The 71,409-nt window shown below is 46.9% G+C and overlaps 1 protein-coding gene and 3 long non-coding RNA genes across 6 annotated transcripts; all 4 read right to left on the bottom strand.

The window, feature by feature from the left end:
* Window positions 1–29,140: 29,140 nt before the first annotated feature.
* Window positions 29,141–35,669, bottom strand: LOC144374855 (uncharacterized). The gene is made up of 2 exons (XR_013434116.1): window positions 35,049–35,669; window positions 29,141–29,358 (listed from the first exon to the last, which is right to left on the bottom strand). It is a non-coding gene; the product is annotated as an uncharacterized LOC144374855 (long non-coding RNA).
* Window positions 35,670–40,174: 4,505 nt separating this feature from the next.
* LOC144374856 (uncharacterized) lies at window positions 40,175–46,077 on the bottom strand. The gene is made up of 2 exons (XR_013434117.1): window positions 45,620–46,077; window positions 40,175–40,696 (listed from the first exon to the last, which is right to left on the bottom strand). It is a non-coding gene; the product is annotated as an uncharacterized LOC144374856 (long non-coding RNA).
* Window positions 46,078–46,194: 117 nt separating this feature from the next.
* LOC144374854 (uncharacterized) lies at window positions 46,195–66,357 on the bottom strand. Of its 3 annotated transcripts, XR_013434115.1 has the most exons (7): window positions 63,309–66,357; window positions 61,981–62,100; window positions 61,068–61,206; window positions 56,585–56,703; window positions 54,353–54,538; window positions 51,669–51,809; window positions 46,195–46,243 (listed from the first exon to the last, which is right to left on the bottom strand). It is a non-coding gene; the product is annotated as an uncharacterized LOC144374854 (long non-coding RNA). The 3 variants fall into 3 exon arrangements; XR_013434113.1 differs by having other exon boundaries at window positions 61,981–66,357; XR_013434114.1 differs by having other exon boundaries at window positions 61,986–66,357.
* An 18-nt stretch (window positions 66,358–66,375) lies between these two features.
* LOC144374853 (E3 ubiquitin-protein ligase RNF213-like) lies at window positions 66,376–70,635 on the bottom strand. Its single transcript, XM_078037618.1, has 2 exons — window positions 69,243–70,635; window positions 66,376–68,220 (listed from the first exon to the last, which is right to left on the bottom strand). Exon 2 carries the CDS (start codon window positions 67,895–67,897, stop codon window positions 67,598–67,600), a length of 300 nt encoding a protein of 99 aa, XP_077893744.1. The 5' UTR covers window positions 67,898–68,220; window positions 69,243–70,635; the 3' UTR covers window positions 66,376–67,597.
* Window positions 70,636–71,409: the final 774 nt, after the last annotated feature.

The following is a 71,409-nucleotide window of genomic DNA, read 5'->3' as shown; positions in this document are numbered from 1 at the left end:
TGAACCCCGTGATCCGTCATCTGCCATACCTCCCTGTGCAGCACCTGGGCCTTCGAGGTTTTGGCTTCTGGACTTCTGACCCAGAATTCCACGATTCTCTCATTGACCTGTTGGTCTCTCCCTTTCGGGAGGGCGGGGGTTAAGATTTGCTCTGTGGCCCGCCTCCCTGAGAGACCCATGCAGAGCTACTGATGTTGAGCCTGTCCACCTCGCTGTTCTGGTGAGGACTGAAGGGAGATGTGCGGCTTTGTGCACACTGGATGGGAAACCAGCCCTGATTTTTTTCTTGTAAGGTGGGTGCAGGTGGGTGACCTACCTGAGCATCTGTGTCTGGACATCTGACTCCTTTTGTCTAGCAGCAGGTTGGAGCCCTATGCTTTCACTGTGTAGAGTGGACTGGGGGACATTGCCCAGCCAGACTGGAAGGGGATGACGCATGATAACACCCCACTGTTGGAGGCCGTTCTACGACGGGGGAGACAAGGAGATTCTGGGAAACACATGAATTTGGGAGATTCAACAGCTTCAGCCACACCGTCTCATAGGATTGCTGTGGGAACTAAAGGAACAACATTATGCGGATCTACAAATATTATTTCCATTATATTCTATTTAAATTTTCCTTGTGTGTGTTTGTTTTGTGTTCCAGGATTTTTGTGGTTCTGTTTAACATAAACAACGTGAGCCAGAGCTGTCAGTTTTTTCCCTGGCTGTGCAGCCTGGCCTCAGGGCCACTGGCTCTGACCACTGACCGGCTGATCTCCCACAATGGCTCTGGCTGTTCTGGGAGGAGGAGCGTCAGTCAGCCTCAGCACAGGGACTCATTGCCACAATAGCACCCTCCGGCTCTCAGAATCCTGGGTCAGGAACTGCTGGAAGCCGTGGACAGCGCGACCAGCACTGGGCAGCGATGCCTGGCTCCTGACCGTCTCTGGAGCCTGAGTCAGCATCTGCTTCCCGCTAGCTGCACTCTACCTTGATGGATGAGCCTGATGTTGGAGGGTGAACCCCAGGCCCAATGTCTACATTCTTAGATCTGAGAATGCCCTTGATGCCAAGTAGGAGGTCACCCCCTCCTCTGTGGGGGGCACCCAGGGAAGAATGTCTTCTTTTTAGTCTTCCAAATAAAAACTTATTATGTAAAAATTATGTAAAAATTACATAATAAACAAAAATGAAACAAAAATCACCTATAATTTCACCACCTAGAGATAATAGTTATTATAATATTTTTTAAACAAAAATAGGGTTTTATTGTACATGCCACACTCCAAAATTTTTTTAAAAAAACTTAATCATAGCAGAAAGATCAGTAGAGTAAAGGGAAGGGATTGGGGTGGGAGGAATGGAGGGAAGGGGAAATACTGGGGACTGAATTAGAATAAATCATTTCCATGCTGTTATAAGTATGTCAAGATGAATTCTATTGTCATGTATAACTGAAAGATCCAATTAAAAATGAAATGACTGTAAAAATGACCTATAAAATAATCTTTGTCCTATCTAAATTTGTCATTTCAGTTTATTGAAATTTAGGGAAGTCAATTATACATATTTTTCTGTCAGCTATTTTCCATTTTATTTTTATTTATAATTTAAATATTCTGCACAAGTTCCTAAATACACAAACATGAATGTAATTAATTAAGCAAAGTTCTTTGAAAATAGTTTCTTGGCAGGCACAAGTAGACTTTCAATGTGAAAAAGGCACTTGAACAATAATCATGAGTAATGGGTCAGTGTCCTAGGGTGTCTTTCAGGGTGATCATTTATCTGTGTAAAAGTCTGCTGTAAATTTTGAATGAAAATAAAAGTCTTAAATGTCTGGGTTAAACACTGACTTCCCTGGAGTTAGGAGCGCACACCCACTGCTTTTGGCTGCTGGCCTCCCGTTCAGCACACATGCACAGTTTCCTTAATGTGGCAGTCCAAAGCAGACACAGAATAGTGGGCACCAGCTTGGAGAAAGCAAGGTGACAGACAGCAGGACCTGTGCAACCAGGGCGTCCAGAGTGGTGCAGGCCAGGGAACATGAAGAAAATAAAATACAACCATGATCTTCCCCTGTGGCCCCTTGGTCGTCATTGCTCCTTGCCCTCTTGCAGATGAGCTGTGATTTTTCAGGCACGTCACTGATGCAGGGACTCTCCCTTCACGGTCCACACTGGTGGACATCACCTGCCTGGCTCTTGGCTCCTTCTTTGCTCCCCTGTATTTTTCCATTTCCTTTGTTCTGTGTGTTTGAACAGGTTGCACAGAGCCAAGAACACCCACCTGTTCAGGGTAGTCACTTTACCAGACGGGTGTATTAGAAGTGGTGGGTGGTTTGGGTTTCTGGTGTAAAAGCCAGCCAACCCCAGCTTTAGCTCAACATGCTTCCTCCCCTGGAGAGCAGGCCCCAGCTCAGACCTTCTCTGGCCACAGGCGAAGAGGACCGGCTGGGAGGATGCACTGCCATGTGGAGTCATTGGCCCAGCAGCAGGCTCTGTTGCCACGTAGAAAGCATGCTTCACATGTGAGAGGGCACCACCTGAGCAAGATACATATGGGCTCAGGATAGAAAATGATTTAAAATCCTTTTTTAGTAGAGAGAATATTTTTATGTTATATAAAATCTACCATCAGCTTGCAAACAGAATTTTTTTTAAAATCTGATGCAAAAAAAAGCAATTTTATAAGGACCACATACCTCTTGGCTCTTTCCTTGCATTCACCTCTGATCCAATGAGATTAGACAGAAGTGAGCAAGGCCTCAGTGATTGTGCCACCCTGTTTTTAAAATACTTAGCTGCTCGTTGTCTGCACCGCAGGAAGTGCCCACCCCTGAGTAAGCATAGGCGCCTTCTAAGTCTGGCCCAAATGTCCTCTTTCCAACTTGTTTCCTGCCAGCTGCATTTCAGGTTGTGATGTCAATGTTGAGGCTTTTCTCTTACTGACTGTAATGCCCAGTCCCACTCCTTGGCCTACGTGTGGGAACCCAGCATCCAGCTTGCTCCTATGGTTCAGTGTCCATCAAAGCTCCCGGGTTGACACAGGATGGTCAGGGAGGAGCGGCTGGGCTGAGGGAGCCATGACCTGCTCAGGCCACCCTAGCTCAGTGGTAGTCACTGGAGGCAGGCAGGGGAGCTAGAGGAGGTGTTCCCCTGAAGCCTGTCCCCTCTCTCTCCCTCTACGGCTGGCCCTCCTGAGTGGGGCACCTTCCTCTGCCACGCTCTCCCACCATTACCTTCTGCCTCACCTGGGCCAGGGACCATGGAGGGAGCCCACCATGACTGAACCCTAAACTGAGCCAAAATAAGCTTTTCCTCCTCTAGGCTGTTCTTGTGGGCATTTTGGTCAGAGTGATGAAGAGCGGAGGGACACACAAGCATAGGTAATCAATGGACGCGGGCTAACACGGTAAGATGGGCTAGGAACACTGTTCCAAGAGTGCTCCTTTGCTATCTCATGAATCTTCTTTGTGAATGTGTGAGGCTGATGTTAGTGACGTCCCCATTTTACAGACAGGTAACTGAGGCACAGAGGCTAACCACATGTCCAAGTTCACAATGACTGGATGGCAGCCCTGAGACCTGAGCCTAGGCAGAAAAGTGACACTCAAACTCTGTTTCTGAACCCACGCTGAATACATTTCACTGCAGAGGAAGCACATTCTGTGTGTCCCTAAGACTCTGGAGAAGCCACATGGGGGCCTGATGAACCTATGACTTCCACTTCAACTCTGCTTTCGCCGTCAGCACCTGCATGGCTGTGGAAGAGTGATTTAAATATTCTAAGCCTCTGTGTCCCCCCACAATATGCAGCCAGCCAGGCCCCACCGTGACAAGATCGGAGTGACCTTAAAGGGCACAGTCCCTGGCGCAGTCCTGTTAAGCCCTTAGGATGGCACATGGTGCACCTCAGAGCTCCGTTGAAGTGGCACCCCCTTTCTCCACTGAAAAGTCTTAACTGGGCCTCTCCAGAAATCTTCACCATGGCTGATTTTAGGAATGTCAGCAAAAGAGTCTCTGCAAAAGAGTTCAATGTAGATAAAATTCCTATTTTTATGTCACCCTTACTTGGCCACTGGCCGAGAAGATACCAACACTCCAGATGCTGGACACCCCCTTACTCATTTTTCACAAACATATCCAGTATAGTACTTTGTAGAAATGTGCAAACAAGGCCTCTGGCCTTGAGCTGGGCTTCACAGAGATGTCTACATTTTTAAGATAAGTTACAATTGGGCTCCATGGTAACAGCTGGCAGGGGGAGGAAAGAAAGGGGAGAAGTAGCTCTCCCCTTCCCAGGTGTTGTCCTTGAAGAGTTAACTTGCCCAGAACAGTGAAAGAAAAAGCTGCTTTTATGTGAATTTTTGCAGACTGTGAATTTCTGACCCCCCCCCCAAAACTTACATGCTGGGTATAAAACTCTGAAACTCTCTGAACTCGGGGTTCAGGGGATTAATTGATCACAGCAAAAGCTGTGCCCTCTGAACCTGGCTGCAGCCAAATAAAACTGTTTCCTGCTATCTTCAGTGCCTTGCCTCATTTGTCCCTACAACATCGTGGGCATCTGTACACAGGGATATCGTCACTACATCACAGGGGCCAGACTCAGGGCCAAGTTCCCACTGACCCACAGTGAGTGTTTCCAAGGCCTCCACAAACAGGCCCCTTCCCTCCAGCCACCTGCTTTATGCACAAGTCTATGTGTGTGTGTTTGTGCACTCACTCTCTCACACACACACACACACATGCACACACACAGGCACATACCACTAATGTGAAATTGGAGGGTCTCCACCCAAGGAGTCGGCCCCCTGCAGTGTGTTTGCACCCACCCTCTTGGATGGTTTTCAGGGAGCACCAAGGGGCCCTGCCTCCTGGGAAACCTCCACTGCAGCCCCCACAGGTCAAAGATCTAGGCCTCTGGCAGCTGTGAGGAGCCAGGGAAAGGAAGCTCCTTCCAGAACTCAGAAAATCTCCCCCTCAACCCATCCACCATGCTCTAGGCTAGGCATCCAGCCCCCTGCCCCCAGGATCCACCCCGCAGAGTCCAAATCCTCCTCTGCCCTTCCCCACCAGGAGAAAGCCAGCAGGACTGTCCATGGCCTAATATCACCTCCCGCTTTATTCCCACTGTGTCCAAGCAGCTGTGCCCTGAGAAAACAGCCCTGACTAGAGGAAATAGGATCTCTCTTAGCAGCAAGCTCTGGGCTAAAGCCAAAGTAAACAGAACTTCTGAGGAGGAAAGAGGGAAATCAACCAGCACAATTTAGAAGGGTGGAAAAGAGAAAGTGCAAAGAGCTCTGGAAGATGAGGTGGCAATGTCCTGTGGTGTCCACACAACCCACACATGCGGGGAAGCCCTGGCTTGCACAGGCAGGAGCTCACCGCTCACCTCCAGTCCCCCAACTCCAGGCAGATTATTGGTCGACTTCCCTAAGCAGCCTGAAACCAGTTATGCTATACTGAAGGGAGGGAGCAACAGCTGGGATCCTGTGGGCGGGCAGGGCTGTGGGGCTGGCAGGGCTCGCTGTCCTTTCAGAGGACCTGGTGCATAGAAGCTTAGAATGCTGGTGTTGGGAGGAATGTACCTGGCTCTGCCTCCTCATTTCATCTGGCCAGGAACTAAAGGTTAGAGCTAATCCACCCTTCCCAAGGTCACAGAGCCAACCAGGGCAGAATGTGACTGCTGGCCCATCATCCTGTCCTGTCCCCTCCTGGTGACCACCCCCCTGCCTTCTGCAGCTGCCTCTCCCTGGCACTTTCCTCCCACCCTCTGTGCTCACCCAGTGCCACGTGGGCAGCTCTGGTGTGCAGCAGGTGCAGGAGAAGGCCCAGGGCGGCACATGGGAAAGCCAGGTGTCTGGGCTTTTTATTCTCCCCATCTGTGGAAACTGACTTCCTCCTGGATCCCATATGTGGAGGTAATTTTCCATCCAAGGAAGATACTATGGAGCTACCTATTAGAGATGGGGATCCTCCAGGATCACAGCACCCTCGGGAAGCTTTTGGTAATCAAAGGATGAAGGGGCCATTTGAGTGTCTCCCCCTCCCCCCAGAGACGGTCAGCCCCCTGCTACTTGGGTTAATGCTCATCAACATTTTCTTAGCAGGAAAGGAAAATAAATCAGTGTCAGAATGCTTTTAGCTACGTTCGTGGCCCACGCACTCTGTGCCTGGCATTATTACGTCATTCTCAACAGCAGGGTGATTTTAAAGAAGAGGAATCTAAGGCACAGAGAGGTGCAGTTCCCAAAGCCTTGCAGAAGGCAGTCTGGGTCCAGAACCTGAGTCCTCCAAACTCTTGCTGACTGCTGTGAGGCCATGCATGGCCCTCGGTTCACGGCACATAATTCCTGCACGTCCTGCCTCTTGAAGTGGTATTGATCAGCATCTGACCAAATCCTCAGTGATAGTTGCACTGCTGGTGTTCAGTTCATTGAAAGTTCCTGCAAAGTGTTGCTTTGACAAGACTGTTCATTACATAACCGCTGCTCTTGTTAGTATGCGCCTTCCTATCATTTTCCTCTTTATTTAAAATGAGGAAAACCACAGAGCAGACACATTCCACTTCCTGGCCCCTCCCTCCTCCTTTGTTAGGCAAGGGTAGACTTTGTGGCCTGCAGTCTTTACAGCCCTTTTCCAATGAATGGATAATACTTCATTGAGTGGCATTCATTATTTGGCGTAATGATAAATAAATAGGATGCATAAAACCCTGAGAGGAGATGTCTGGACTGCTTCCAAATTCCTCATGATATCAATAACTTCAATTTGTTGTAATCTCAAGTTACTGTCTTTCTTCTAGTTTAGCAGAAGGTTGTGTCTTTGAGAGATTAGTCAGGGAGAGTTCAAGGAACTGTTGGTGGGTCATGAACCAAATAGAAGATTCGGGAAGCTCAGTGAGTCACGGAAAAGGCCTGCAAAAATCAGTAGCAAGCTGGGAGCAGGAGCATCACCAACTAAGAGAATGCGCATCGGAGATAGAGGAAAGCCAGCAATGTCACCAGGTCTCAAAGTGCCATGTGGAGAGAAAGTTCTCCCATCACAGGACTCTGAACGCATCTCCTCATGGAGGAAACTCCTCTGAAGTGCCACACTCATCAGGATTCCCAGATCTTGGAGGCAGTCATGAGGGTTCACTCCTCTGCACACACACCCAGTCCAGAGACGACCTTCCCATATCAGTCTAGCCCAAGTGGAGGCTGGGCCCGGGAGGCAGGAAGGCTGCGTGGGACCTCGGCTGCTTCCTTTCTGGCAGTTCAACTCTCCCTGGATGAGAGAACTTCTCAGTTTTCTCACATGTAGGATGTAGGATGGGAATCAGATTAAAGGGAATGAATGATTAAATGGATTTTTAAAAAGCACTTTAAAAACCACAAACACATAACATAAATGTTAGCCACTATGTATTGTTAGGGCATGTAGAGATGCTGACTTAATATAGAATGTCACCCATCCTGGGGCCCCAGGGTACAAGAGGTCGCATGCCCACAGTCTGCAAAGCAATTTATCTAATAGGGCAGCTTGAGATGTTTTAGAATGTGGGGAATTGATAGATGCTTTACTTCCCACATTGTGTTTGCCCCTCGCCTGTCCCGGAGTGTGGGAGTCTGAGCAGCTCTGCCGTTGCTAGGCACCCAGAAGGCCCCATTTCCTGCTGGGGAAGTGGGAGCCCACTCCTCTGCCAGGCCCCTGTTACTCCTCTGCTGGGCCCCTGTTGGCTTTGGGCTGGTCACCTCATTCCCCAAAGCCCTGGATTCCTTGATTCTCTCCTCTCAGTTGGTGTCTGCTCCTCCAAGGCTGCTGCTCTGACTGTGCCCACACAGCTTCTTGCTTTGTCTGTGTGAGCTCAGAGTCTCCTGCTCAGAGTCTCTCTTAATTTTAATCCATCCTACACATCACTGCCAGATGAATTAGAGTCCCCAAATAATGTCACATTTTACCTCAAAAAATAGTTTACTGTCTCTAGATTCCCCCATCAGCTAACAGAGTCTCCCATCATGATGCTCAAGGCCCTCTACATAGTGTCCACACCACGGAAACCAACTAGGTCTCTCCCTCCTTCCTATTGATATATTCTCATCTCTGCTCAGTGTCAGCCAGACACAGGGCTGTTCCCTCCATGTACACATGACCTTCCCATCTCTGCTCAGTGTCAGCTGGACACATGGCTGTTCCCTCTGCATACATATGACATTCCCAGCCTGCCTTTTAAATGTTTTGTGTGACTTGATTCTGCCATTCATGAGATACAGTAGGGGTGACTTATGAAGGTTCTGGAAGGGCTTTGGGGGAAGAGTAAGGCCTGTTCTCCTTCCTGCCAGGTAGAATATCTGAGTGGAAGCTACCTAGTGGCCTCCTGGACTGAAGGTGGACGCCTTAGACTGAGGACAGCAGGGCAGCCATGCCGCAGGAGCCTGGTGTCCTGACCCTGTGCAGCACCATGTAGTCCCTTGCAGACACTGTGAATTTTGCTGTGGGTTGGGTGACATTCCCCAGTTCCTATGTTAGCCCCCCATAGGTGGACCTCTGAGAGGCCTGAGGATTGGATGGGTCAAAAGGGTGAGGCCCCATGATGGCCATACTGGCCTCTGAGCAGAGGAAGAGACCCAGCAGGCCCACGAGCAGAGTCTCATCATGATGCTGAGCCTCACTGTGACGCAGCAGGAGGCCCCAAGCCTGAGCTGATGCTGGCCGCTGCCCTCAGACAGATAAACTTGTGTTTTCTAATTATCTGGTCTCAGGTGTTTCCATACACAACAGAAAACAGAAGAAACAAAGCTGTCCCGAAGTAATCTTCTAATTGTGCCTTCTCAATAGTGGGTTCACCAAGATCCGATTCACATGCTGTAAATCTCTCCCGTAGTGTGTCAGCTTCTTTTGGCATTATTCTTTGGACCCATGATGTGATTATTACATGCCTCTCATATTTCTCCTCCTCATATTCTATAGCATCTGGCCCATTTGGTAACTCAAATTTTTATGTATTAGCTTAATACTTTGTGTACTGATTATATTTATGACCACATGACAATATTGGTCAAGTTGAAATTCCAAAATGAGAAAAAAATTAAATATATTTGAGAAATCCATATACATATTGCCTTATTCCTATAGAACAAGGAATCTAGTTGAGGCAACACATTGAATTTAAAGCAGTTTAGCAATATTAACATCAGAATTCCACTAATTATGTGGAGTTGAGGTTCTCCAACTTCAGTGTATATAAAAATCATCTGAGGAGCTTGTTTAACACGTGTAGATTTCAGAGTCTATCCTCACAGGCACAGGGTGGGGCCTCAGAATCTGTATTTTAATCAAATCTCCTATTGTCTTAATAAATTTGTCAGGATCTTAATGAATTTGTCAATCACTCCCGCATTGCGTAGATTTAGTCAGAGTCCTGTCACAGGAAGCAAAATGGAGCATCTCTTAGGTCAGCAAATCTTAGCAATCTTATGTGCAAACCAGGAAACTAAAGTCCAGAATAAGCAGCATTTTTCGGGAATTTGTGCTCATTCTTAGATATTATATAGATGGTCATCATAGCCAGCTTTCTGCTATGAAGATCTCACTTTCTCTACATCAATCAACACTTCTTAAAATGCGCTCTGTAAAAGACAACAGTAGATGGGGTAGAGAGAGAAGATGGGAGGGAAGGGGAGGGGGGATAGTAGAGGATAGGAAATGTAGCAGAATACAACAGTTACTAATAGGGCATTATGTAAAAATGTGGATGTGTTACCAATGTGATTCTGCAATCTGTATTTGGGGTAAAATTGGGAGTTCATAACCAACTTGAATCTAATGTATGAAATATGATATGTCAAGAGCTTTGTAATGTTTTGAACAACCAATAAAAAAACAAAGAAGGAAAAAACAAAACAAAAAAAAGAGATTTGATTACAATACAGATTCTGAGGTCCCACCCTGTGCCTGAGAGAATAGGGCTGTGAAATCTACACGTTAAACAAGCTCCTCGGATGATTTTTACATACACTGAAGTCAGAGAACCCCAACTCCACACATCAGGCCAGAGGACCCTCCCTGGCAGAGCATCTGAAGCTCGCGTTGAAATTAAATTACCCCATTCCCAAGCCCCCCCTGGAGTCTCTGAGATAGTGACTCTGAGGGCCACCATTCCTTCTCAGCTAAGACACGCCATCCAGAGTTGTGGAATAATTGGAACTTTAGTGGACTAGACAACTGTATCCAGAATACTAAATAGAATATTAGAATATTAATTTAATATAATCTTAAATCAATATTTTAAAAGATCACCAGAGGCCCAAAATGATATCTGGAAACAGAGAGATTCATGTGATTTGCACACTTGGCTATCTTGTTGTGGAAGAAAATTGCAAAAGCATGTTTTGGAAGATTTGCATCAGGACCCTGTTTGCTTCCCAAAGACCATCAGAAAACCCAGTTGATTGGCAAAGCTAGGCCTCTGCCTCACGGGCAGCCTTGGCAGAGTGTCAGAAGGGAGCTCAGAGGAGGACATCTGCAGGGGCTGAGAACTGGGGGGTGGTGGTTAGGGCAGCCTTGGAAGGCAGGAAATTGGACGTGGGCAAAGAAGCCAATAGCTAGCTGTAGGCCATGAGGCATAGTGACAGAGGGCCCGTGTCTAGATGGGCAGTCTATAGGCTTCTGCTCGTGACAGGACATTGCACTGGTTCTCAGTTTTAGACAGGGGCAGGGATGGTCTTCCACAGAAGAAAAAGATGTTTGTTTCCATTCTAACTCCTTTTTTTATTGGTTGTTCACAACATTACACAGCTCTTGACATATCATATTTCATACATTAGATTCAAGTGGGTTATGAACTCCAAATTTTTACCCCAAATGCAGATTGCAGAATCATGTCGGTTACACATCCACAATTTTACATGATGCCCTATTAGTAACTGTTGTATTCTGCTACTTTTCCTATCCTCTACTATCCCCCCTTCCCTCCCCTCCCATCTTCTCTCTCTACCCCTCCATTCTAATTCAAGTAAAAATATTTGCACTGGATCCCACATTACCTTAAAAACTCATTTTTCAGAACTTTGTGTTCTGCAAGCACCATGGTGGGAATGGCTAGCCTCATTTTTTATATTCACACTGCTGTGTTGTTGAGTCTTTTGACATTTGGTTTAACTGTGAGGTAGTTAAACCAAATGATTTAGTATTCCCATTTTTAGATGACGACATTAAAAACTCAGGAAAATCATGTAATTTAATTAAAGTGCTTTAATTTCGAATTATACTCCTGGCCCCAGACTTCAAAATCCACATTTTATTAAACAGCATCACAAACTTATTTCATTATATTCCAATGTCCCCCCACCCCAGGCTATGGAGTATGTGGGGCTTGTTTGGAGCTTGTTTCATGTGATCTCACTGTAGGAATACTGGAAGAACCTCTTGTTACAAGCTGGCCACAATCACAAGCTTCCAGAGTCCTGTGACCTGAAGAAGGCACTGTGACTAGCCAGCAGTGGAGCCCCATTTAGCTAAGTGTAAATCAACCAAGGAACACCAAGTACACGGGGACTTCCTGGTGTGAAGCTCACTGCCCCACACTTTCATCCTGGTTGCTATTAGCTCCTTAATGCAGAGAACCCAGAAGCAAGTTTTGTGGTTTCCAAAACATCTCTACAGAGAGGAATGTGTTTCTCAAGGATGCCTCCCACCCCCCCGACCCTTCCCCCCACCACCCTCCCCACCCCGACCCTCCCCACCACCCACCCCCACCCACCGCTCCCAGCCTGACCAGGAAGTCACAAAACTCAAGTGGACACTTACTGATGAGGCTTAATGAGCCATGCCACTTTCATTAATGAGACAAACTATGCCATACTATAACTATAACTATGGCATACTAACTATGCCATGTTCCTTAAAGTTCAAATCTATCTAAAGGGGTCCCTCTGCAATAATCTGGGGGACAATAACAACATCAAATGTGGGAATACACCACAGATGCAGCCACATATGAACTCTTTTAGAAACTGCATGTCCATGTAGATCCAGCAAGTGCCCCCTGATGCTGGAGGTGAGGGAGAGATCACCTGTCCCAAATGCTCCCCTTAGCGGGGCTCTCACCTTCACTATGCACCACAGTCACCCCAGGACTTCTGAAAGTCATTGATGCTCAGGCCTCCAGAGTCTCAGAACCCCCAGGAGGGCCTGGTGTGCTGGCCCTGCAAGGAAAGCCAGGCTCTAAAGTCACAAACAAGTTTCCTAGGGATTCTTGAGCCAGATCAAGGCCTGGCTGCAGAGCTGTGGGCTCAAGGCCAAGCAGCCACGTTTACAGTTAATGATTTTGAGCAGAAATATTATCCAATATGCCTAACCGGCTTTAGGCACTCTAGGCCAGGCCTGACCAAGTTGTACCAAAGCTGGTTACTAGTTCGTGCCTTTCATATGAACCATCCCATCACTCTGGCTAATGGGAACACACAGCTCTTGAAGCCAGGACTGAGTCCAAATCTAGACGATCGGCTAGTTCCAGGAAGAGAAAGGGACTCCAACCAGTGAGCCCACTTCCCTCATCCCCTGCTGACCATCGTCCTCCCCAAGGCGCTCTGGCTGCCCTGGCCATTTGCCCTGGCCATTAGTCAGCTCCTGGTTTCTGTGTTTACCTTCCCTTTTCTGGTGATCTGGCTAAGACTGGACCTACCCCGGCCAGTCACCCAAATGGCCACACCTAAACCCAGGGTTTTCTGGCTCAGCATTGATGACAACTGGGCCAGACGGTGCTGTGTTGTAGGGGAGTGTGTGGAGCACAGTCAAGTGTCGGGAATGTGATGGTAGCCTTTCTTCTGCCCCAGGCTGTGACAGCCGCAGCTGGGTCCCAGTGCTCCAGACTGTGTCAGGGCCTACATCCTCGCCATTCCTCACAGTCAGGCTTTTTACGTCTCCTCTGGCTTCCCAGTGTCCCTGACACCTGGTTCACTGATCCTGCTGCCAGGTCTGAAGCTAAAGCCCACCGTCCTCCAGCCACCCAGCACACGCTCCCCAAGTCCTCCTGTATGCACTGCTTCCCTGCCCAGTCTCCAAAGCACACAGGCCACAGGGTGGGCTTCACCCTCCACAGGCAGTCGCTGACCTCCAGGAGACCCTGCCTTTCTCACCTGGTGTGGGGACAACCTGCAACTCCTGCATACTAAGTGTGTGTCGGCCACTCCCAACAGCCCTGCCTCTCATGAAGGCTCCTAACACGCCCAGCAGTCTGTCCACATGTCCCATCCACCCATCACTGCAGCCAGACCAGGGACAGTGCCTGGATCTAGCTGGCCAGACTCAGCTGCCCACCATCCTAATAAGCAAGCAAAGGATGTAAAAAGGTAAAGCGAATTTCACACAGCTTGATAGAACCAGGAGAAGCAGTTAAATTTCTCTGCCTGTCCCACAGATTTGTTTCTGTCTCACTGCAACAAAATCCAGTGACACCCACATGGAGATTCGCCAGGCTGTGCTGGCCAGAGAACATCAAGTTGAGCTTCCCTGGCACCAGGTAGGCCAGAGGGTACTTTTCCTGTTTTCATTCTAGGCATGAGGCAATCTGGGATGCAGATAAGTCCTTCCCAGCCCACATTCCTCCAAATCTCCACCTCTGCCAGCTTCTCCTTCTTACTACTGACTGACTTCCTGTTTCCCTGAGAAACCGAACACCGGGAAGGGAACTTCTCACACCTCCAAGCCATCTCTGCCCCCACAGCATCTGCTCACAGGTCCTGCCTTCCCGCCATGGGCAAGCGGGTCCTGCCTTCCCACCACGGGCAAGCCGGTAATCTCTGCAGAGCCACCTGCAGCTCCTCTGCCCTGCCACCCAAGGACGCCGATCCGGCAATTCTCCCTCTTGCCCCTGACCTTTCCTTTGGCTGTGAAATCACCACTGCCAGCCATTTAAGTGCCACATTCACACTCAATCCCAGTTTTAAGGGCAAAGCTCAATCCTGCAGCTGTGGCCCTTTCATCCTCTATTTACAAATCTTAATAGAACTGTGTGCCCTGCTCACCGTGTCCAGTCTCCCATTTTCTCCTGAATGTGGATATTCAGCCTTCACCTCCAAGACCACACTGGCAACTACACTGGCGCTGTCCTTCTCAGGGGCTGCCGCGACCTCAAGGTGGTTAGATCAGGATTCTTTCTCAGCTCGTCTTACAGACCTACTTCTGGATCCCACTCCCCCTTGACTCTATTCCTATCCTATTGCCGCTCCTTCCCTGCTCTCCCTGACCTCTTCTGTCCCTGTCATTGCCTGAGCACTAGTCAACACTCCTCTTCTCATTCACCCAGGCTCAGACTCCAAGCAACTCCATATGCCAAGCACACGCTTCGCCCCTTACCAGTGTCACTTGGCTGCCTCAAACTCAGCTCCTGAGTCCCGCCCCTCAACGTTCCTTCCCACCCTCTTCTCCCTCAGCACATGGCAACCAGCCTTCTGGGGGCTGGGACCCTTCCCTGACTCCTCCTGCTCACCAGGGCCTCCAAAGCTGTGGGCAAAACAGATGATCTCTACTGAGACCCGTGACTAGAGCACAAAGCTCCCTTCCCCACCAAGTCATGGTCTTGTTCATAGACTGCTGCAGGGCCTTACCCACTGGGCACACTGGTATCTTACCCACTGGGCACGGTGGTCCACAGGGCCAGAGGAATGATGTGAGAGACACAAGTTGGATCCTGTCTCTGCTCAAGCTCTCCATGGCTCCCACATCGGGATGGGCTCAGTCCTTGCATTCTGTGGCCAAGTCTCGCAAACCTCTCAGACCCCATCTCCCACCCTCCTACTCGGGCTCCAGCAACCACCTTGGTCACCTTGTGATAAAGGTGACCATTGACTAAGGTACCTCAGGACAGAGGATGCTGTGGATGGGGAGACTGGGATCCCTGGGACACTGTGACACTATGGGGGACAAGGAAGAGAATGCCTCAGGTAGGGAGGGTTCAGTGGGAACGCTTGCTTCAAGGTGCACATGGTTTCCATGCACCTCACTGTCTGCAGAATCCAAATGCCTTTTCCTCTCTCTCTTTGTGGTGCTCAGGATTGAACCCAGGGCCTCGTGCATGCTAGCAAGCACTCCACCACCATGCTATACCCCCAGCCTAGAATCCAAAGGACTTTGGCCAAGCTCACTGCAGCAGTTCCTGACCAAGTGCATGTGACCGTGAACAGCATCTGTTAGAGATGCTCTCCTGTGTGGGAAAGAGAAACTTCACACAGGTTTCCCCCTCAGCCTGCATTCCATGCAGCTCAAGCAAGGGATGATTTTCTTAAACAATTAGGAATGGTGCACTTTGTCCAGCCCCACCCTCACCTTCTTAAGTGACTGAGAGTATTATGGAAATACATAGTAAAAGTATTGTGGATTCAGGCAGCTCCCCTCAGAGGCATAAAAGGGAGGTTTTACAGGCTAATTAAAATGGTGAAAATGCAAACATAAAGAACACTCAGATATCCAGAAAGTACTGTTCTAGTCTACATTCCATGTCACTAAAGACTGGAACCCCAGTCTGAATAAGAACAGATTCTTTTCAAACCTAGGATTTGCAATTATGGCACAGTGGCCAAGAAGGCTGTGACATGATTTCAGCCTTGGCCCAGAAGCAAGCTTCCTGCTGACTTCTGGGAAAACCAACAGCCTAGGGAATGAAGTGAAATGAGAATTGACGGCCAGCTCTAGGTCCTCATTACACATAAGCCAACATATGTAGGAGCCCCTGCGTGGTGACGTGGGTGGGCCTGCTTTCTCCCTGGGCCTTCTCCCAGGAGCAGAAGTCTGCTGAGTCATACCAGAGTTTAAAGAGTAGGAACGAAATCAGAACCAAAAGGACCCTTCCCTTAGCGTTGTCCAGAGAACAGGGCTTCTAACATGCACCTCACCACTAAAAGGCAGCATGCAGTCAAAAGTAACAGTGCCGCTCAAGCCTGGACCCAGCCCAACCAACGACACCTACAAAGCCATCTGAGAAGCAGTCAACAGGTCCTCAGGACCAGCTGGCCGGGGTTATCCCTCCCATGACCGACTGACATTCAGAGCTTGATGTTCTTACACGGTAGATGGAGACACAGGACATTTGAGAAAGAAAAAAGAATGAAGAAAAGACAGAATACAAAACAACGCCCATCATAACAAAGACAAAAGCAAATTTGGTTCACCCAAGAGGCTACTTCCCGAGGTGGCCCATTTCAACATTCTGAATTATTAAAGTAACACAAAAGCAACGGTGGCGCCCAGCTCCCCGCCAGGACGAGCTTCCTCCGAGTGATTCTAGCCCTCACACTGTGAAGTCACTGGAAATGTACTGAGCAGCATCGCTATGAAGAAATCACTGGGGCAGTCGAGGCTGGCCTGGCGCTCAGCTGGCTGGTCACTTTGTGGTAGCGTCCACCTGCAGCATGCAGATTTGTAAGATCCTTATCTTCATAATAGGTCCTGCTACTTCCTTGAAACTGAAAGAGGGTTTTGTTTGAAAAATTGTTTGAAGCACTTTGATGTAGTCAGGATATCTCCCCGAGCCACTGAGCAACTGTGGCCTGTCTCTGTTCTCTCGCTATGCCGTGACAGTCTGACACTGTGACATCTCCTAACAAGCACAGATGTGGCCTCTTAAAAGACACTAAAAGAGCAGAGTGAGGAATGCACTGAGCACAGAGCTAGAGGAATGGCTCCCCGGGCCAGGGCAGGCCGGTGTGAGGGAACAGCCCAGCAGGCTCAATTCCCAGGTGGGGAGGGAGTACCCGGGGCTCACTTCACATCCACCCTGGAAGTGGATCTCTCTCATGTGTACATTCACTTTAGGATAAAAACTTTTTAAAAGAGAAGGAAGTAGTAAGGTGATGAGGGAACTCCCGTTAAATTCCAGAACATCCCAGGGAAAGCATGGAATCTGGCAGCCATGCTCCTCAGAGCTGGGCCACCCTGGGGCTGATGTAGGCTCCTCTCTGTTATTTCCAGCTCCCCAGGTGAATGGCACAAAGTAGGGGAGGCAACAAAAACACACTCCATCCCATGAGCCCTACACATTAATAAACCAGCTTTTCACTGTCAGGAACACACTCCACTCCACTCTGTCTGAAACTATGCTGCAGGCCCAGTCTCCAACCGACTTCCTCCAGCATCTGCCCTGAGCCCCCACCCTGAGCCCCCCCACATCCTGTGCTCCCCTGTTGGCTCACACTCTGCTGGAAGGACCAATGTCTGTGGCCATCAGAATGCAGGGACGGTGTCCCCGTTCACCGGTGTGTACACCCTTATTGCTGGATGAACACTGGACTTTTGCAATGTGTTCAACAAATATCTGTCTGAATTTTGGGAAAAGTGAATAAAAAATATTAAGAAGAATAAAAAAAATCAAACAGCTCAGATAACTCAGCCCTAAGATAAGCTTCAGCCCCTGAGTGGCTCCAACCACTGCAAGCAGCACAGCGTCCGCAGCTGTGGGTCCAGGGAGGCACAGAGGGTGCTCTCAGGGGACTCCCAAAGGGGAGTTCCCGCCTGCTATCTCACAGACAGGGTCACCACGCCAGGCCAACGCCTTCCCCATGATCTATGGCCAGCAGGCCACATCCCCAGCCTCAAAGACCTTTCTGTTTCTGAAATGAGCAATGTCCAAAAGGTCCTGAATAGGGCCAGTCATGGACTAATCAAGGTCCCTGAAAGCCCTGGTGTTCCTTCCTGGCCCTCGACATCTGCTCTGCTCTCTCTGGTGACTGATTCCCTTTCCTCAATCAGCCATTCATTCTTCCCACACAAGCTAGGACTTAGCCTCAGCCCCTGGGTCCTGACAGCCCAGTGGGGACAAACACCTCCAGTGCAGCCGCAGCGGCTGGGTCCTGGCCCTGACTGAGGGGCTGTTACGTGGGGTGGGGCTGCATGGAAGACTAGAGTCCACACATCAGTGCCAGAGTCGCTGGTGGGGCGGCCCAGCATTCTGCACCAAGTACCTGAACATTTTCTCATCATAGCAGATGAAAATAAGACACTTTGGGCACAAAGTCAGACAATTTTACTTCTAATAAGCTGTAGCAGCCTGTCTTACCATCTGTGTCGAGTGCTCTGGGGCTTATCCGATAGGTGACACATACTCCTACTTCACACTTCCCAGGGCTCGAGGGACTTAAAGACTCCTAAAGCCAAGAACCACTGCTGCACCTTCAACCTATGTCCCTGAGCTCACAGATGGTGGTTCACAGTGTATTAGAGAGCTCAATACAAAACACCACTGCAGGGACAGAACAAGAGACTGAAGGACACCTGCGCTGACAGCAACAGGGTTATACCTCACCCCAAAATACGGCCCAAAAGTCAGGAAAAACCTTCAAACTGAAACCACTGAAAAGTAATGAGCCATTCTATGTGAGACCCCATAATGGCAGAGGCATCGCGACACCACAGACCAAATCCATGAAACACACAGCAGCAAGCGTGACCCCCATGGGGACACCACATTCTCTGGGGGGCCTGTGGGCAGGAAACTATGGGTCACCTCTGTGCCTTCCTCTCAATTTTGTTGTAAACTTTAAACTGCTCTAGAAGATAAAGTCTATTAAAAAGATTACTACTGCTGGGTCCCACTGCCACCTCTCCCCACTCTGACTTAATTGGTATGGGGTGTGGCCCGGGCATTTGGACCTTTTAAAGGCCCTGGGGTGATTCGAAACACAGGACCACCCTCCAGCACACCAGTGAGATGTGGGGACCCGAAGCTCCTGCACAAGACCGTGCCTGGTGAGCAGGACAGGCTTGGACCTGAACTTCTCGAAGACCAAAGCAGTGCACTATGACCTTCTGAATCAGTAACTGTTTACCAGAGAACTAACAAAACCCTGCCATTTCAGAACCGCACTGGCATGCAGAGTTAGCCCAATGGCCACAGATAGGCTGGTGGCATCCTCCCCACACAGGGAGTGACTCAAATGGAGCTGGTCCGTTGCTGGGTTATCCTTGGGCGGGCTCTGGGTAAACCCCAGCTTACTGCTAACCTGTCTGTACCCGTTTCTTATTTAAACCCAGGTGAAAAGCTCCCGCACGCCTTCCAGAACCCATAGTTCTAATCCAACACCAACAAGCCCCCAGTGTGTGCTCCTCTGGCCGCATGACGCTGGTTTCCACCCATCCTGAGGCCAGGCCTGCCTCTGGGACCCTCTGCCTGCCTGCTTGTTGAAGCCCCCAGCGGCCACCCCTTTGCCTCAGTACTCAGCACTCCCTGTACACACCATGGCTACCATCCACTGAAGCAAACTCCCTTTAGTTACCAGCTCCACAGTTAACCCTAACTCCTGAGGGACCCCCATCTCCAGGCAGGAGCCTGACTCGGCCTCTGTACCCCAACAGCAGCTACAAATGACCAGACAGCTGTCAAACATTTAAAACAGATGACAGGCAGATATGAGGTTCCCTATAACGTGAAGTTTCAGTTAATGAAACAGAAGCACCTATTTATGTCTTACTACAATAAACAATTTGCCCTTAAATGAGCCCCAAATCCCAGTGAAGTGCTCCTTCACTCCTAGGAAAATCTAGTAAAGGCATCCAAACTAATCAGCACCAATTTCTCACTGGCAGAAAGGGCTCCAAGTGTAAACACTCACACTTAGACATGAATTAAAACATGAAGAATGGAAACATCTGTCCCCCATCCTGTTGTGAGAAGGCTTCACCAGAACAAAAAGGATAATGAATGGGGGTGTGGTACATGCCTCTAATCCTAGCAACTGGGGAGGCTGAGGCAGGAGGCTCACAACTCCGAGGCCAGCTTCAGCAATTGAGCAAGACCCTGTCTCAAAATTTAAAATAATAATAATAATTTTTTAAAAAGGGCTGGGAATGTTTCTCAATTGTAAAGTATCCCTGGATTCCATCCTCAATACCAAAAAAAAGGTTAAAAAAAAGAAATCAATAAAACACCTCTTTATTGAATAGCTAATAAATGCTGGATTCTATGGGGATGCAGCCTCATTAGCTACCACACATGGACACACACATGGGAATGTGTACTGAAAAGTGCTGTGTGTGTGCTGTGTGCAGTGTCTAGTCAAATGCAGAACACCGGAAAATGGCCTGTGGGAGAGAGGTTATGGACCTCCTGGTCGGTATCTGACATGTCGTTTATACCACTGTTTTCCCTGTGTAAGTCCCTCCTGCATCATCTCCCCTACAGTACCAAACAGACCATGTGCAGTTGAAGTCACATTCAATGGAGAGGTCAGGCTCCCTTTATGGAGATGCCCTTGATTTTATCTGGAATGTGGACAGAATCAAGACAGAGTGGAAGGGCACTTTGCAGAAAGAGAAAAACGTAAGTTGGTGTTTGCTTTTTAAAAGCAAATTATGTAGGTTAATTTGGCCGAAGAGAGAAAAGTTCTTAAGTTGAAGGGGAAGGCTTAGATTGGATGAAGAGTTGGAAATGAAACACGGCTGGGGATTTTTAGGTGGGCAATACAGTAAAAGTGGAGTCTTTGGTTGAGATTGGCAGATACACAGAAAAAGGAGGAAAAGAAGAGGCACTTGGAATCAATGTTTTCTAAAAGCATTTTTGTTTATTTTATTACACCCTTGATAGTAGACAAATACAAAAGTGGTGGGAGTAACTCATGTATCAAAGACAACAGCAATCACAAAATCACACCACATGAGTCGTGAGTCTGAGTCCACCTTAGATATAGGATGTTTTGAAAAAAAAGTATCACAAAGGCCTGAAGTCTTTAACTTAGTGAGTACTAAGTAATTCCACAACAGTGGAATGTATTACAATCCTTATTACACACATATAGCACAATTTTTCATATCTCTGTATATAAGGTATGTTCAGATCAATTTATGCCATTATACATGTATTTTTGCATTAAAATTCTTTTTTTATTAGTTGCTCATGACAATACAATGATCTTGACGTATCATACACTGGGTATGATTTTGTATTATTTTATTTTTATTTTATTTTTTCTAGTGGTAGGCTGGTAAACAGAGTCAAAAAAAATGAAAGCCCTTATATATAACGTTTGCCAATGTTTGTGGCATAAAGAAGACTCACAACATGAATAATTTCAACCCATCTATGTGACTTCATTGAAACCACCAATGTGATGTCACCAAAAGTGGATCTGGAAGAGTCTAACCATCAGCTGGTGTAAGCCAGCTCCAACACCCCGCTATTTATTTCCCTATGGCTGATGGTGAAACAAAGGCTCAAAAGTAACATTGAGATAGTTTCATTGGAAGAATGTGAAACCATAACTATATTTTCCCTTTAAAAATAGGGAAAATTAACATCTGACATAAAAAGAGGTCTGGAGACATGGCACTTCCAAGAGTGGCTAATGTCACTTTTCACATTCATCTTTGAAACAAAGATTCTTCCCATCCTTCTATGCTGCATCTCAGAGCCAGCTGAGCTCCCCTAATGGCCACCCATGACTGTCTCAGTTCCCAGCATGGATGACAACATCCAATAGACAGAAACAGTTTTATCTTTTTTATCAAGAAGAAAATCAATACAGATGTTTATGTAAGCTCACAGGACTCCAGGGACACACATACTGCTCTCAGGTACAAATGGAATTTTCACTCTTTGCAGAAAGAAAAATTCTCTTTTTTTGTATAGTGTCTTCACCCATGTTCCCTGACCTTGCAGCAGTATCCTAAATATCCCTGGATCTGAGGCACATAGGTATGCAGGGTTAAGGAGACCTCACAATTGTTTTTGTCACGGACCTGCCACACGACTTAGATTAGATTAGATCAGTTAAATTAAGTGGTGACTGTCTTTAGATGAGGGTTTGTTTGTTTGGTTTGGTTTTTCTAGCACTCTGAATTATTCAAAGAGCAGTTAGTTGTTATTCGGCCCAACATGTACCTATTAAGGAAGAAAGTGGGGAGGAAAACTCAAACTCCCCTTACTGCCTGCCTTGTTCATGGTACCGACTGCTACCTGTGTTGGAGTCTTCCCATCCATCTCCTTGTCTGCAAAGTCATTCAAAACACCTTGTTTCCAGTCTTTGGTTTCAACCTACAACCAGAGGTTTCCTTTGACTTTCCCCTCCTCATTAGTGTCATTTTTGTCTGCAACTGTTGAGATTTAATACTAATCACTTTCACTACGAATTCTGCTCTGCCAAATCAGATTATATGAGAAATAATAGATGATTTTTTAACCCTAACTTAAAAAGTACACATGAAAAATAAATACCTAGCTTCGGGCTCTGGGATACCTCAGAAGCTGGGCAACTTTGGGACTGGTGTTAATATTTTTTTGTGGTAGGAATACTCTGGCCTTTTGGGGTAGAAGAGGAAAACTGATGACCTGAAGGCTGCTTCCAGGCTATTTATATTTTATTGAAAAAAAACATAAAACTGAAAATTTCATGTCCTTCTAAAAAAAACCTGTAAGATGTGGCTGTAGTCAGTGGGACCTGAGAGCTGCCCTTGTTGACAGACCTGAGTTTTCCACTTTTCCCACTTTTACCTCTTGCCTCTTATCAGCCACACCATTTGCTCACCTGCCTGGGCCTTTGTAAGTCCATGAAATAAGCACTGAGTGAAGCTGTTTGGTGGATAGTGGACAAGTCGTTCTACCCAATTGAAAAACTGAAAAGAGGGAACCTAACTCTTCTCTCCTGGTTCTCTAATCTCTGTGTTCTACACATCCTTCTTCCCTTAACAGATCAATTCTAACCTTTAGCCTCTGGACTCTTGCGTTTCTCCCTGGACCACCCGAAGAAAGCTCGTGTGTTCTAAGATTTACCAATTTTCTCTTGGCTCATGACACCCAAGTCTCTCTAGCCTCATCTTTTCTTTCAAGGTACTGTTCGAGGGTTAAATTTAGAAAGCAGCAGAGATTTCCACCATGGGGCAGCCCTGAATCCAATCCTGGGTTAGCAAGCTGAACTTTGGCAAACATGGAAGAGCCTTGAGCCTCCATTCTTATGTTTTGGGCATAACATTTCTTACTATGGTGATTGAAAGTCTTAAATATAATTTATAGTGGGTGCTTGGCAATGCCTGTCGGCTGTCAGAGACTTGTTTATCTTCATACTGTCTTCAGTGCCTCAATCCCAGAGCCCTTGGCTATAAAAGTGACTTTTTGCATTGAGATATCAAGTGTTGTCTCCCTTGGAACTGCCAGGAATAAGGCCTGCCAAGGAACTGGGGACAGAGGAGTAGACAGTCCACCGTGAAAAACAGGACGGGGTGGAATTTGCTGATGAGACAAATGGCCACAAAGCTTTGTGGGAATCAAGAAGGGCCAAGAATAGCAAACTTGCCCGATGGCACAATGCAATCCTGCCACATCAAATCAGAGCCTTTATTCCTATCTTTAGGAGCAAAGTAAGCAACTAAATGCCCTGGGACTTGCTTAACAATGATGACCAGCAGATAAACAAAGTCAGGGGAGCAAATAGTGTCAGTGGCAACCTAGAGGGTTACTCTGCAGCTTGCCCACTCCTTTCAAAAGCAGTTTTCCCTTAGTAACAGGTTACATATGCTTTCCGGAAAGTCCGTGTGTGTGTGTGTGTGTGTGTGTGTGTGTGTGTGTGTGTGTGTGTGTGTGTGTGTTCATTTGATTTTTGGTGGTGCTGGGGATTGAACCCAGGGCCTTATGTATGCTAGCCTAGCACTCTACCAACTGAGCTATATCCCCAGTCTCTTTCTCATGTTTTGATGCAGTGTTTATATGCTTTTTTTTTTAATAGAAATTTCACAGATCCAGGAGAGGATTACCAATTCGTAGGGAGAGAAAGGAAGGTAAAATTTGGTACATTTTTGAAGCTGGGCTATGAATGTTGCACACATTATTTTATTTTCCATTATCTGGAGATAACTTTTTAAGATTCTAGGATGGGTGAGCGAAACTCTAGAGGAACGCTTCACTCTCAAATACGGCTACGAGGAGTGGCGGGAAGACGTAGAAAGTGTGTGAGGGACACAAACCTGGCCCCAACCTGCGTGTGCAGCGTGGGCAGCGGGTGTAGCGGGTGCAGCGGGTGCAGCGGAAGTAGCGGGTGCAGCGGGTGCGTGGTGCGCCCTGGGATCCTCCACCCTCAGGGGTCGTGCTCCCTGCGGGGCTGCCTCTGGCTTGCGGGCTCCGGAGCTGCGGTGGCCCCATGGCCTTCTAAGGCCTGCAGTGGGGCCGCGGGGAGTGGAGACAAGCCTAGGCTCATCCGGGCTTTGAACCCGGGACCTCTCGCACCCCTAGGCCAAAGAACTGCCCTTGGCCACAGGGCTCCCAGCGCCTCCCTTCAGCCTCACCGCCTCGCCTTGTTTCCCGGTCCGCGATACGCGGCTCGCAGAGGCTCTGAGCTCTGGGCCTGGAGCCTTCCCACCGCTCGGGGTTGCAGCCCAAGGACCTGCACTGCCCCTGGCTCCGCACAGCACTTGGGAAGAGACGAGGCTCTCGAGCGGGGCTCTGAGCTGCAATCCAGGGAGGAGCCAGGGCTCCGGAGCTGGGCTCTGCGCTGCACCCCGGAAAGGGGCCAAGACATCTGGAGCCGGGCTCTGCGCTGCGCGCTGCACCCAGGGGAAGAGTCGGGCTCCCGAGCGGGGCTCCAGGCTGCACCCCAGGAGAAGCTGGGACCTCTGGAGCCGGGCTCCGCGCTACATCCTGGGGAGGAGCCAGGGCTCCCGAGCGCAGCTGTGCAGCTCTGGCGGCGACACGCTGAGGGGCTCCACTGTCGCTGGAGCCAGGTGACCCAGGCGTGAGCCAGTGCAGCAGCTCACGTGTCGGGGAGGGTGGGAGAGCACCGTGCCTGGCTCGGAAGGGAGGGAGACGAAGGAAGCGTCGGGGAAGAATGGCACAGCCCGGCCTCCGGAGGGCCACTCGGGTTCCTGCGCGCTCCGCTCACTCGGCCAGCTCGGTCAACTCCTTCGGCTCTGCTGTGATCGCCCCACTTTGCAGACCAAGAAATCGAGGCCTGGGGTGTTCAGTAGGTCACTTAGGACACAGAGCTACGAAGCAGCAGTGGCAGCGGTGAGCTCCTGTGACCCGGGGAGGTGCGCGAATGTGAGCAGGGTGACGGTTAAGGGGACATGCAGCTGGGGAGAGGGACTGGTGGCTTGAAGGAGGGGAGCACAGGGGGCCGGTCTTTTCTCTCCCTGCGCACAAATCTGAGCCTATGGCTGCGTCCTGCTCCTGGCTTCCTGCTCCCGTGGTCGGTGGCCGCATGGCAGACGCCCCTCATTTCTGAAGCCCTCTTCCACCGTGGACTACCTTTAATTCAGGGGTATGGGATCCATTGCCCTGTCGCCTGAGGGTCCAGATGGTGTGTTTGCCCTGTCACTTCTGTGGGGTGGGGTACTTGGGATTGAACAGTGCATAGATGGGGGATCCAGCTTCATCTTAAACACTTGGAAGAAGGCAGAGATCAGGGGACCTAACTTGATCTGCCATGCACCAAGACAACCAGATCTGAGGACCCAAGGGAGGTGACAGTGCACCAGATGGAACATCTAGGACAGTCACATGGGAGGATATTTGGAGCAACTGATAATCCATTTCTATTCCCACCCAGGACTTAAATTCCTGGCAGATGGTGCATTAGTATTCAGCCAAGCAATGAGAGAAAAGAGCTGTGTACAAGGCCCAGTTAATACAGAGTTCAAAACACAGGGTGGCTGGGACCTCAGATGCTAGGGGGCAGTTGTGCTTGCAAGACAAAATCCCCAATACCAAAGAAAAGTTTTTATTTGGGACAAAAACCTTTCTTGACCTCCTTTACTACCATCATGAGTTTCTGTGGGAATGAGAAAACTCTGCCTGGGTGTTGGACACCCTCAGGGACCGGGGGCCTTGGAAGAACCAGCCTTGAAGGGACAGGAGGATGTAGGCACTGGAAAACTCCTGACAACTGCATCCTTGGATCCTTCATCTCCCCTGCAGCCTCAAACTCCACATACCTAGGTGGAGTTTGGGTAAGAAAGGCACAGGCCAAGCTGAGAAGCAGGTCAGGTATATCAGGCAGGAGATGGTGGCAGTGATATGGAGCTGTGTCCTGGAGTGAGCTGGGTCAGTCCCAGGAAAGAGCTGCTCCCAAGGGTGAACCACAGTTCTGGGGACACAGTATATCACCTAACATCTTAAGGGAATCAGATCTGAGGGACCCAGGCAGGGCCCCTAGCTCAAGCTTATTCCAGGTCTCTCCTGTCCCTGCCAAGAATCACACAGATTAGGTAAGTGCCAGAAACTGGTCAGAGATGTTATTTATATCAGGGAACACCAGGGGTCCTGACCCAATTCAAGGATACTGAGGCTAGGACCATGAGCTTTGGAAGGATCATGTGGGAGACAAAGGCACAAGATGGGTCATGTGAAAGAGTAAGCTAATTTGAGAACATTGGGTTGCTTCCAATGAAGGCCGGTTCTTTATCTTCTTTTCACTTGTTAGAATGGCAAAAATTACATAGAGAAAATAATACAATAAATACAGTAAAGACTAGACACATGTCCTTGAGGCATCTGAGGTGCTAGATTCCCCTGACCAAGCACTCCCCACTGCCACCCTCTTCTGGAACATCATGTTGAAGTAGTGGCCACTTTCATGAGTTATAACCAACTCTTTTCTGTAAAGAGGTGCCAGTTCCCAGGCAGGTGGCCTGAGTGAGGCTAGTGCAACTTTTCCTTTCTGCAGAGCCAAGAAAGCAGTGGGAGACCTTTTTACTGGGCTGGTTACTCCTCTCTATCCTGACCCTGAACCTCAAGGTAGAGTTAGAATCAAGAGTATGGAGGCTGGAGTGCTGGGATTGTTGGCAAAGAGAATGCCCTGTCAACCAGCTAGAGGGAACCACTATTTAGAGAGCTAGATGCCTCGAAGCCAACACATAGGTATGTGATAGACTGTACCAAACCCTACTGTGCAAACCATGATCCCCCAAGTGGGTCTGGGCCCTGAAACCTGACCCATTTCTGCAGTCTTGTAGAAAATCATCTGTTCAAAGTTGCTTGTGTGCTGCCATTCCTGCAAACCCTTCCACAGGGTCTTTTCCATGGTTGCTGTGGGCTTCAGTTATCCACTGTGCCATGAACAATCAGACCTATGTTTTAAGATGAAATGTCTAGAGTAGGAACCAACATATGAAGCAAGACATCCAACTTCAAATCCTGGCCCACATTAACCCATGGACCTGCTCTGACCTTGGGTCCTCTGTGTAATGGTGATGATCATTAAAAATAAAGATTGCTGCTCTTACAAGGCAGTGATGGCAACTGTCATGAGGCACATTTTATGCATGGGTGTGAGATGAATGTGGCGGTGAATGTAGCTCTCTCAGCTTGTTCCTCCTCCCTCAGAAACTTTCTAAGTTTCCCCACAGTTAGCCTCCTTTTTCATCCCACAGTTTTTCTCTTTTCAGAGCTCCAAGAAGAGTTCTGGGTCTTTGTGTTGAATACTCCCCCAAAGAAGCAGAAATGTCCTCTCACATCCAGAGTCTTAGAAAGTTACCTGTGAACTAGAATTTTGAAAAGCTGCCAGTTCTGGAAGTTCTTACAAATACTCTGAGGTCTGCTGAAATGCTCTGATAGCGATGAAGCCTGGAAGGTGGGCAGCCCACCCTCTCTAGACACTCCATGCAGCCACTGGTGGGCATTCATTGGGAAGATGATGGAGGCTATTTGGGCCAGTTGAGGTTGTGTGGGAGGGTGAAGACCCAGGGCCCAGCAGCTCCCATGGGACTGGGACCCCTCACTGGCTAAGGAAGGCACAGTGGATCTCAGACCAGAAGGTGCCATGAGAAATGAAGTGGGATGCTCCACATCCTCTTCTGGGTCACATTGGTGTGAGTAGAGGAGGCACAGCTGCTCTGCTCCAGGAGAAGAGTGCTTTATTACCCTCCCTTCAGTCACTGTCATGTTTCATTTGAAAGAGGTGGTGACTTCCATTCTGCTGACTTCATTCCATGAGCAGCACTCGCCCTGTCAGGACACAACCTGCTCTCCCCTCCCCCCAGGACACACCTCTGCTTTTACTTTATTACACTTCCACTGCTGTCAGAGAAATCAGTTTGTAGTTTCCTGCTAGAAGCTCATGTTCTATTGATCTTATTTAAAAATTAGTTTTGATTTTGTTGACTTTTTTGATATTGATTTAAAAAAACTCCATTGATTTTTCTCCTAATTTTTATATCTTTTCCTGATTTACTTAGGCTCTTTCTCTATTTCCCTAAAATGGATCCTTAAATTATTGATGTTATGGCTTTCTTATTTGGATATATGCATCCTGTGCTAAAATCTTTCTTCTAAGTACTGCTTTCTCTACTTCCTTTGTTGGCTGGTTCCATTTCTTGGACCTGAGGTGAGGCAGAATATCATAGTAGCATGCTTAGTGAAGAAGAGCTGTTCAGTTTAGGGCAACCAGGAAGCAGAGAAAGAGAGGGAGAGTATGGGCTGTGGAGAAGATAAATTTCAGGCCAAGTTCCAAGTGACCTACTTGCTCCCATTAGGTCTCACCTTCTAGAAGTCCATTCAGCTATCAATGGATTAATCCCATGATGAGGTCAGAGCACTCATGATCCAGTTACTACCTAGAAACCCCACCTCTGAACCTTGATGCCCAGGGGACCATGCTCTCAGCACATGAGCCCTGTGGGGAACATTCTAGATTCCAATCATAACACTAATACAATCCTTTCTCCTTTCAATGAATATTAACTGAACCTGTGTCTTAGATCTAATTTTTATTACATTGTTTTGAGAAGATAACTTATATATATATTTATGGGGTGCCATGTGATTTTATACACACACACAAAATGTAGAATGATTCAAATGTTAAGCTTATTAATATTATCTATCTAGTTCATTGCTCATCTATTATATTTTTGTGGTGAAACATTTTAAACTTACTTCTAGTTATTTTTAAATATATAAGGGTCTCATTTTATTCTTCTGCATATGCTATCCATTTTCTCAACACCATTTGTTAAAATGGCTGTCTTTTCTCCAATGTATGTTTTTGACATCTTGTCAAGGATCAGATGATTCTACATGTGTGGATTTATCTCAGTGTCTTCTATGATATTCCACTGGTGGATGTGTCTATTTTGAACTCAGTATCTGATACCAATCATTTTGCTCTTTACTTCCATGAGTTAAATTTGTAAATCTAAATTTAAAAATGAATCTGTAAGACATTTATAAAATAACATGAGAAAATATCTAGGTAGCCTTGCATTTTACAGTAGGTTTTTAATTCAATATCAACATATAATCCATGGAAGAAAATACTGGTAAATTGGGACTTTGATAAAATTTAAAACTTTTAAGAACCCGTGAGACTCAGGTAGTAGGAATGCATGAGTCCAGGAGTTTAAGGAAAGCCTGTCAACAAAATGATATCCCATCACAAATAATGCATGAATCAATCAATGAATCAATAACTTATGTCTGAAAAAGAAAAAAAAAAGATAATGAAGAAACAAACCACAGACTGGTAGTAGATATTAAATATCTCATTTTTTTGTCATGTACAATTTTATTTCCTATGAATTGTTTGCAGTTTATTGTGATTTTGCATTTAAAACATAGTAAATCCCTCACTACCTGTCACCAAAGCAGTTCTTTTTCTCCTCCCAGATCCCCTGTGGAGTGTAGGCCAACTCCTTTTCAGCAGGCCCCTGTGGGCAGCAAATCTTCTCAAAGATGGAGAACCTTCAAGATACAGGGATCAGAACTCGGTTCTACACTTGGTGGCTCCCACATTGTCTCATTGGCACCAGAGCACTGCCCTCAAGGGGGACAATAAGTCCATTTAGGAATGAGAAGACACGAATCCTAAATGAGTTCACATAGACTAAACCCAGGCCTCAACTTCAACATGGCAAACCTCCACTTTTAACACTCCACCAATTGTACCATGCCGGGCCCAGTTCTGAGAAGGATCCCATCTGCCTCAGGGCTGTCCTTCCTTGCTTGGCTCCTAAGGACATGGGGCTCAGTGCCTAACAAAACAGTAGCCTCTACTGCCCGTGCTGAGTTTCAGGGAAGCTGCCTTCCCCCAGGGACAGCCCTTATCCACATGATGCTCCAGCCTCTCATGGCACTGACCCGCCTCTTCAGCCTTCCCATGACAAACCCCATTTCTTGCCTCTTCCTTCTGAAGGGGACTCTTGGGTGCTCCTCCCTTGGAGGGTTTCTGGCCTCTTGGTCTTCAATCTATGATGTCACGGACATTGGGCCCTTGGATTTGGAGGCACCTAGGAAGGGTGACTATGAACAGACTGCTGGCCCTGGGGGTGATAGTCTGTCCAGGACCAGAGTCCAAGGATGCCTCATCCCAGCATCTAATTCTCAGCCACTTGGTGAGAGGAATCCAAGGACACTCCTGGGCATGCATGGACTGAGGCTTGAGAGGAGGACCTGCCAGAGCTGCAGAAGTCACCCTGCCAGGACTCAATGGTGAAGTCATACTTTGAAAAGTTAAAAAAAGGCAAGAACCAGCAAACAGGAGGCTGAGTAACAGCTGGGCTGAGTCATAGCAGGCGGAGACCTTTGGCACATGGTCAGTGGCTGGGTGTAGGTTACTGGAAGGTGGGAAAAGGGGAAATGGGCCCACCTGTCATGTTCCCTTGGACCTCTGGATGCAGCTGGCAGACCATCCAGAGAATGTAGGCTCTTCTGGTCTGGTGTTACAGGTCTACATACCTTGGGCTGCATGAAAGCTGACCAGAACCTAGATTCATAGTGCAGCTTGGCAATAAGTAACCCTGAGTGACCTGGGCAAGTGACTCAGGCTTTCTTAGCCCCAGTTTTCTGTCCTACTGTGGTGTGCTGGTTACAGGAGGCTGAGAGCCCAGGACTCCAAGTCCAGCACATTAGGACTGAGTACAGGCTATCCTGCCATGTTCTCTGTCACCAAGGAGAAGCCCTTGTGGCCTGAGTGTGCATTACTCTACAGCAGGGACTCTGGGGTTGCCCATGGAGCCTTCTTTGCAGCCTCAGACCCTTCCAACCAAAACAAGGCTTTGGTGACTGGGCTGTTTCCTTGATGAAATTTCACACCTCTCTTTCCTTGGGGCCTAATATCACTGAGGGTTTCTGGGTCCAGTGGACTGGCTCTGCAGGCAAACAAAGCAGGCAGGATCTCATATTTCAGTCAGCTTCCTGCCCAGCATCCTGGCCATACCCTTTACCATGTGGTTCTTGCTGCAACCTAGGAGGATGAGGAAAGCTGACAAAGGGTCTTGCTCTGCATGGAGACCTCAATGACCACAACTTAAAGCTCTGTAGGAGCCTCAGCCTCTGGATGCAGGGTGGAGGCCCTTCCTGCACACCCTGAGGGGAGTCTAGTAGGGTTGCTGGGGTCCTGTCACTTCCTGGCCAGAGGATCCTGCAGACGGCAAGCATGTGTGTGCTGATGAAGCCCCTATCTTTCCAATCGCAGGGATCAGGAAATGAAAGCACTTGAAGAAACCAACACTTTCTTTCAGGCCCTAAAGAACTGAGAGGGAAGGGACATGCCTAAGACCACCAGACCAGGCATGACAAGGGCATGCCAATCCTGTCCTGCAGGGTCCTGCACCCTCTCTGAGGCTGGGCCCAAGCTACCTGTGATCTGGCTTCTGGTCCCCACCCCAACCTTGGAGCCCATGTGATCCCAGAACTCTCCCTTACATGTGGTCCCTGCTTCCCTAGCTAACAGGTGCCTGCCTCTTCCACCCCATTCTCCCTGCAAGAAAGGGTTCCTATGGCATCCCTTCCTTTTTACACACTTATCTCACTGGCAGTCATCTGCCCCAAGATGGTAGCAGCAGATGCCTCATTGCACAGCACTGCCTGATATGTGGTTGCCCAGCACCTTCAGCAGATGTGAACACTGTCAGCCAGGGCCAGGGCCAGGGGCAGAGACCCCCCATACATTCTGTTGGGACAGAAGCACCTGTCCAGGGTGAGGCTGGAAAAGTCAGAACACCCAGATGGCCCAAGAGGGCTAGAATAACGGTGCTGATGGACCTAGAGTCAGAGCTGTCTTGGCAGTAGCCCTTCACTCCAGCTGCCTGGAGGGAGTTGATGAGGGCCCCTCTCTAGCAGGCTGCACCCTTGAGGGATAAGACTCTGCCCCTGCTTGACTCCCTGTGAAAAGACCACAGTGTTGGGGTGCTAGTTCCAGGCCCCAGATTTACCCCTGCCAAGAAGGAGTAGGTGAAACCCTCAGTCATACCCCATGAGACTTCCACTTCACAGAGAGCAAGCACAGGCCAATGGAAGGGCATCCTGAGCTTTCTAGTGTCCCAGAGGTTCAGAAGCTCAGCTGCATCCAAGGGCAAGCCCCACCCCCAGCACTTCCCCTAGACAGCCTGAGCATCCTAGCCTTTCATGTCCTGGATCCCATCTCCATCTCCTCTAACTTCCTATCACTGCAGGGGCAGTTGGTCATACTAGGTTAGGGGACCATGGTCCTACACCTCCTGGGAGGTGGTGACCATGAATCTCGAATGCACTGGTCATTTAGGATGCACGTGGCCAGTTGGTGAAGAAGCCTCTTTCCAGGCAGCAAGCTCCAGACCTGCGTGGGGAGGAAAGGCTGCTTAGGACCCTGAGACCCTGACTTTTGTCTCAGCTCTGCCCTCTCCAGTCCCAGGAGTAGGGCTTTTTAGTGGTTAATCCTCAGCTGGGCACTGGAGAGGGACCACAGAATGGAGTGGGGGCCTGGTGGGGAAAGCACTGGTGAGTAACAATACCATAATCACTGATACGGGTCCAGGCCACCCCAAATAAAAACAGAAGACTCTGGTCTAGAGCTCTCAGGACTTTGGTTCAATATGAGATAGAATGTCTTTGTTGGAGAAAGAACTAGAACATTTTAGAGCCTTATTTGCTGGGCTGCTGAGCCTCTGGTGCATCTATGGTCACTGGCTCAGCATTTCTTTGGTGTGAAACGAAGGGAGATGATGGGGCCTGCTGTCAGCTGAGCTCTTGCTACAAGCCAGCCTGCCTGGGCCAGGATGGCCAACCCAGTTCCTTAGGACTTCATCAACTGAGGCCCAGGAGTCTTCTGAGACCCAGAACCGACTGCCAAGCCTGAAGCCTGCCCATGTTCCCCCTTCCTTCCTCCCTTACCCCTGCAATGCTGCATACGGACACACACCTCAGGCTGCCCTCTGCTCCCTAGGATCTTACATTTGTTCTGCTTCAGCAGGGATCTAATGAGGACATGCTTTACTCTCTCAATTAGCAGCATCCTTGGACCAGTGGATCTATGTGGAGATACCATATGTCAGTATCATGAATAGACATAAGGCTGGAGGGCTGGTAAAGAGAGAAAGTGGCCAGCTAGGCAGGGAACAAGTTGCCTTCCCACATTGGAGATGGGGCTTGAGGCTGTTCCTCTGGGTGAGGGTGGCAGGAGTGTCCCTAGCTCTCTGGCAGTGGGCACAGGGTCTCACTTGGCTTCCTATTTGGCATTCTCTGAACCCCTGGCAGCCCCTACCTTGGCCTTATTCCAGGCTGAGGACAGACTCATGAGTACTGAAGCATGGTCACACCAGTGTGAACGCCCTCTGTGGCTCACTATGGCTGGTGGGGCACCAGGTAAAAATGAACCTTCAAAGAAAAGACAGAGCAGGTGGAGGCAGGTTTATATTCAAAGAATGGACTGAGCAGGAGAGCTGTGATATTCACACAGCTTTGGGTCCATTGTGCACATGAACATAAATCCTCTTCACATACTCTAGGAGGGCAATTGTAGACTCATTATGGTCTGGAACTGGCGCTGGGAAGGTCTGTCCTATTGGGGCACTGTGGCCACATCCACCAGACAGTGCTGGATAGGATAGACTGCCACTGGCCATACTAGGTGTTCCAATGGGCATTTCCAGGATCCTCATCCATGTTTTTATGGGCCTCTACCTACCTATGGTGGGTGAGGTCCTCATAGCTACTTTCCTGAGGGTAGAGTGGGAAGTTAGCAGTCCAAGTTCTCACAGCACTCAGTTCTCTCCACTCTGCTTGGCCCTGCTTTAACTGTGAGCCCTCAAGCCTGTCCTGGGGCCTGTGCTGTGGTCCTTAGTGGTCTACAGGCTCTCCCAGGCCTCTTTTGGGTCATGCCTTAGGACTCTGTGCATTCTGGTTCCTGGTAATGACATGGAAAAAGGGCTACCATAAAATGCCAGAGCCAGCCCAGAAGACTCTGTGTGGTCCTTGGAAGGCCTGAGGATGCGTCTGCCCAGAGGTTGACAGGCCCACCCTGTACTTAGATTGGCAGCTCCAACTGTGAATCTGGGCAGTCCCAGTGGACTGTCTCTCAGCTTAAGGCTTAGGGACAGTAACAAGGAAATGAGAACAGAAGGGAAATAATCACAGAGGATGCACAGCTCTTGAATGACTTGTGCTGTCCAGGCCTAAGTACCACACCAGCATGGACCCCGACCTTGGCCCACTATGGCTGGTGGGGCACAAGTTAAAAATGAATTCTGAAAGAAAAGACAGAGCAGGTGGATGCAGGTTTATATTAAATAGAGTGGAATGAGCAGAAGAGCTCTGGTGTTCACACAGCTTCTTTCAGGGAGTAAGAAGTGCCAGAAATAGGGCCTGGAAGCCAGGCTGTCACTGCAGCCTGTGCTGCTGCAGCCTGTGCTACTGCTTATTTACATACTAGGCCTGAATTTCTTCAACTATACAATCCAGTACCTGCCTCGTGGTGAGGCTGCCATTGGACTTTGCTACCCCATCTACAGTCCTCACAACAGGACTGTGTTGTGACACCTGGGACCAGAACTACTGTGCTGCCTCACAGATAAGGAAAAGAGGGCCAGGCTGCATGTGATATAGCTAGTTGTGAAGAGCTACCAGAGGCCATGTCATTTCTGTGAAACCCAAGGCAGGGTCCCTTGAATGTAAAGTGGACCATGAGTAGCTGGGATAACCCTGCAAGGAGACAAGTTTTGGTTCAGTTATTTAAAGAGAGTTCCCAAAAAGCCAGGAGTCTGTCTCACTCTTCTCCCCCTTTAGAGACCTGTTGCCACCTAGAGGTTCTCTCCTGTGTTCCTGGCCAGTTCATAGCCCAACACTGCAGCAGAAAGAGGCTGGCTACTGAAAGCAGTCACCTTTAAGCAGCCTGAGCCTCCCCTAGTGCTCACCTCTTCTGAACTTGTGGAGATGGCATGAAGTGACCCAGAGTCCTGCAAATGTGTTCTCAAGAGCAGATGTCACCCTGAAGGAGATAGAGCTTGGTAAGATGTGATGGCGATTCTGAGCCAGACTCTGGACACACCTTTCCTGAGCAACAGTCTGCGATACCCTCACACCTCAGGCCCAGCTTTCCAGATATTAGGAATAACAGCCACCAGTGTGTGGGTGACAGGGATGCCAAGAACCTCAGTGTTGAGGCTCTGAAACAGATGAAGAGGGTGCTAGAGTCCTCCCTATATGAGCAGCTCCCAACATGAGTGAAGTCTGAAGACTTTACTCAACTCTCTTTTGAGGACTCCCAGTAGAGCTAGTCTGTCATTCCAACTGTGACTCCTGCCATTTATAGAATGTTCAGCAAGGATATCAGAGTAAAAGAGGACTTGTGTGTCATAGGTGGAGACTGGGAAAGACCCTGGTGAGAAGGGATATGGAACAGGGCACAGTCCCAACTGGGACCCTGGCCTCAAGAAGCCCCCATGATCCTAGCTCAGATGTGTTTAGCTTAGCTTTGGGATCATATGACTCATGGACAGCAGCAGCTAATCCTCAAATGGCTTCTGCTTCACTGGGGAAGTAGGTGAGGTGGGCAGTGAATGTCTGACAAGCAACAGCCCAGCATGGCAGGAATACTTGCACCTGGCACTGGCAATGCAGCAGTATCTATGACCAGGTGTCCACCAAGCAGTAGGAGGGAGGCTCAATTCCAAGACCATCTCTCACATTATCTAGGAGGGCTGAGAGGCCAATAGGCCCAGAAAGAAAATGCGAGGCCTGCAGGACCCATACCCATCCCAGCAGATACAGGGACATAAGCTTCTGGATGCAAGGGACTTTTCTCTGATTTGTGAGTTTAGGACTTGGTGGGCTCTTCTTCAGCTCAAGGCACATGACCCTGTCTATTTCTAGGTGGACAAAGTACTTTTCATGTGGCTGACACCTCAGCTGCAAGAACAGGGGTCATTCATTGGTAAGCTGAGAAGAGGACAGAGACCTGCCCTGCAGGTCTGGGATAGCAAAATCCAGAGTTCTAGGGCTGAGGGCCTCTAAGAGAATCTCCTGGATTTTTTTTCATTAGGCCACTGCAAAAGAATGGAAGAGAAAAGGCCTCTTGGGGTTGGGGATGTACTCAGGTTAGACAGCCCGGCCTAAGACTTCAGCAACATCCTGGATGGGAAAGAGCGAGGCTTTTGCTAGTGGACATCCACAAGCCCACTCATTCACCACCTCTTTGCAAAGCTGCCCCAGGAACACAGCCATGGTGGTATGCAGGCTGCTGTTGCCACCTAGAGGTCATTCTGCAACCTGCAATCAGGCCCAGGCAGGGCTGAAGCCCACTTTCAAAAGAATGTGCTTGGTGGTTGCCTCCATCCATTCAGTACAGGCAACAGACCCAGAAGTTGGGAGATCCGAATTAACAGAAAGAGAGGGGAGGCTTCTGGTCCCTCTGCCCCACCTCTCTGCAGTCTCCAAGGCTGGATGTGAAATGCAGGTATAGACCATATCTCCAACTCCTGCCAAAGGCCCAAGGGCCTGGTAGTACACAAGGAGCTGCTGCCTCAAAAGACAGATCTGAAAGCCCTGAACACTGGCTTCTGAATTCCTGCAGTGAAGTCTACAACATGAAAGCTTATATTTTCACCTTATGGCTTCTGTGGAACACTTACTGGCATGTGACTGGCATCCCCTCATCATAACTGAAGGTGAAAGTGAGCTGTGGGCATCATGTGCTCGGCTGCAGGCTGAGTTCCTCTCAGCTGAGCCAACTGGCTCATTAGAGTGCTGATCCCCTGACCTCTGAGCACCAGTTTAGGTGTTGAGTACCTGGTATAGCCACACCCTTGAGTTTCTGATGCCATAAGTCTTCCTCAGTGCTCTCCCCAAGTGTTCCTGCATGGGTCCTCAGCTAAGAAATGCTCCTTCTGAGCTCCTGATTGGGGACTGGTGGAGCACCCTGCCATCAGAGATAACATCAAATGATCCTCCAGAAAACTTGGTACCTGGGTGAAGGAGGTTGAAGTACAGGAGAAGCTGAGTGTCAGGCACAGTGGCTTCTGAAGTACAGGCCGGGAATTCTCAGTATAGAATTCCTGAGAACTCTGCATCCTCCTGTCTACCCTCCTGTCTCTAGGGACCAATATGTACACACCAGGTTCCCCAGCAAGGGGCTCATGGGCTTGTCCTCAGTCCAGGGCCTTCTTGTCCTCAAACCACTGCTCTGTGACCCCAACTGAGCTGACAAATGGTGAGAAGTTTAGGAGAAAGTGCTGGACCCCACCTGGTACAAGGGTTCTGGAATCTGGCACCTGCAGCAGCATCAGGTTAAGTGCACGGATGTCTCCAGGCTCATCTTTTGGCCAACAGAAATGTAAAGAAGCTTGGTGCTAAGGCTGTGTCTCTTCAGGGCCTATAGCATGAAAGGTAGGTCAGAGAAATATGGGACACATGCCCTTGGGTCCAGGCCAGCCACAGGGGCTAAAGGCTCTGATGAGGTCCTGAGTGTAAGCAGGAAACTCTTGGACTCCTGTCCCTTAGGCTTCTTCCCAGTGCCTGTCCCCAGGCACAGTGGGCAAGTGCTGACAGCAGAGGGTCTGAAGTGCATGTGTGCGAGTGCATGCACTGCCTCTGACCTCACAGAGTAGGGTGAAGGTCCAGGCCAGTCACCATTCCCAAGATAGTGCCAGAGCCTCCTGAGTGAAGGGAAGCATCTTCTTCAGTCCACAGAAGCTGAATCTACAAAATAGGTAGAAAACTTTAAAAGAACTTCTTTCCTTGGTGAAGTGCTGATGTGAGCCTCTTTCTCTTAAAAACCTAGTTACAAGCCAGGAAAGAGAAGGGCTGTATCTTGGATGGATACTGTACCCAAGTAAAGCCATCTGCTGAGACAGCCTTGAGTGTGTCTAAGGCTTGACCTTAAAACAGGATTTGAGATGGGCAGCAGCTCATTTTGGAACACAGCACTGGTAAGTAGAGGAGTGGTCTGGGGCACAAGGGGCCACCCTGGCAGCAGGCTATGGCCAGGACTGAGCTTTTACCTGCCTTCTGCTTCCTCTCCTACCAGGAGATTGGGCAGGTGTGGGTCACCTCCATACTTTCCTTTGCAAGGGAAAAGGTGAGCCCCGAGTGTATCACATTGGCCTGGGTAGAGTCTGGACCTCTGTACCCTCCACTGATGTTGATGGAGTGAGTGCTCTACACAGACTCCTTAGCTGGAGGAAAGGACAGATGGGGTCTCAGCTCTTGGAATTTGCTGTCCAATGGAAGGGCCAAAGTGTTAATGTCACCTTCCCAGTTCAGTTTGCAGGGACAGAGAAAAGAAATGGAGGAGTGAGAAAGAGTGGATGTAGTCACAGTCAGGAGCAGCAGTCCAAAGCATAGGCAGCACCATGAGCAGGGTCTGGAGGCTGAGCTAGGGGGACAGGCAGCTGGGATGGCATGGGGGTGACTGGACAACAAAATCTACAGTAACCTATGTGAGTTTGGTAGCAGCACAGAGGCGGAGATGGAAGACTAATCATAGCAGAGGGAGGAGTCCAGCAGCCCAAGGGGTTGTAAGCTACAGGCTAGGATGCACTATCCAGGGCCTCATGGACGGAGGCACCCAGAGAACACCAGGTGTGCTTTACTCCAGGCCAGGATCTAGGCACACAGAGGTATGCAGAAGGTAGCTGACCAATCCTCCCCATCCCCAGGGCCATTCCAGGCACCTTCTGGCTGGGCTCAGGCTGTCCAGCCCTCCTTACCTTCTCATGCTGCAGGCTGGACGGCGGGGGCCGCGTGAGCCTTGGCTCCGCTTCTGCCCGCTGCTGTTTTCACCTGCTGCCTTCCTGCTGGGCGCTTTCGCGGGTCGCTGTCAGTGCACGCCGGCTTGCGATGCTGCAATCCGGCTGAGCACAAAAACACAAGCCAGATGGAACTGAAACAAAGTTTTATTTTGTGAGAGGCCGTGTGCGTCCCCCTAACAAGCCGGTCCACACACACACACACACACGTGTGTCCCTACCGGACACGGGGGGCTCCACTTCCCCCGGAACACCCTCCTACCATCCTTCCCCAACCAATGGGAACTCTCCAGGAGTCTTGTAACTTGAGTCCCCAAATGGGCCTAAGTGAACAGTAGGAGCCCAATTTCCATATGAATGTAATACTTTGCAGTGGCTCCTAGCATCTGCCCCCTTCTGTTTAATTAAGCAATGGCAATGTGGCTAGGGACCGTGCCTGGTAGGTTGTCCAATTTAACATGTGGTTCTTACCCGTCATGGGAGAACTGACTTTTACACGTCAGTTTCCTGTCTTAGGTTGAATCCACTGTAATCAGATCAACCCGTCACTGACTACCGGTCTAGCATAGCCATGCTTGTGGATAGGCCTAAGCACCAGTGGGGGGGTGAGGTTCTTGCCTCACCTCTGTTGGCCCCCAAATTTAACTTTGGTGCCAGTGGGGGGGTGAGGTTCTTGCCTCACCTCTGTTGGCCCCCAAGTTTTAGACCATCACTAGTAGAAGGGAGGAAGATACAGAAATGCCACGACACCAAGCCAATTGACGGCTCCTTAGGAAGAACAGTAACACTGGTGACACAGCAGCTAAGATATTTCAGCACTACCATAATTCACTGTATCAACAAATAGAGCACAATGCATACAGGTGATACATAGTCCAGGCAAGTTGTGTAAGCAGTTCAAAGTGGAGGAGTCTATCAATATGTCCATTTCCTCCCAAAGTAAATTAAGTCCTTGATTGAGCAGTTCAAAGTGGAGGAGTCTGTCAATATGTCCATTTTCTCCCAAAGTAAATTAAGTCCTTGATTGAGGATACTTATTGAGTTATATTGATTGATGTATCAGTTTATATAGTTTACTGTGATAGCTATCATAGAAGTTGTAGTTTGGTTTTATCTTAGTCTTCACCGGCATTGGGATGGAGATGGGAATTCTGGCCATGGTGCTAAAGAGACATTATCTTGAACAGAATTGTTAAATATAATGAAAAGGAAAGGTGAAAGTAAACAAACAGATCTGTTAACCACCTTTAAAAGCAAAATTTATAACAGCTGTTTACCTAATTTAAATTAAACCATATAAGTCACGTGATTTTTTTTTTTTTTTTTTGGATCCATTTATATCTATTTATACATGAGCGCTCCTTATAAATGAAATATGGACATACACACATACAGACATACAACACAAAACAGTGCATACATAACATAGAACATATAAGACAATAGTAAATAAAGGCCTTGTAGCTATACCTAGGTGAAATCTCCATTGCAATGTTTAAAAACTTTACAGTTAAAAAAAAATAAAACACAGTCAAAAAATAAAACTGATCAGAAAAACATTAACCTAGGTTTGTATGAGCTCAAAAAGAAAGAGAAAATAAATAAATAAATAAAATAGAACCTTATGATGTGGGAAAAATGTAATAATAAAATAGATATTGAAAAAGGCACCGTGGTAAATCACTGTTGTAGATGTAAGAATAGCCAAGCTGGAGCTCTGGATATCAGCTGTTATGGATTTGAGTCAAATCATCTTCTTTTTCTGTAGAAATTGTTTTAGTTAATCTCTCTGGAATCCAAATTGGTTGCTGTTCCTCCTGTGGAAAAACACAGACGGAGCCCCGACTCCAGACTATTACTGGGTCCGGACCTTTCCATTGTCCTGTTAGAATATCTTTCCAAAGTACCTTAGGCTTATGTACATTTTTCGGATACATATGTCTTTCCGCAGCACTAAGTCCTGATGAATCCAAATTTAGAAAGTTTAGAGTAAAAAGGGTTATTTTAAGTTTATCTTTGGGGGATATATACCCTTTTCCAATTCCTTCCTTTTGTTTTAATAAGTACATTTTAATAGTTTGATGAGCTCTTTCAACTATGCCTTGACCCTGTGGATTGTATGGGATTCCTGTTATATGAGTAATGCCAAATGATGAGCAAAATTGTTTAAAAGAGTTAGACGTATAACCAGGAGCGTTATCAGTTTTTAACTGTTTAGGAACACCCACAGTGGCAAAATTTTGTAAGCAATGAGCTATAACATCTTTAGTTTTTTCTCCGGCATGAAGGGAGCCCATTAAAAATCCAGAAGAAGTATCAACTGTAACATGTAAATATTTTAATTTTCCAAATTCTGGCAAGTGTGTAACGTCCATCTGCCAAATATGGTTAGGTATCAGTCCTCTAGGATTGACTCCAAGATTAACTTGTGGTAAAAATGTCACACAATTTTGACATTGTTTTATTATATGTCTGGCTTGTTCCTTAGTTATTTTAAAACGTTTTTGTAAGGTATTAGCATTGACATGGAACCTTTTATGAAAATTTATAGCTTCTTCTATTGTGGAGAAAATATGTATGTCATGTGTAGATTTATCTGCTAGTTCATTACCCAAACTAAGGGCTCCAGGCAACCCTGTATGTGCCCTGATATGTCCAATAAAGAATGGATCTTTTCTGTCCCAGATTAGAGTTTGTATAGCAGAAAACAAAGAGAAAACAGTAGAGGAAGGAGAAATCCTACCAGCATCTTCAAGGGATGCTATAGCATTAACTACATACTGGCTATCAGAGAATAAATTAAATACAGAATCTTTGAACATCATAAAAGCTTGTAATACTGCATTGAGCTCTACCTTTTGAGCTGATTGTTTGGGTACTAAAAATGTAAAAGTTTGATCAGGGGTAACTACCGCTGCTGTACCATTGTTTGACCCATCAGTGAATATATTTGGAGCATTCATGATAGGGTTTTTTTTTGTCATTTTAGGAAAAACTACAGGATGCTTAGACCAAAAGGACAACAAGGGATTAGATGGCAAGTGATTATCAAATGAGACACTAGATTTACACATGATTATTGCCCAAGTATTTAACTCATTAGCTAACTCATCAATTTGATCCATAGTATATGGAGTAATAATTTTATTGGGAGAAATCCCAAACACTCCCTTCGCTGCTTTTATCCCTTTGAGTATTAATTGTCCTACAGCCTCAGGATATCTAGTAAGAATAGTATTAGGGGAATACGATAAATGTATCCACAATAATGGACCTTCTTGCCAAAATACTCCTGTAGGAATATTTTTTGTTGGTAGTACAATAAATAATAAAGGCAAACTTATATCAATTCTATCCAAATGCATATTTTCCATATATGTTTCAATGATTTTTAATGCCTTTCTTGCTTCAGGCGTTAACATGCGGGGTGAATTTGGATCTGATGGACCTTTTAGGATATCAAATAAGGGTCCTAATTCTCCTGTTGGTATGCCTAGGTAAGGCCTTATCCAGTTTATGTCTCCCAATAATTTTTGAAAGTCATTAAGTGATTTGAGTTGATCTACTCGTATTTGAATTTTTGGTGGACGGACCATGGTTGAGGATAATAAAACTCCTAAATAATTAATTGGAAAATTTAATTGTACTTTATCTATTGCTATGTCTAGATTATAATTTTTTAGTAAGTTTGTAAGTGTGGCATAACATTCTAGCAATGTGTTCTTATCTTTATGTGCTAATAACACATCATCCATATAGTGAAATATTTGTAGTTCAGGATTTTGATTTCTAAGTGGCTGGATTGCTTTATTAACATAAATTTGACACATAGTCGGGCTGTTCGCCATCCCCTGGGGTAAAACTTTCCACTCATATCTCTGATCAGGACCTTCATGATTTAGTGCAGGGATAGTAAATGCAAAATGTGGACTATCCTCGGGATGAATTGGAATTGAAAAGAAACAATCCTTAATATCTATAGTTAACACATGCCAGGTTTTTGGTAAAGCAGACAATTGGGGAATCCCTGATTGAGCAGGTCCCATAATAACCATCTCATTATTAATGGCTCTTAAATCTTGTAATAATCTCCATTTACCAGATTTCTTTTTAATGACAAAAATGGGAGTATTATGGGGAGATACGGAAGGTTGTAAATGTCCTTCCGCTAATTGTTGTTTGACCAGATCATGGGCTACTTGTATCTTTTCTTTAGTCAGGGGCCACTGAGGAACCCACACTGGTCTTTCTGATTTCCATGTAATTTTGATTGTCTCAGTGGCCCTTTTTGAAAACCCAATCCATGTTTATTTATTTCTTGATCTATTTGAATTGGTGCTATCATATCTTGATCTTGTTTCCTTAATCCTTTTTCTTTTCTAAAGCCTTGTTTAGCCCTACTAGTGGGCGCGTTAGAATTGACGTTATTTGTTAATGTCAATCCTAATTGATCTAGGACATCCCGTCCCCATAAATTTATGGGAAGATGGTCCAATACATAAGGCTGTATAGTTCCTTCACATCCTTCAGGATCCCTCCAATCTAATACCATAGCACTTCTATGGGGGTTAGTTGCCACTCCTAGGCCTCGAAGCGTTTGAGTGGCTTGTTGCAATGGCCAGTGCTTTGGCCATTCCTGACGAGATATGATGCTGAGGTCAGCACCTGTGTCCAGCAGCCCATTAAAATCATGTCCTTGAATATTTAATTTTAGCATTGGGCGAGAATCTAAATTTAAAGAAAGCATAGCCCAATCTATACCTGTGGAGCCTAATCCCTTGGAACCTCTTTCTACATTACAACTGGAAAATTCATCATGTAGGCTGGGTATTATTAATAACTGTGCTATTCTATCTCCTGATGAAATTACGGATATACCTCTTGGAGAACTGGCTATAATTTTTATTTCACCCTCATAATCGGGATCAATTACCCCAGGACTTATCATAAGTCCTTTTAGTGTAGAAGAACTGCGTCCTAATAATAAGCCTACTGTTCCTTGGGGAAGAGGTCCTTTTATTCCTGTGGGAATGATTTGAACTCCCATCTCTGGAGTTAATACTGCTCTGGCAGAGGCACAGATGTCCAACCCTGCGCTCCCTCTAGTTTGTCTGATGAGGGATCTGATGGATAGTGCGTCCTGGGCACTACCTTGATGGTGCTGCTGGGTTCCTCCATTGCCCCGTATATTTGTGGCTTTGGGCCCCGGGGCATTGGGCCCTCCAATTCGTTTTTTGACAACGGGGCCTGATACCTTTCTCCACGATATTGTGGGTAGACACTTGGTCTTTGTCCATTTTTTGATAACGGAATACCCTCTATGGTGGTTTGAGAATGGCATTCATTAGCCCAATGTCTCCCTCTATGGCATCGTGGGCAAATACCCGGGATTCTACTCCTTTGATACCTAGCTTTGTTAAACCCTCCTCCTATGGGGCAATTTCTTTTAAAATGTCCTTTCTGATTGCAATTATAGCATGTTTTTGGTTTGGTATCTAAAGCCTGTTTTACTTCAGCTGCCATGACTTGTCCTTGTTCATCAATGTCGCTACATAATTTAATATATGTGTTTAAATCTCCATGTTTCCACGGTCTAATGACCTCTTTGCAGCAACGATTTGCTTGGTCATAAGCCAGTTGTTTTATAAATGGCATTGCCTGTTCTGTATTTTCAAATGTCTTAGAGGCTGTTTCAATAAGTCTAGCTACAAAGTCAGCGTAGGGCTCATTAACTCCTTGTGTTATCTTAGATAGTTGACCTTGTAAATCCCCTTGTCCCTTCAAAGTTTTCCATGCCTTAATTGCATTCATAGTGATCTGAGCGTATACGCCAGGATCATATCTAATCTGTTGCCTCTGACCCTCATAAGGTCCTTTCCCCAATAGCATTTGAGAATCTCTTTCAGGATAACCTGCTGCTGCATTTCGCCTAGCTGTCTCCCTGCAAAATTCCTCATTGGCAATTTTCCATAATAAATATTGTCCTCCATTTAGCACAGAGTGACACACGCTAGCCCAATCTTCTGGTGTTAAGTCCCAGCTGGTAATAGATTCGACCATTCTGACAGTAAAGGGAGCGGCAGGTCCGTAGGTTTGTACAGCTTCCTTTAATTGCTTTACTATTTTGAAATCTAAGGCACGGTAAACTCGTTCCCTTTCTTCTCCCCGCTCAACTACAGGGCATGCTAACTTTTGGGGTCCTGCCTCAGGATTCTGTTCATCACCTATGGAAACTGAGGGCTGCTCAGCTACAGGTGAAGCTGTTGGTTGAATTACGCCCTCTGGTGATGGAACGGAGTTAGTACTAGCCTCCCTATCTGAGGGCCGTTTTTTCCCTAAGCTTGCCTTCTTCAATTTTTCTTCTGTCTGAGTAGCTTGAGGGACCTTTTGTTTTGCTTGACCTAATAAGTTTTCTGCCATAGCCTGGACCTCTAACAATTTACTTAACAGTCTTTCGGTTTGTTTTTTACTAGATTCTAATCTACTATAAAGGTAACGTAACCCAATAAGGTAGGATAGAAGAAAGCCAAAACAGAATGAAACAGAAACGGAGAGGAGAAAAATGATTATATCAATTTTTTCTTTCTCAGGGCCGAATAACTTAAAACCTTGAGCCAACCATTTTTCCCAATTCGCCTGAAAAAATTGTAAGGCTAGAGAGCCTGAAATAAAAGCAGAATAAATCAAAACAAAAATACCCATTCTGTCGCCTTTCCTTAGGGGCGAGCGATATCACTCACCTATAAATTTTGGGCGTTCCCCGTACAAGGGCCACCAAAATGCTGCAGGCTGGACGGCGGGGGCCGCGTGAGCCTTGGCTCCGCTTCTGCCCGCTGCTGTTTTCACCTGCTGCCTTCCTGCTGGGCGCTTTCGCGGGTCGCTGTCAGTGCACGCCGGCTTGCGATGCTGCAATCCGGCTGAGCACAAAAACACAAGCCAGATGGAACTGAAACAAAGTTTTATTTTGTGAGAGGCCGTGTGCGTCCCCCTAACAAGCCGGTCCACACACACACACACACACGTGTGTCCCTACCGGACACGGGGGGCTCCACTTCCCCCGGAACACCCTCCTACCATCCTTCCCCAACCAATGGGAACTCTCCAGGAGTCTTGTAACTTGAGTCCCCAAATGGGCCTAAGTGAACAGTAGGAGCCCAATTTCCATATGAATGTAATACTTTGCAGTGGCTCCTAGCAGTGCAGGGCGCTGTTCTCCAGCCCATCTACTTGCAGGAGTTTCTTGGCCACTCCAGCACAGGTCAGCTCTGTGAAGACACCAAGGTAGCAGGCCACACCAAAGCTTGGCAGATGGCAAAAGAGAGTGAACTAGTGAAGTGGGGTTGGCAAGCTGTAAGCCATGCAGCCTGCAAATGGGCACAGTATGAGGGATTAACAGAATCTCACCATCTGCAGACCTGCAGAGCACTCAGGGCCCAGACTCCAAGACCCTCTGTGCCCTGACTTCATTGGTGAGGTTGGTGCAGAGGAAGCCTTCTTCCTTTACAGGTCCAGTAGCCTAATTAGCATCCTCACAACATTTCACCCTCTTCTTCCTTTCATTTTCTGACAATTTTCTTTTTCCTGTCCCCTTTGCTGCTGCCCTCAGGCCTATGTATATGTTCCCATGCCCAGGAGCAGCCTGCTGCTCTCAAGACTAGCATCCAGGTCAACATGAGTTTATCCTTTGGCTTTGGGGCCATGGGGTCCAAGGGCAGTGTCCAGGATGACCAACAACCTCAGCACCCTCCTGGACCAAGGTCTATTCATCCACAGTCCTTATTATGGAAAGAGGCCATTCTGTCCACTTCATGGATGGTAGTGAGGGTAGGGCTCTCTGAGTTTAGGCCCTGTGACTTTTCTCAGTGGCCAGGTTGGCACTGGATCATGGTCCTGGAGATGGGCCAGTGTAGGGTGCTATGGAGAAGAGGAGGGTAGGCAGTGAAGGTGGGGTAAAAAGGGGGCTCTTCTCTGAGTGGGGGATCTGTCCTGTGTCTCATGGCCTGATGGTGAAATGAGTCCAGAATGGAGACATCAAAGTCCTGCTGGCAGAAGATGCTCTTGTCAAGGGGTTGGAAGTGCCCTCTCTGGTCCTTCCAAGCACCCACCCTGACCTCTTTTGGGAGCAAGAGTACCTTGATGGTAGAGCATCAAATTTCCACACACAAGGAGGACCTACAGAGCCACAGGGGAGTCACAGTCAGCTAAGCTGATTCTCACTCCTCAGTATGGGCTGTCCTTGAGGCAGCACAAAAAAGAACTGTCACAGGGGTCCAGGTTTTTAGAAAATTCTCTTCTTTTCTGGCTCTGGGTATTGGTGGCTCACATGAGCCTCCCCCTGTGACCAGGCTGAGGCAGAGGGGCCACTTTACTGGCCTGAAATGAGGCATCTGCCTTGGGCATGAAGCCTGGCTTCTATAGCCACTGCACCAAATCCACCAGGAAGGACAACTCTTGGAAGGCCATGAGGTTAACGATTCATCTCTCTTCATACACCAACTGCCATCAGGCATGCAGGCCAGCAGGCACCTGAGGCCACCTGCTTCCTGCCTCCATTTTCTCTGCCCTGTTTCTCACTACCAAAAACAAACCTCCCATCTCTACCCCACCCATGGCCTCCTTCTCTGCCTCACCCATGGGTAGGATATGCAAGGTAAAAGATTTGAAAGAAGTGACAAAATAACCTTTCCCCCAACTGGTGGTGGGGATTGAGTTCAAAGATGAGTTCTCAGTTCAAACGTGCCCACCTGGGAACTGGTATGTGTGAGGATCCCCAACTCCATTTTACAGGAGCTGTTCTAAGGGTGGTGGTTAGCCTCACCCCTGCTTGCCCCTTCCCTCCTGGCCTTCTTGTAAGTCAATGCTGACTTCACCACTTGCATTGGATGCTGGAGGCTCAAAGACAAAGCACTGGAAGGCACTAGCATAAAGGCAGCATCATGTGGACACTGGGAGAGATGAGAAAAGCTGGGTCTCCTGGAGGCTGTGACAATGAGGTTACCACACTGACTTTATGAAAAGACCTCTAATCATCTAATAAGTTGGGCATGCCCTCAGAGCTAAAAAATCTGAGAGAATAGGGGTTTGCAGGGACAGGATAGTGTAGAGACACAGAGGGAGGAGGGGAGTGCACCCTGGTGTGCAGCTGCAAGGACAGAAGATGAACTGACTCTGAAGACTTTTCCCATGATGTTAGGAGGTGTGGGTGTGGAGGACAGAGGGCTCAGATGGACCGGGCATTCTGGAATGACTGGGAACAACCCAGAAAGCTTTTAAAGTTAAGCTTCTTTTTTTAGGCTTCTCTGGCAAACAGACTGTTTCAAACCCCAAAGACCCTACCCCACAGTGGAAGAGGGTGGCTGGTTATAACCTGGTAGAGCATGTAGGTCAACCTCTGCTCTAGAGCAGATAGGTAAACCTCTGCCTACAGCACATGAGTGTGGGGCTCTTCACTCTCTTTTCATTTGTCTCCCTGGCCTGAGCTACTTTGCAGCTTGGTCTGTTCATTTCCCCCAGGGGCACAGTGACATCTGTAATAGGCTCATCTTATGTCATGGGCCTGGGAAATGAGAGGAGGCTTTCCTTTCTTGCTCTCTGGTTTTGGGAGCTTGTGTGGAGAAATTCTAATTAAGCAGCAATTATAATTCTACAGGGACATAGGATACCCCTTGGGTCCCTGTGGAAAGTCATCTGTATGCTTCAGCAGTCCAGCCTGCTTGGCTTCACTAAGAATCAGTTTCTCTTGTCTACCATTAGAGTAGACCCTCCCCACTTTGGATCATTTACAGCCATGTTTCTTACCAATTTACTGATGAAAAGGCCAAGAGACAAGTAAGCCCTCCAGGCTAACAGAGGAATCAGTTCTCCTAGGTGTGTTCAGTTGACAATCCAGCCTCCAAAGAGTAATAGAAATTGTGATTTAGGAGCTATCACCAAGAGATCTGGAGTATTCAATAATAAAAATGGGCGTGTGGGAGGTGGATGGTTCTAGAGAATGTGTATGTAGCAGGAATCCTGGACTTCCAGCCTCCAGAACTGAGTAAAATTTTTTTTTGTTGTTGTTTATAAGGCACTTGGTCTGAGAATTTCTGCTATAGCAGCTCAAATGGACCAAGACAAGGGTGCAGGGGGCCACTCCTGGACTTGTGGGTTGAGGGAGATCACTGAAAGAAGCAAGTCTACACTAGGTCTTAAGAGAGAATTGGGAGCTAGCCAGGTGGAGACTAGTCCAAGAGAGGAAATATGCCTGGAAAGGCCAGGTGGCCAGGCACAGCACTGTGTGTGAGGCAGGCAAAGCCAACCTGAGAGGACTGTGGGTGTAGGGAATAGGGTGTGGGAAAGATAGTAGTGGTGGGAGCCCAGCCTACAGGGTCATATCAAACAGGGGACAGATCACAAAGGGCTTCAAGCCACTGTCAATAAGTGTTTACTTGATTTACCTTGAGGTTACAGGAAGGACACTGAAGTCCAGTTAAGAGGACTTATGGTGACATGATTCCACTTTTTTTTTAAGGAAATCACTCCTAGCCTTGGATATCAAGGAGTAATATTTGGGGTGGGGAGCCCATGGCAATTTGCCTTAGTAACCTACAGAAGCAGAGATGGCAGAACAGACAGGGAAGGGGGTAAGGGGAGGCAGATAAGAGGGCAGATTCCAGCAAGATTTAAAAAGCTGAAAATATGAAGATGACATCAGACAAGATGTGAGAGGAAGGGAGGAATCCAAGAAGGGACTGAGATTTGCAGCTTGGGCAGGTCTGAGTGTGTGCTGCCTGTCACTGAGGTGAGCACCCAAAGCTGACAACCATATGTGGAGGTAAAGACCATGAGTTGGTAATTAAAAGTCACAGAATTCCATTAATTTTTTTATCTTTTCATTTTTTCCCCTTTCAAACACTTCTCACCTGTTAATGAAATTCTATGAAAGGTGGGCTGCAGATGTGGCTTAGTAGTAGAGTACTTGCCTGGCAATATGCCAGGTCCTGACTTTGGACCCCAGTACCAAAAAGGAGAAAAGGAAACAAAGAAACCTATATATCATTAAGCTCTGAGAGACCTCTGCATTTTTTTAAATATTGGCTTTAGGTCTTATTTTATTTATTTACTTATTTACTGCTGTGTTGTCTAAGCTGCTCTCACACTCCTGGACTCAAGCCATCTTCCTGCCTCAGTCTCCTGAGGAGCTGGGACTGTAGGTGTGTCCTTCCACCCATGGTTAGATCATATTTTAAAGCAACAGCACATATAAATCCAGCTGTGGCAACACAGGATGCCCTTTCTGCTCAAGTTTCCCCTTGGCTCCCAGGTAATCACATTCCTAAACTTCTCTGAGGTTTTCTGTGCCTGTGTAAACATCCTGCAGATCACTGGCATTAACCACTGTATGGCAGCACCCATGAAAATTCAGATATCTGTTTCCAATAATGGGTACTTAATGTGTATTTGGGTTTTCACAATTCTGAAAGCAATTTTCAGTGCTGTACTAATACTCTAGCATATGTTTGCTTCAGTAAAAACAGGAAGTTGGGCTGGGGAATGCTGGCATGAATGAAGCTCTGAGTTCCACCTGAGCACCACAAAATAAATCAAAGTGTCTCCAGGACATTCATTTAGAAATGCACATCTCCAGCAATTCAGGATAGTGAATTTAATGATTTAATGGCTGTTTCTGAGAGTTTGTGGTCAGGTATAATATTGAAGCCAGAATTAGACACTCAGATAGGCAAGGGTCAATCCAGAGAATGGAAGGATTGAAATGTTAATTCCTTCAGAACACTTCCTCCACCCTTATCAACATAACCAGCCCTGTTCCAACCTGTTTCTAAGGTAACCCGTCCCAGGGATATATAGGGAGATTTAATAAGCCCTCTTCCTGCCTAAATCACTCTGCTTTGGCTCCTCCAGCCCATCTGCATCTCACCTTTTGGCCATCCATCTCCTGAGCCTTGTCACTTATACAGGAAGGAGAGAGATAAGGGAGAAGAGATCTGGAGAACAAAGAAAGCCTAGGACATATAAAAAGGCAGAACACCCTCACTTCTTGGGATACCAGGATACCAGTTATGGCCCCCTTTGTCCCTTCTGGGAGAAGTCTACGTTATCCCTTTTTAAATAAACCCTGCTTTGTACACTTGCCTCTGCATGTTTCTCTAATGTTCAAACTTCAACATTTGAGGAAGCAGAACTTGTCACTGGTAACCTGTGGTATCAATGTTAGTACAGATGTTCCTATAGAAAGTAGTCCACTGGGCATTATACAAGTAAAGACTGTTCCCTATTTCTATTTTGCTGAGGGTATATTTTTTCTAAATTATACATTTTGTCAAATGTTCTCTATACCTATTAAAATTATCATTTAGAGCTTATTGTTTAGCTTATATAACTGATGATATTTATAGATATTTTTGAGCTATCCTTGAATTCCCAGAATTTATCATATTTGGAAATGATGTGTGTTAATTATCCTGATAAATTTGATTTGTTAATTAACAAACAAACTCAGCAATGGGCAAAAGACTTAGCCATTTCTTCAAAGATACATAAATACCCAAAAAGCACAAGAAAAGGTGCTCAACATAACTAGCTATTATGGCAATGTACACTCTGAGGACCAGGTTAGTAGCTCAGTGGTAGATCACTTGCCTAGCATGTGTGAAGCACTGGGTTCTATCCTCAACACCACATTAAAATTAAGAAATAAATAAAAGTATTCTAAAAAATCGAAATGTTCATTATTTTAAAAAAAACCAACAAAACAAAACAAAATTCTGAACCAGGCAAGGTGGCACATACCCAGCAACAAAGAAGGCTGAGGCAGGAGAATCACGTGTTCAAGGCCAGTCTCAGCAACTTAGCCAAATCCTGACTCAAAATTTTAAAAGGGGCTGAAATGTAGCTCAGTTGTGGAGCACCCCTGCATTCAATCTCCAGCACCTACCCCCCAAAAAGAGAGAGAGAAAAATTTAATAAATTGATACAGTGAGTCATCTTCTAGGTATATATCCAAAAGAATTAAAGCAGATCTCAAATGTTGATGAACACTAAAGTTCACAGCAATCATAACAGCCAGAAGATGCAGAAGGTGGAAGCAGCCTGAGTGTCTATTAACATATGAGTGGACAGTCTCAGTATCCACCCATATAGTAGCATTCATTATCTAGCTATAAGAAAGTTGAATGCTGATATATTTCACCATATAGATGAACCTTGAAAACATCATGCTAGGTGACACAAGCCAGACAAATGCTGAGCTATTCTATTTATGTGAGGTACCTGAGGCAGTCAGAGTGACAGAAAGTAGAGCAGGGATCTCCAGGGGCTGGGGTGGGGCTGGGGAGTCCTTGTTGGGTGGGGAAGGTGAGGACACTCTGGAGCAGGATCTGGTGGCTGTGTAACACCACTATGCTTGAAGCCACTGACAATACATTTAAAAGTGGTTACATGGTGCATTTGGTGTAATGTGTATTTTAGCACATTTTTTTAAAAAAAGCAGCAGTGGCCCAGTGGTGGGGTTGTAGTTGGGAACATTAGGGATAGGACAGAAGGGAAAGCCAGTTCCCTGTTACCTGTAGAAAATATGCATGAGCCAAAGAATTGGTCTCCCTAGCATCTTTCTCTGCAGCTGGCCTACTGCCTAACAGCTACCTCTGTGTGCAATGTCTAACCCTCCTGTCAGAGCTGACAAGAAGACTTGAATACCCATCACATGCTGGCTATTTTCAGCTTTTACCAATACCCAGGGTGTATAGGCTAACTGTAGGAGGCAGCTCTGAAATGGCCGCCTGCAGGAGGTTTGACTGGAGTTCCCAGGCATCCAACTTGTAGCAAAGATCAATGCATGACAGCACCCTTCCCAGGCATCAGGTATCCAATGAATGGCCCTGGGGCTTCTCTGTAGCTGGAGGGGACACACAGAGCAGAGGCACGTGTACAGCACAGACTTTAAGTTTGTAAACTAACTGGGTACCATCTGTGGCTGTGATTATTTGCACAGGGATCTGACTAGAAGAAAGTGATCCAGAAACCCATGAAGTTTTTGAAGTGATTTCATTGGGGAAAAAGTCTCCCATCATCTATAAACATCCACATGCTGGCTCTCAGGACCAGAAGACCTGTCTGTCAGCTAGCAGGCTACCTGACCACCGGAGACCACACTGGACCTGGATGAGTGGCCAGCACATCCCCCAGAGGTCTGAGGATGCTGCATGGGACAGTAAAACTTGGAGAGAACTGTGTCCAGGCCATGTGGGAAGGTGGTCAAGGATGCCTCTGGGACAGGAGTCCCTTGTGTTTCTCCTTTGCTAGCAGAGTAATAAAACTTGTTTTTCCTTTTTCTCAAGGGAAAAATAAAACCCTCTATGATTCATGGTACATAAGCAAACAGTTTCTCGCTGCCTTTCAACTAGATGAGGCCAAGGTACTTAGTTTAGAGCCATGAAATATGAGCTGGTCTCTCTCTGTGTGTGTGTGTGTGTGTGTGTGTGTGTGTGTGTGTGTGTGCATGCATGCAAAAGTGTGCTCACTGGGCTGTGTTTAAAAGGCACTGTTTGCAGGAGCTTAGGTAGGGTTCAGTAGCAGGAAGCCAGCCTAGCATACATCAGGCCCTTGGTTCCATCCCTGGCATTTCCACTCCCTTCTTTTTGTCTCCAGTCTATGACAGCAAGAACAGGCTTCAAAAACCAGCAGCTGGAAGGTGGATGTAAAGGAGGACAGAGGGGCAAATGGGAAGCAATATGGGCACCTGGCTCCTTGGAGCTGTGAGCAAGCCCTGGCCTGCACAGGCTGTCCTGCACAAGGCCTCTGACATTTTGGTCAAGTTTTTATGCCCATCTATTTCTGTGAACCTGCCTGCATTTCAAAGGCTACATACCTGTCTATAATTGCCTTTCTCAGACACCTGGACAGTGGGCACTTTGGAGGGCAATGGCATTCCACCCATGGGATGAGATCATGAAACAATTACCCTAGCCCAGGTCATGGGGTGAAAGAGGTGGGAACCTTGTTGTGCTGAGTGACCATTGTTACTGGATAGCCTGGCTACAGAGATGGTGGCTTTCTCTGAGGGGCAAAGGTTATGCTATCATTGGCTTTATCTGGTGTTGGTAGCAGAGGCTCAATGGTTTCCTGTTTCCATGGTCCCATGGATAGCATGTATTTTGACGTCCCAGCTCCAGTGGCACTCTCTTCCACCACTGTCATCCTGCTGAGTATGATGGTGACTTTGCCCCCAAGGGCTAGGCTACTGGCTTGCTCTAGGTCATCCTGGAGGTGGGTGGAGCCTAATCCTTCAGCTTTTGCAAAGCATCTGCAAGCAAGTTCCTGAAGAAGTCCCTTTCTGTACAGTCATTCCTATCCCTAAGTAATATGCCCTGACTCAGCTATCAGGGAGGGCAAATTCTTGAACTGAGCTTATCTATGCAATGGCCGGCTGATGAGCCACATTCCCCCATGGGACTGGATGAGGTCCCAGCACTGACCTGCAGGTAAGGGCAGAGTGGGCTCCCAAACTCTGCATTCCACGAAGAGAAATGCCCAGTGCTCACATTGTCTAGTGAAAGATGTACTTGGTCACCAGCTGACATAGCTCAGGAATCTGGCTCTCGGTCCCCAGAAGCATGTGCTCCACAAAGAGTGCAATGGAGAAAACCTGATTCCACTGGGTTCTGTCAAAAGAGGGTGTTACACACTCAGCTCCAAACAAGGACTCTGAGGCAGGAGGAGGGGATGAGAAGGCAGGTGTGAGGCAACACTGGAGGATGAACTGACAGGAAAGGTTATCCACCAGCCCTGTCCTCAGCACTCCCACAGCTCTCCATGCAGGCAGGACTTGGAGTCTCACTTTGCTACCTCAGCATATGAGGTACTGCCACTGTACCCACTCTCTCATAATCCTGCACATGGTGAGTCCCTCTTGATCCTCATGGCCCTCCCCAACCATGAAGGCCTGCCCCTCTGCTTGCCCTGCCTGCCTCTGTCTGTTCTCATGGCTCCCTGCCACCAAAGTGGTTCTCAAAGTGCAGCTTAATAACCTGCCTGACTTTCTTTGGCCCTGGGGTATCATGGCCTCCCTGAATGTGGTTTTTCTGTTTCTCCAGCACTAACGAGATGCCTGGCACTTGACATGGTTTATCAAGGTCAGAGTGAGTGCACAAAAAGCCCCTCCCATGACAGGAGCACCTGCTTACCCTCCTGCCAACTGTACCAGGACCTGGATTCCACTGAAGAGCACAGGCCAAGTATGCCAGGGTGAGCCGGGCTCTGAGTCTCACCTGACCTCTTCAGTGACAGCTCTGGCTGTGCTCCTGCTGTCTTGAAAGTACCAATCTGAGCAGACAAGCTCCAGTGGTATGAGCAGCTTCTTTCCTAGATGCATCCAGGCCTGGGGAATTGGCTTTAGGGTGTTTCTTGTCAGAATTTCAGCACAAGTCATTGCAGCAAACACATCTAGTGTCTAAGAAGACCAGAGCAACCATGTGACCCCACAGGGCCCCTGCTTCTCCACCCATATGCTTCATTGGCTGTGTTTCCCTTAGGCCAGAGCTTCTGGCAGGGGCAGTGTGTCCTTGCATTCTAGGTTCTTAACCTGCTCCTTTGGGTCTTGGGACACAGGAAGCACTAGCCAGCTGTTCCCAAAATCTCTCAGCTATGCTGACTCACATGCCCCTGAAGGGTCTTTTCTTGAGCTCCTGTGGACAGACCAGGGACTAGGCCTCCCTCCCAACTCACTGCCAACTGTGTTATGCTTTTGTGCAGCTTCAGTGAGGCTCTGCAGAACCTGCAGGTGGATGGTCACAATTCTGGAGAATTTGTGCAGCCAGGTCCTGAAATGTGGATAGGCAAGGTGCACCCACAGCAAGCAGAGCCCATCCTTGGGCCTCCCTGAGACTGCTCATAGCTCACAGACACAGGACCACAGGACCATCTGCAGAAATTAAGGTTTTGAACATTTTTCAATATGTATTTTTAAATCATAAAGATGTGTTTTCCTATGGGAAATCATAACTATTCAAAAAACACGAGAAAGAAAATTACAAGCCAGACTTCCAATCTCCTGACTTCTTTTCAGTACAGCCTCTAGCCATTTTCCCAGCTGTGTCTTTCCTCAGAATCATCCTCAAATCAGAATCACTCTGTTCCTGATTTTTTTTTCCACTCAGGATTAGATTATAAGAATACCTCTATCACTCATTTTCTGTGAAAATATTGTTTTCAATGGTTGAAAATAACTATTTTAAAATTGTCCTACTTTAATATGTCCCTCCTTCATTTATTTGGACACTTAAATTGTTTCTAATTCTTCTTGATCAGAAATAAAGCTGGAAAGCCTTGCTGTGAGCACCTGCCTGGACTTAGCTGATACTCACAGCAAGACAAGAAGCTGCAGGGGGCAGGCTTCCCAACCACCATGCCATGTGACCACTGCTCAGCACCTGCCCAGGAAGACTGTAAGCCTGCCCTTCTTTTGGAAAACTCAGTTTTGCCAGATAAGCAGGCACAACTGGCATCGGAAGACTTTTTATCTTCTCTTGACTGACTGGTTGGGCTGAGCATGTGAGCAAAGCCTTCTAGAAGTCTGAAAAATTATGCCTGTACAGCTGACTAATAACTTCTACCCATTTTTAAAAATAAGATATATTCTGCTCAGTCCCTGAAACACCTTGATAACATTTTATTATTCTGGCTAGAGTATGTTCTCCCACATTCTTTACCTTCTTTTTCTGTGCTGCATGTGATTGCGAGGCATCTGAGTTTCCATCTCAGGCTTGGCTGCAGCTCTGCAGTTAGCACTTGTCTAGCATGTCTGAGACTCTTGGTTTTCTCCCCAGCTCTAGAAACAAAAAGTGTCAACCATTCCACTGAGTTTCACTTATTATTTTTACCTTAAGAGATTAGTTACATATGTATCTTAATTTTGTCAAGAGAAACTCAACAATTTCATAGAATGTTACAAGGAACCTGGAGAGCTTCTTAAGGTACTAGTATGCCCCATTTCTCAGGGCCTTGGGGAGTGATAAGAACTGGTCATGTGTTCTGCTCAGGGGACATTCTGAGCCTAGCATCCTGCATGGCTTCATTATGTTCTCCCACACTGCAGCATTAGATCTCAGAAGCTGAGTTCCCATGTTTGCCCCTAGTCAATACCATGCAATTTCCACACATGATCTTGAGTAGGTACCTGCCTTTAGCTCCTCCCAGGTAGACACTCTCATAGTCAAGAGCAAGAAGTCCCTCAGATAGTACTGAACCAGCTCCTGCTACAGATCCCCAGGGAACTGCGCAAGGAATATGCCCAGGGTAGTCTGCTGGAAGACTTCTACTAACTTATCTGACTGCAATTTAGGGAGAAAGCCAGAATGGATTGAGACAATTAAAGCCACAAGCTAAGAAAAGCTTGCTCTCTAGGAGAGAGACCAATGTCTTAGCATGGAAGAAGGGGATACACTCCTTTCATTGCTAGTATTTGCTGAGAAAGCTTAATGGGACCTTTCCTGGATCTGAGCCTCAGGATTGAAATGATCAACTTGCAGCAGGTAGCAAGCCCTGTGCCTGCTGGAACTTGCTCCAGTTCACCATACTGCTCATCAGTGCACCATTAAATCACCTCACAGGCTCCCTTGATGGGGTGTGACTTAAAGGCTTCTCGCCTCCTGGAGACTTACTCCTTCAGCAGAAATTTCAGAATGAAGGCAGGACATGAACTTGAGCCTATTCCACATGGAAAGTGTGAAAACTATAAGTCCCAGAATTTACTAGGTGCTAGCTGCTGTCTGCCCACTAATGGTCAGGCAGTGTCTTTATGGGTAAAGTCTGCATCAGGCCAATCTTGAGCAGTGCTCACTTTTTACATCTGTGATATACTGGGCCTTGACCAAGAGCTCTTCCAGATAGTCCCTGATTCTCCAGCTGAAGGGGAAACTGTTACAAGAACCCTTAGGAAGGCTCATATGGTTCTGCACCATGATGGTAAACATCTCATTCTTGGATCTGCAGTTAGGTGAGGTGAATGAGAGGTGAAGGTGCTGTGGGCCAGGGGTGGCTCCATGGTAAATTGCTTGCTTGGCATGTGCAAGGCCTGGGTTCCATCCCCTGTAACACATAAAAATAAAACAAGGCTGCACAGACAGTTGCTGTCTCCCTTTATGGCCAGGGCTCCTGCTTAACAAGAACTGGAGGGCTACCTCATAACCCCTGTTGACAGACAGAATGAAAGCAGGCAATCTATGCAGGGCCTAGGAGGGGTCCAAAGCCTCAGGCAGAACCAGGTCTCCAGGGCCTGTGCCTGTCTCTCTCCTGCATCGTATTGGCCTACATTCACGAATTTAAGTACTTGCAATCTGAACAGAAAGCTTGCGGAGGCCCCACACAAAATAGGGAACAGTATAATGGAACATGAGCATGATCAAGGACATATTCTTTCCAAAGGGCAGTGTCCCCACTGCACACAGAATCCAACCTGACTTTCTGAACTATCACAGGTGCCCTGAGAGGAGAAAATGAGGAGAGAGACAGGACAAAGACCTGTCAGGATGCCACAACCTTGCAGAAAGAGCTGGCAAAACATTCCTTGGAAAGCAGCGTCTACGTTCTCAAGCCCAGGAAAGTGACTAAGGGTGCTGTGTGGATTTTCATTCACCTTATATTATTCATTACAAGCAGAATGTTCAACAACATACTGTTACTAAAAATATACATCCACAACTGCCCAGGTTGGTGAGTCTGGTCTAATCAGAAGCTCCAGGTTGTCATCTCTGTCAATGAGAGAAATTATGCTGGCCAGCAGAGGGGTGACTGTGCTTTGGACCCGCTTCCAAAGGGTATGTCTGCAGCAGGGGTGGGACAGGGGACAGGGGACAGTGGCTCAGCATCATAGCCAGTGCTGTTCTTGACACCTCCTTCCTCTGTGTCAACAAGCTTTCTAGCCTACAAGCCAGTGCTACAAATTGAAGTTTCCATCACTTTTAAGTATAAGAGACTCACAAATGCATTTGTCTTAACATTATAAGCAGGATGTATGGAACTTAATTTTACATTTAGTAATAGTAACTAGTGCCTTGAAAAGATGAAGAAGTATTTGCTGCATTTTATATAATTTTTTGGAACAAGCCTACTAGGTTCTAAAAACAAATCAATAATGACCAACTTCACTATAAAATTAGATAAATATTTTTTTAAAAATGTAGCTATAGATAAAATATAATAAAGATGAAGAGACCAAACTAAATTTGATACAGACAAAGTTAAATAAGAAAATATGTTTATCAAAAATTCAGCTTTTCTTGAAGGTGTTTCTGTAACTAACCCTGAGTACTTTAGACTGACAGTGGTTAATTGGTTGAATTAACTACATCTCACATTCATGCTAAAATGATATATTTTTTACATAATGAAAAGTGCCACAATTTCTTGTAGAAAAAGGTATAATTAATAAATATTTATGTTGAAAAAGAAAGTGAAGCCCTTTGTAGGGAATTTCTTTTTCTGAGTATACAATACAAAAGATTCTACAGCAAATTTAAAAATATCTATTGAGAAAACAAACATCCCATTAGTCAAGGACATCCCTTGTCTTAAGACCCCAGGTTTGGGCTGGGGATGTGGCCCAAGCGGTAGCGCGCTCGCCTAGCATGCGTGCGGCCCGGGTTCGATCCTCAGCACCACATACAAACTAAGATGTTGTGTGCACCAAATACTAAAAAATAAATATTAAAATTCTCTCTCTCTCTCCCACTCTCTCCCTCTCTCTCACTGTTAAAAAAAAAAGACCCCAGCCTAGAACATGCACAGAGGATATAGGGGAGGCAGTGAAAAGACCCTGGGTTGGAGCAGCTGAGAGCCCTGAAAAGTGATCCATAGTAATGCAGTCACCACAGAGGGTCTCCAGGAGACCAAATTTGAAATAATTTGAGAATTAAAAAAAATGAAGGCAACAGGCTATATAAAATGATTAACTAAAAACCAGAAGACTTCTGCCAGAAAGGACTCCAAGGAGGCCAGCAATCTAGCCCCAATGGTATGTGACATTAAGTCTGAGACACACAGTGCTGGTGAAGTGTCACAAGATCCTGTGACAGACCAGCAGTTTCCCAAGGGCCTGACAGCCCCAGAAATGGGCATTGAGGGTACAGTGCAAACAGGTCCAATTGTTCTTCGGTGTTGCTGGTGACCAGAAGAAACTGGTCCTAGGTGCTGTGGACCATGGGACAGTGAAAAGGGAGGCTGTAAAACCCAGTAAGGCCAGAGCAACAGTGGCAAAGAAGCGATGGGACATGGCTTGGACATGTGCTAAGAAAGGGAGACCATCCAGGGAGACAAAAGCATACTCAGTTTCTGGGCTCACAAACGTCCTTCAGAAGGTGTAACTAGGAAAGAAGTCAAGGAGCACTGCAGAGAGAACTCAAAATGGAAAAGATCCTGTGGTGAGGAAGCCAGCACCCATGGGCCTTGGCCACCCAGGACTCTGCCATCACCCACATTCCCCCTGTGAACCACGTGAGGCAGCAGACCTGGAGCCATGAGGTCAGAAGAGCAGAACTGGAGGGACCTTGGAGGACCTCATTGGCCTAATATCACCCTGTTCACAGGTAGTTTCGGACTCTTAGACTCTCCATCTGAGACCCTGAGCAAACCTCCTGTCCCCATGGCACAGGCTCTTTAAAGATTGTCTCAAGTCTGAAGAAAAGGGTTATGGTTTTGTAGAAAAAGGATCATGGATAATAAATGACACTCCTGGGTCCTATTTTTGTACTTTCTGTTACTTCAAGCAGTAGCCTGAAAAGATAATTTTTGTTACTTCTCTGTATATCTCCATCTCAATTTTAATAACCTTGAATGGCAACCCTGGCTGCTATTTATGACATGCTGGCAAACATCCTATGAGAACAATATTTTTAAAGTTCTCTATAATGAAATAAAGTAAAGCACACAAAAGCAGAGAAAGGAAGCCAACAATCCCCATGACCACCATTCAGGTGGCCAACAATCTTTCATGACCAACTCCAGGTGGTCAATAAACACCCCAGGACCACAACCTGCATGGCCAGCAACCACACATAACCACCATCCAGGTCTGTTTTGAGATCTTGGAGCAAAAACATAGCTCTGCCCTCCTAAGGTGGAGAAAAATACACCTGGGTGTGCTCCTTCCCCTGAGACGGTATAGCAGGTACCTGCACTGCCCACTGCTCATAGTACCTGAAGGTGCCGGCCTCCTAGAGTGCATCCTGGTTTGCAACTTCTCTCCCCACCCGCTCCTTCAGACTGCAGAGCTTGTTCTCTTCTTGCTTCTTTAGAAGGATGGAGAGGTGCATCTCGGATATCCACAAAAACAAGGCTGTAGAAAGGCAAAAGGTACATAATTTGGCCACCTGTCAGCACCAAATTGGAGGCTCTGCTGTGCTGCTTGACCAGTTCTCTTGCAGAGGGAAGCCAAAGGTCCCCTGGCCAGGCCAACTCTAGAGCAGAATTCAAGAGATGTCCTTAGATTCCCGCTATGCCAGCTGCATCTGCCAAGACACAAGAACCTAGAAGGGCAGCTCACCACACTCAGCCACCTTATCCCCACTGCTCAGGAAGGGCCTGCTGGGGTAGGATGAGAAGCAGGGACATGTCTCGTACTACTGCACACAATGTCCCTGTTCAAGAGGCTGAGGAGGACGGTGACTCTTCTCATGTTGTGTGTGCAGCTCTCCTCATCACTGAGCATCCCCATGGCACTTTGCACACAGCTCCTCAACAGTCTGGTGGTGTCCAGAACCTGTGCCTGCCAAGGGAGACAGCACATCATCTGCTGCTGCCATGTCTAGGATGGGTAAAAATTATGCTGCCCACACAAGAATGTGACCTTGTGTCCACATGTGAATTGGACAACTCCCAGAGGACCACTGTCAAGGTGGTAGCTGATGTCATGGATTTGGCCAGTGGTTGAGGGACAGGGCAGAGCTAACCAGAAACTTTCTTTATGAAAGAAAAGGCAGATCTTGTCCTAGTAAATCCCCAACACTTCTATCATAAAGAGAAGGCAGGTCTCAGCAAGACCCTGGCACAGCTGCCTGAGCTCCTCCAGCTCAGCCATCTGCAGCCAACAGGGGAACAGAGGAGAACTCACATCACCTCCCCTCAGATTGGTGGCCTCTCATTCCATCTTCTCCGGACTTTCCTCTTTCATTTCCATTCCTGCACCTCCCCTGATTTGCTGGTCTCTGCCTCCATCACCTCCTCCTGGTTGCTTTTTGATGCAAGGAAAGGGACCACAATCAAGTCACTACTTGGAGAAGGAAGGGGGTGGGTGGTACCAGTTTTTTGCCTAGGCTGAGCCTCACCAGGGTTTCCTGTCCTAAATTTCAGTGGCAGCCCCAGTTAAGGGGACATCTATCATCCACTAGTCAGGTGCCCCACAGCCTGGGCTGAGGGCCTGGCACATGACCCAAAGAACACTAGCTAATATACTGGATGCTGCTCCTTGGCCTTCCCAAGGCCCTGGTTATATTGATCATGCACCAGGCAGTTTAGTGCCACATCCTGAGTTCCTACTATGGGCAGGTGTCAAGACTCAAAAGTGACTCAAATGTGGCAGCCATGACTCCAGCTTCACAGGAAGCTGCCTAACTTGGCACTTTTCACCTGCCTTTCTGCCCCCACCTCTGCAGACTGCCACCTTGCAACTCATGCTTTAGGCTGCCTCCTGGCATGAACAGCTGGCTGATGGTGACACTCTACAGCTTAGTCACATCAGCAGCTATGACTGTGGACCTCTTCAGGTCATCAATGTGCACAGACCACCATAGCCCTTTGAATAACAAAGCCACCAAGTCTTCTCACATCTGTCTGCTTTCTTCTTGTTATATTCAGGTATACACCTCTGTTCAGATGTTTAATCACACTACTGGCAGAGGGTACCTCAAAATCTACATCCCCAAACACACCAAAACCCATCAGACCCCCTACATCACATCAGCCCACACACCATCTATGTGGGTATCAAGGCTGATTAACTGCCATGCAAAGACTACATGACATGGGTCCTGCCCACAGTTTTTTATGTGCATCTTACCATACTCACTGTCCCATAATTAGAAAGTGCTGCAAGGTGCTGACAGTTTGGCTTTCTATCTATGAAATTATTAAACTGTTTCCCTCTTTCCAAAATACAAATTGTCCAGCTGGTGACCTTCTGTAGAATAAGGGATGGACTGATTTGAACACAGTACTTCCCCAAGGAGCAGGCACAAAGAGTTAACACTAAGTGCAAGGGGAAGATCTCTGAATCATTTGTATAACAAAAAGTAGGAGCAAGAGTGAATCCTGTGCACTCCTGAGGTAGGCCAGGCGATACTGACATACCAGCAGCAAGTTCCAGGGTGATGGCTGTGAACAGTGAGCCCAGAGAAGCAGCCGAGACATATTTAAAGACAGTCACTCATCTTTTGGCCCTACCTCCATGGAATCCCACGTTGGATGCTCTGCTCCTCATCCAGGAGAGTTTTGTTGCTGCAGTCTGGATGGGCATGAATAACCGAGCCACCACAAAGCCTTGTAGGTTCAAACAGCAACTACTTTATTTCAACTCTCACGCAGTGCTTCCAGAAAAACCCCACACCGGTGGAAATTCCTCTTCCAGCACTTCCCCAACCAATGGGAACTCTCTGGGAATCCCCGAGAGAACTCCATGCAAAAACTCCAAAGTAGCTGCGCCTGAGGCAGCAAGAGCCGCCCCATTGCCCGACAGCAAAGGTCAAATATACAATACAATAAATCCAGCATCACAGCAATTATGTATAGCTTAACTCAAATCATCATCTGAATGGTTCGCTGGCATCACCTTTCAAACATTCCCTCTGGCAAATGCCAGGTGTCATTCTGACCAGCTGTGGCTCTCAACATTTTGTGATGAAATAGACAAAGACACAGCCCTGAGTTCCTTGTATTTTGTTGATTTCATTAATAGTAGAATACCTATTGAGAAAACAAAAATCAAAACAAAGCAAGCAATGGAGCAAAATCTAATGTGTGCGAGGGCTGATGGGTGTCCCAGGAGCTGTTGAGGCTTTACCACATTCCACACAATGCCAGGGGCCACCACATCTCTCATGAGAGGAGGGTGTCTTCCAATTCATAGGATTACTTCCTCTAACTGCTAATCAGAATCCCCATCTACCCTGAATGTCTCAGGGTACCCATATGCCAGAAGGATGGGGCTTACTGGCCTTCCCATTTTGAGATAGTACAGTGTGGTATGGTGCCCCTTGAACACCCAGTGGCCAAAGACCACCTCCTTAAAGGATCTGGCTGGGCCTTAACTTATAACAGGTTCACCATACTTTAAAGGGGCAGAAATCACTCTTATATTACATGAGGTAACAGAATACAGCAATTATGAAAGCAACAGATTTATGGATATCATAAAAATATCCAATAAATATTAATTTATTTATATAGTCTTACTGCCCTTAAACTTATGATAAGTTCTTTTCTTTCTTTTTATGCAATGCTGGGGATCAAATCTAGGGCCTCAGACATACAAGACAAGTGCTTTACCAACAAGCTACATCCCAGACTCAACTTTAATTTGAATTATATGATTCAAAATAAAAATGATCAAAAAAAGACTGCAAATGACTGCAAATGCAGCTTTAACACATTCTCCTACACACTACAAATATTTCATTATTGACACATCTTGCATTCCACAAATTCTGCGCCACTAATGGCCTTTTTGTTGATCCTTTTCTCTCTAGGTTTACTAGCCCATGTCAAGAGCTGGGAGGGAGAGTCATTCATATTTCCACACTGTTTTCATGGAAAAAATTCTTCAGGATGTCATGGGCACATTTTTGCTTCCTATGTTTTTTTCAAGAAAATTACTAGCTTACACAATTAGCTGAGCACTATGAGTACCATCATCAAAATCCATCTGGACAATAAGGATTTTACATCTGACTGTCTTCATTAAGCTTCCTCTGAAAGAAAAAGGGAATCACCCAAGTGAGTCCTCTGTCCAAAAACATGGGCAGCCACAGCTCAGGAAGCTAAAGTAGGAGGCTCACAAGTTCCAGGCTAGCATCAGCAACTCAGAAAGACCCTATCTCAAAATTAATAATAATAAAAATTAGCACTGGGGATGTGGCTCAGAGGTAGGGCAGCCCTGGGTTCAATCCCAAACACAAGTGAAACAAAACAAAACAAAAAACATTGATCACAACACTCCACAAAATGAAGGGAATCACAGGCCATGCATAACCCAGCATCCAGGTGGGGTCTCCCTCCACAAGGTGAGGATGCAATCCACTGGAGAAGGAATGGGCCACACAATGCTCAGGAGACAGATGGACATGACTGTCTTACAACTGGGGCCAGAGGGGCATACCAGGAGGCTGAGCAATGACCGTCTCATAGTACTCAGAGTTCCTTACTGGTGGTTACCACACTCAGGCATGCAAAACCACATTCCCAGGGCAGGGGCCAAATGTATTGGGCAGGTATGACATCTCACCAAACTTCCTTGAGGAATGAGTACTCAGTGTCAAACTGCTGCAGTGACAAGATCACAGGTTTCAGGGCCAAGCCCTTCACTTCTACTCATAGGGCCTAGCAGTCATGGCTCATCAGCAGTCTGGAGAAGGCCAGCCCAGGAGGTGTCTTTTAAGGAGAACCAACTATGATCCATGCCCCCACCTGGCTGTACAGTTTTCACCTATGACACTAAGGGCATCTGGACATGGGCATACAACATGGGCACATGAGTCATCAGCTGGAATTCAAGCAAGGGCACAGAGCACCAGATCAGAACCCAGGGCCAGTGGGCACTCAGACAGAAAGAAGCCCAACCCAGAACAGTTTTTATATACAAGGAGTGGCTGAGGCAAGCAGGACCTCCAGGGTCAACAGATGGCAGAAAGAAGACTTGCCCTGACTAAAAGAAGCCTTTATCTCCTTGTGAGATTCCAATGTCTCTCTTCCAGCTTTGGAGTCTACCTGAGAGCCTTCTGACCCTTTAGGGCCCAGCACAATGCCATTACATCTTGTAATCTGACTTCATACTATCAAATGGAGTTAGCCACTGGCTACTCTCCTTCCCCTCCATAGTTTTCCATTCTCTGCCATGACCATATCCCATGGTGAAAACCCAGACATTCCCAGGCACATAGGACCTCAGCTATCCAGACCCCATTTGTTTTGGTACCAGGGAATAATGCAGGGGTTTAACCACTGAGCAATAACCCAGACCTTCCTTTTAATTTTTATTTTGAGACAGGTTCTTGCTAAGTTACTTAGGGCCTCCATAAGTTCTGAGGATGGATTTGAACTCTCAATCCTCTTGCATCAACCTCCCAAGCCACTGGGATTACAGGTATGTGCCACTCCGCCTGGCTCCAGACTCCTTCTCTGAACCTGTCCTTACTGACATGCTTCATATTCCTACATCAAACCACACAGCAGACATCCAAACCTATCCAAAACAGATGTTACCACTGGCTCCCAAACCCATTGCTTTCTTGGGGTCTCCATGATGATTGCACAAAGCTGCAATGAGCTCAGGAAAGCTGTCCTCCACCTCCTGCCACCCCTCCATGGAATTGATAATTAGCCCAGCCACACTGCCTGCTAACCATTTGCAGTTTGCACCATGCCAGAAGCTTTCTGACAGATCTATCCTCTCAATGTCACTCTCTTACTCCACTGTCTTTCTATCACCCAGCCATTAGGGCATGTCTACATACACTTTCCTTCATAGCTCCTCTCTGCACAGTCAAGACCAAGTCCAAGGCTGTCCACAAGCCCCTCCACATGTCTCTCTACCTATCCCATCTCCACAACCCAGCACTCACAGCCTCAATTTCAAGCTCTGTCAGCGGTCCCTTCCTAGACTCCTGCACAGATGCAGATTCAGACTCAACACCTGTGCCTCAAGGAGGCCTCTGCCTCTGACATCTACCCAGCCAGCCCTCATGGCAAGCCCAGGAGATGTCTTTTAAGGAGAACCAACTATGATTCATTCCCCCATCTAGCTGCACAAGTTTCACCTATGAGACTAAGGGCATCTGAATGGGAGGCATCCTCATCCTTTACTCTTAGGCTGTCCAATAATGAGAAGCAGGCCAATCACTTATATCCCAGGTGGGCCCAGTATTCTGGGAACTGAACGTTGTGCTCAGTTCTGCTCTCAGAATAGAGCTCTGCTGACAAACAGGTGAGAGAGGCCAAAATGGACTTATCCTCATTGGGCCTAACATGGAGGGACATACGGGTTTCCCAAACTGAACAGTGCCTTAAACAGAGTTGAGACCTTCTGGCACTGGAGATAAAGGGCTCATGGGTGAAAGAGAAACAGGAAAGGCTGTGGGGGTAGTCACCTCTGTGAAGATGGCATGGCACCCCAGGTCCACATTGTGAAGATGGGCCTAGAGGAAATCTGCAAAGGAGTGGTGCTGCTACTTGTTCCAGTATTTGTGTGACAGCGCCTGCACCACAAATGAGCCCAGAGTGGAGGTGCTCAGCTGCACCACAGCATCTGGTGTGGCACAGTACAATAGGATCAGCTTGGCCTCCCCAGACACCCTGTGGTGCATCTCCTCCATCAGGTCCCCAGGGCCCTGCCTCTTCACAGCCTGCAGTACCATGCAGGCACAGGCGTCGGAATGGAAGCTGATAAAGACATCAGCAGGGCTGTACTTGTGCCCAGCAAGGAATTGATAAGCCTTCACATCAGCAAACTCCTCTGCCCGCTATGTGAGCTCCTGCACGATGCTCTTCTGCCACCCCTGTAGCACTGAGCTGAAGTCCAGGTAGTGCTTCTCCAGCTGGTTTATAAGGGGTATGGGGAACTGATCATACACCATATTTTTCTCCTCGATGACAAGCTGGCAGAAGTCAGGGTGGACCTGACACTTGACACCATGGGTGCTGAGCCCAAGGTCCACGTACTTCTGGCCCCCGAGGTAGATGTAGTACTGGTTGAGCGCATCATACAGGCTCTCATAGAGGTGCTGTATGTTCAGCAGCACCACCATCTTGCCTGTCTTCATGCAGATCTTCACCAGGTTGATGTTTCTGCAGATCTGGGTGTATTCCTGATCCTGGGGAAAACTGGAACCAAAGATGATCTCGGGCTACTGGTCCTCACTGAAGAATGACTGCTGCAGGATCTGCAGGGCCATGTAGTTTTTGGTCAGTATGAGCAAGTAGTGGGATTCAGCTTCTTCCAGTTCCCCAACTCTGCTTGATGAGTTCCAGGGTGCTGACTGACCTCTCCCACACACCCGGGCTCAGGTAAACTGACCATGAAGATGTCCAAAGTGGGGATGTCACCTTTGCCCCTGAAGTTCTGAAGGACTGCCTGTGCAATATCCTGTGGAGAAGGCTTCTTGTTAGATGCTTTGGCCATGGCAAAGACCATCTTGATGAAGCTACAGTAGTAACGAAGCCCGAAGAATTCCTTGTTATGCCTACTGCACAGTGTTTCATAGGCTTTGGCAAAAGGAGTGAAGTACCCTTGGACCCTGTCCTGTACCAGACTGTCTGAAGAGCAGATCCTTCTGGTACTCTCTATGAGCTCCTTCTCACTGGGGCTGCCATGGGACACAAACTACCCTGGTTCATCCTGGCAGGGCCGAGGGCCCAGTTGGAAATACCCAAGAAGCCAACTTTTTGGTGGGGGGCAGGATCACCTTCAATGCACCTATCTTTCAGCAGTGGGTGCAGAGCCTTCAGGGACATTTTTGGGGAAGCTTCTGCCAAGCCAACCTCATCCAACACCACCACAGATACATACTGCTGCAGGTCCTTCCCCTGCTGAAAGTGAGCACACTGCTTGAAGGTGTTCATGATGCCATGTGGGGATGCAGTGGGGGTTACACTGGAATGACACCAGGTGGACCTGCTTCAGGCTTCGAAATAGAGTGGAGTGTGAGGCCTGGCCCTGTATGGCATCTGCCATGATAGTCTTAGCAAGAGATTTGGAGCTGCCAGGCTTTCCCGCCAGGAAGAGAGGTATCTTTAGCTCAGGGTAGATGATCATCATGAATAAGTTCTCCTTCAGAGCCAAGTTCCTGGCTATGGTTTTTCTCAGAGGCATCTCACTCAGGAAAAGATCCTGTGCATGCATGATCTCATCCAGGATGACCCTGCTGTCATCATATGGTTCTAGAAAATACCTGCAAATGGCTCTGCAGTAGGATTCCTTCTCCTTTAGGGATTCATCCAGCACCAGAGACCAGATGATGGGGTCTCTCCTGAAGTTATTTTTGCTGACACAGATCTCACAGAGAAAGGTGTTCAGCTTCACCAATAGCATTTCGCTGCGGCCATGAAACCAAGTGAACACCTTCACACAGCACTCCACATCCCAGAGGCTGACAAAACTGTACTAACTTTCAGTGTTCCTCAGGAACCTCTGAGAGGCAGAGAGCACTTCTGTGATCATATGAGTCTCATCTTCAATGATCCTGATGTAGTCCAACAGTCTCTGCACAATCTGATGGATGTAGAGCTTTTCAGCAGTGTTGTTCAGCTGCCTGAAATCCCACACTAGAGGAATCAGCCTCAGGGGCAGAGCGTGGACATGGTACACCAGCTGCCTGAGGGGAATAGAGCACAACCTGTATGCTGTATCCTCTGCACTGACCCTGTATCCCAAACTACCTGACTCCAAATGGCAGATGGCCTCCTGGGAGTGCTTCCTGTAAGGATTGCAGGCAGGTATGATGTGAAAGCCTGAGTCCTCCTCCAGGGACTGGCCATCCACAGTCTAGTCACACAAGACTTCCTTAATACAGCTTATGGCTTCTGCTGTGTTGGCTTGGTCAAAAAACAAGATGGTGTCTAACTGGGGTTGGTCCTTATTGGATAAGGCAGTTTTATCAGCCTCTAAGACTTTGGAATGAATCATGGCTGTGGTTGTTCCTCCATGGACCTTGACCTGTTTTATGGTCTTAGCCCGGGCATCAGTGTGTAAAACATCCAAAATTATATGCAAAGTTATGGAGCTAACTAATGACAAGACAGACAGACAAACCCAGGCAGAGGCACAATCTACATATACTTGGCCAGAATTAGTCAAGAATGTCAAAGCAGTAAAAAAAAAATGAGAAAAGACTAGACACTGTCAGAAACCAGTGAGTAGGCAACATGACAAGTAAATGCAATATAGTATCTTGGTTTGGATCTTGGAATGGGAAAATTAGTGAAATCCTAAAAACTATGAGTGTGGTTAATAGTGACCCATAAATGCCATTTCTTAACAAATGTACCTAGTAACTTTAAGATGCTAGCAATGGGGGAACTAGGTATAGGGTGTGCAAGAATTTTCTGGGAATCATCTTATTCTGAAATAAAGTTTACTTTTTTTTAATGCAATAGGACTGAGCATCTCATTGATACTCTAAGGGGAAGATCCTGTGGACTTTGTATCTTTTTATTTATTTTTTTTTTAGTACTGGGGATTGAACCCAGGGACACTTAAACACTGAGCCACACCCCTAGCCCTTTTCATATTTTATTTTAGGCTTTTCAAGGTTCTCAGGACCTCACTAAATTGCTGAGGCTAGCTTTGAACTTGTGATCCTCCTGCTTCAGTTTCTCCATCAAAGAGATTATAGACATGCACCACCACACCCAGCCATGGACTTTGTATCTTAAAACTGGTCCACAACCAAAAATACTCCAGAACTGCTCTCCAAGGTTTCTTGCTGCTTTCCTTATCACTGCTTTCTAGTCCTCTGCCTGTTTCCTAAGTCACTCACACTTTATCACAAAAATAAAAAATTTAGCCAATGACTGAGGGAGATAAGAAAGAGGAGTTACTGTTTAATGGGTATCTATTGGGTACCAAGTTTCAGTTTAATTTTTTTCACTTTTTGATCTCAGCCATTATTTAGAATTGGAAACAGAATCTAAGAATACAAGCTACACAATTTAAAGGAATTTAAATACCCACTATGTTAACATCTAAGGGAAAGTTCTACATTTGCAAAAAATAAATAAAACCTTCACCATACTGTTTCTCTGTATCTCCCCACCGAAAGTGTCAGCAATTCTGAAGGATGGTGGTAAGGGTAGTACAAAAATATAAATATATTAATGCCACTGAGCTAAATACATTTAAAAATGGTTAAAACAGTAAATTTTATATTATGTATACCACAATTTTTATAAAAGGCACTGATACATGGACAAATCTTAGAAAAAATAAACAAAACAATCTACATGAACAATAATATAGTTATGGTACTAATGATTTAATATAACTTATTGGTATAAATAAACATGACCACTTAAAAGAAAAAAAAAGAAAAAAATCTACATGAAAAATGCCAGCCACATAAGCACAAAAGATTTCATATTATGTGATTCCAATCATTGAAAATGTTCAAAATTCATTGGTGATAGTTGCACATCATCTGTTACTATACTAAAAACCAATGAATTATGCACTTTGGTGAACAGTTTATGAATTATTTCTCAATTAAAAAAAATTAACTCATTTTCAATCTATGACTACTAAAGACAAATACTATTCTATAAATTCTGGAACCACATT

The sequence above is a fragment of the Ictidomys tridecemlineatus genome, unplaced genomic scaffold, assembly GCF_052094955.1.
Source record: "Ictidomys tridecemlineatus isolate mIctTri1 unplaced genomic scaffold, mIctTri1.hap1 Scaffold_91, whole genome shotgun sequence".
Lineage (NCBI taxonomy): Eukaryota > Metazoa > Chordata > Mammalia > Rodentia > Sciuridae > Ictidomys > Ictidomys tridecemlineatus.
Note: the sequence above shows the minus strand (reverse complement) of the source record. Positions and strands in the feature narration are given on the sequence as shown.

Excerpts from the sequence above, each read along its gene's own strand:
- LOC144374853 (XM_078037618.1), bottom strand. The coding sequence starts at position 67,897 with ATGAAGACAGGCAAGATGGTGGTGCTGCTGAACATACAGCACCTCTAT.